Below are 72,089 nucleotides of genomic sequence, written 5' to 3' on the forward strand. Positions count from 1 at the left end.
AAATTTACATGAAGTAAAATATTGAGGCACATCTTGTTACAATATCAAAAAAAATTAGTCGAACTTGTTCGCGCAAAATATTTGAAAGACTAAATTGTTACTTTAGACTTATTATTATACAAAAAAAACAAATGAGTAGCCAGAGCCAAAAAGAATGAACTCGGCCTTCCGAGCTATCACTGCGCTGCGTAAAAGGGTACGGTACATTCACCTCGCCTGCCTGGCGAGGGATGACTCATGAAAATGCTCCTCAGTACCAGGAATCAGCTGGGAATCTATGAAGTTTCCGGCATCAAAATTCCTCTCCATGACAGTAAGAACCCCCTCAGGACTGGACGACATCTTTCTTTTCCTCTTGAGGCTAGGAACCTCTTCTACCTCGTCGTCGACATCCGGGTTAGACGTTGAACCCCCGGTGCCGATCACCTCATGGAAGGGAGAAACACGAACCGCCTTGTCACCTTGAGCCGAGGTGCCGGTCTCGCCGACCTCGACCCCTTGTTCCGAAGCGGCCTTGTCCTCTGGGGGAACGGCAGATTTCTCAGCAGCAGACTTCTCATTACCTCCCTCGTCGTCACTTGCACACAGGAAGGTTTGAAACAAGTTAGGGAGACCCGTTATCTCGGCAGACATTCCCACTGAAAAGAAAAAGAAGTTGGTTAGTGACAATAAGATATTAAGGAAAGCAAGAAGCTGACACAAGACAAGCAAAGGCTTCTCACAATATAATTGCGACCGGCCTCCCGATCACCCATGAGGAGGTGAGGATTCACATGATTCCTCCCAAAGATTGCTATCAACACGTCGGCAATCTTTCTATCCACCGCCGACATGCCCTTATAGGTTACTTTAACGAAGGCATTGGACCCTGCCCCGAAGCTCCAATAGGTCGGGATAAGGCGTGCCCCCTCCAACGACAACCAAAAGGGATGATGACCTTTGACAGGGCGGACCTTGAAATATTTATCCTTAAATCCGTGATAGGAGTCCTCAAATAAACCAAAAATCCTCCGACCTTGGGCAGACCGGAAGGACATGAACCCCTTTTTATGTTTCCCCTCCTTCGAAGGGTTTGTAAGATTGAAAAAGAAAAGAAAGACATCTACAGACACCGGCAGCTCAAGGTATTCACAAACCATCTCGAAACAGCGAATCGAAGCCCAGCTGTTCGGATGCAACTGCGACGGCGCAACGGAAACCCGACCTAGAAGCGCCATCTGAAAGGCGGAGAATGGAATACGAACCCCGACTTGGGTAAACATGGATTTATAGAACCAAATCCAATCGGCGACCCGAGGATGGTTGAAATTAAGCTCATACAAGCGCTCATGAGGAGCCGGGACGAAGACGTCATAATTGGCTTCCTCATCGGTCCCTCCGCACAAGTACTCGTGTAACACCCTAATATTCAAATCCTTATGCTCGAGTCATAAGTCAATGATATTACGGTGGTACGACTCTCAGGTGGATTTTTAATATATAAATATAGGTAATTTCGAAAGGAGTATTAATCGAGAAGCCTGAAAGGAGTAGAAATAAAATCGCGAAGACGTATCACTCACGTTTCGACAACGAAAATTTAAACCGCGAAGCCGAAAGCGATATACGGACAAGGCATAAAGGAGATTAAGAGATAGATAACAGATAGATATATATAACGTAAGTAAATAGCCACTAGTCGCGACCCGCGAAGTTTAGGCCGGCTAGGGTACAATATGAAAGTAGTTGACAACAGTGCATCATAATCTCTCCCAAAGGAAACATAAGAGCCTCTATAGGCAAGTTCCAAAAGAGTTCAACACATAACATAATATCTTCAAAACAAAGGTGGAGAGATTCTAAGCAAAACACAAAGTAGAGAAAATGAAGATCTTCGCCGGCTCTCAGACGAACCGCAGCTCACTTCTGAGCACTTGGACCTGTATCTGAAAAACAAGAGATATATACGGAATGAGAACCCCGGGCCCATGGGTTCCCAGTACGGTAAAAGTGCCAAATAAATACAATGCACTGCAATAAAAACTCACTAAGCATCCTAAACTCCTTTTCACCAAGTATCCAGCCTAGATTCTCACTAATCCATAAATAGGCATCTGACGTAAGGGGATACTAAATCTAGTTCATTTTGCACATGTTTCCCAATCTGCTGATTCTTTCACGAATCAGACTCAGAATCATAAGCAAAACCATTACCAGTTGCTCTGCCTCAGCAGCTCCATATCAATACATCATACCCTCGCCTGGAGCTAGTGAAATCACATCACTACGTCTACCCAGGGGGCTCAAATGATCTCATTCAAAAATCATCATCATTATGCAATCGCATTATCAATTCATCTCATCAAGAACAGCCCCCAACATCCACCAACACCATCATGAGGGATCTCTCAGTTGTACAAACACAAGCAATACAGTCAAGTAATACACAAATAAGGTACAAGTAGAACAAGTAGCATGTAATCAGGTAACATAGCATATATGATATAGAAATCCAAAACAAATAGGCAAACCCCAAACAATTCAAACATATGCAAATGATGTATGCCTGCCCTATGGCTGATGATATCATCTGTCGGTTATCAAGCCAACCCGACGTGTCCGGTAGCTAACCCGGGCACAGTCTCTCTGTTGCGTATTAATATCATTAGAGGGTATCTGCGCCCTGTCGCCATTAGAGGGTATCTGCGCCCTGTCGCCATTAGAGGGTATCTGCGCCCTGTCGCCATTAGAGGGTATCGGTGCCCTGTCACCCTTACAACCAGAGAGAAAACACAAGCATTGACCCGGAGCAAGCGGGACGTACCACAACCCTTGCTACTACCCAGGTAAAACTCGTATCTCAGATAGTGGAAGTGCAATTCACAATTATCAATAATTCAGCATAAACATGCATGAATCCTCATCCATGGATCAACATCCATTTCAGCCATCCGGCTCACGGTTAAATCCATAACCAGCCAATATTCATAGCATACACAGCTATTCCGGCTCACGGTTCAATCCAGAACCAGCCAATTCATAAACAATTACGGCCCTTCGGCCAATGGCATAACAAGCACTTCCTCTACCATCCTCCACATCTCACATAATCCTCAATGATCCTCATTGATTATTCATTTTCCCCTTGCTTCACTCGCAAGTTATCTCATTCACTAGCCCTTTTCTAATAGCTAGGCATATCATAAAGATTTAAGATATAAGTGGTGAGATCGGAGGCTTAGAAGTATGAGATTTGGCTTTTAAAACTCAAATATCAACTTTGGCATGAAAACAATGCCACGCGTACGCGTACTCCACGCGCACGCGTGGATGTCCTTAAAAACTCATCGACGCGCAAGCGTCATGCACGCTAACGCGTGGATTAAAAATTTGCCAAATCGACGCGCACGCGTCAACCACGCGTACGCGTAGATACTCTCGTGCCCCAGGCACAAAGCTGGCACAGTTCTGGCACAACTTTCTGGAAAATGGCTGGGCATTGGGTGCAGCACTATCGGCGCGCCCGCGCACATCACGCGCACGCGTGGATGGCGTTTTCTGGAAGATCGGCGCATACGCGCCAAGTGCGCCCACGCGCAAGGGGTTATTCTGCTAAAAATTTTCTAAGTTAAAAACTGCAGAATTCACAGATTCAACCCCCAATCTTCCGACGGACATAACTTCCTCATTTTAAATCGTTTTTCACCCGTTCTTCGAACGGCATGGACATCCCGGATCCAATTTCATTTCTAAACAGATTTGGCACAAAACAAAGATCCGTAGTCCAAGTTATGTCCCGTCAAAGTATGCCCAAAAACCATATTTTCATATAAAACCACAAAGTGCCATTTTCAACTCTTTTCAAAATCAACCAAAACATGCCAATTTCAACCCTTTTTGAAACCAATCAAAATATACCAAAATCAACATCAAGCCTCCTCAACTCATACATTAATACCTTGCCACAATTCACAAACCGCCATATAACCATCTTTACCTATTTCAAACGAATGGCTAAATTACAAACATATCAACATGCCATACATCCTTCCTCATCCAAATTTTCCAACAATATTATTTCCAATCAACCATCACTATACATAACCAATATCATACTCACTATCATGTGGTTTCACCCCCAAATCAACCTTAATCATTTCTCAAGCATATATCACAACATACATATCTCTCATGCATTATCATACCATCAAGGCATCAATAATCATACTCACATATATGACCACATAATATATCTCAACCAAAATCAAACATACCTCATCTATACAATTTCACCCAAAATTACCAATTTCCACACTTCAACTCCCCAAACCTCATTATCCAATAACCAACCCAATCATTCATATATTCATTACATGAAATTCATCCAATCACTTGTGTCATCATACAATGCACACATCAACTTACCTCCCTTACCTCTTTTCGGCCTCCGGCCCAAAATTTACGGCCTCCGGCCCAATTTCACAATTTAAATGCATAAACCACAAATTAATACTCATTACCCAATACATCAAATTTTCAATACACCAAGCATACAAGGCCACACAATTCTCAACCCAATCATCAATTCACATTACATACCAACTATGCATATTAGCACCAACCATTTACACAATCCAAACTTAATCCTAGGGGCATCTAGCCTAGGAATTCTCATCATACCACACGGTACTTAAATGAAACTTAAACCGTACCTCTTGTAGCCAAATCAATTGAGCCTCTTCTATGGAAGTCTCCACCAACCCTTAGCTCCAAGCCTCACCAAAGCTCCACAAGCAATACCAACCTCCCAATTGTGCATCAAAATCACCAAATACACTAACATAACCAATATCACATACATACATCAACCTAGGGCTCATAAGGATGATAAATCACAAGGGTTTGAGCACTTCTTACCTCAGCCCATATGAAGTAGGGATAGAACCCACTTAGAATCCATGTTGGAGTATCCCTAAACACCCAAAATCACAAGATTTCAACACTAACTTCCCAAAAATGTGTAACAGTGGGGAAATTCGAAAACTGGGCAGAGATGAATGGAATACTCACCACAAAACTTAGATAGAAATGTAGAGGATGAGAAGAGCGACGCGTGGCCGCAAACGGCTCGTCAATCGGAGCTCCGTAGCTCAAGTTATGGTGGTTTGAAGATCAAAGAGAGTTAGGTTTTCTCTCTTCTCTTCTCTCTTCTCAAATCAGCGCCCCACACTACTCTTTTAGGGTAAAAATGAGCTGAAATGCTCATAACTAATATTTATATATGTTGGGTCTTGGGCCCACTTAGGCCCAGTTCACTTATTTTTGTCCGTTGGCCCAATTTTGGGCCAAAACCTTTAAGATTAGCGCTTCAAACCGCACTTTAAATATTTCTACCTCCCCTAATCATAATTCCTCATTTCTTAATATTATTTACTCATAATCAAATTTCTCAGCTGCAGTACCAGACAGGTCTCAGCCGGTACTGCCGGTCAAAATTCCACTGCGCGCTTTTACACAGGAAACTATGTCTTCCGACTCAGAAAAACTCACTGAATCCAAATATCATATTTAAATCATCAAATTCCAATTGCAAAATCTTCCAACCCTATTCGCTCCTACTTAACTTATTATTTAATCAATTTCGGTTAGACCGGGTATTACAACTCGGCTTGACGGAACTCGGTGAGCTCTTCCTCGCCCATTTGGTTAGGAGAATCCCTTACGTCGGAAACGACCCAGGCGTAGGGATCATACGCCGCGGGAGAAGGGGAAGCCCGGGAGGTCGTGCGAGCCATACCTACATGGGGGGACCATCCAGTCAGTCTAAAAGGTCGGGTGCTCGGGGCGAATACAGATACTAACCCCACTACTCCCCAACTAAGACCAAACGCAGTTAAAAATGTAAAAACCCCAAACAAAGCCTATCCTGGAATGGTACTCCTCCCCTAACACGCCTAACCAACTTCGAGAGACCACATCACAATAAAAATCAAGCAGGACAACAGAAATGATAAACAAGCACAAACAATAAGCATGTAAGAACAAAGCAGAAAAGAGAAAGATCCAAGAACTACCTGAATTAGTCGAAAAAAGCTAAAAAAGATGAAGGGAGGATGCACAAGGGCACTGCAATAGCACTTTGAAACTTTTTGAAGAAGGGAACAGGAAAATAGGAAGAATGGGAGAATGCAGAAATACAAGAGATAAAGAAACAAAACCAACTGTTTAAAACTGCCTCCCAGAAAGCGCGAAAAACCTGGGGACAAAATAGTCTTTGCAAACAGGGTTTTCCCCTCTTTTATGAGCATTCAATGCCCGGCGCGAAAGATGAGGCGACGGAACGGTTGTTGGGCAACCAAGAGACGCGCGCATAGGGGCACGTCCCTCCCACGAGCGACCGACCTGACGAGGGGCGTGAACATTACACGCCATTGATAGCTCCCACGACTACCACTGGCGCGTGGGGGCACTGTTACGGCCTGGCCCAGGCCACTTGCGGGCCAACCCGACCCAAAGATGACCCGACCCGAACGGTCGGGCACATGCGGTTCACTGCGCGACCCGGACACGCGTCCCTGGCAGCTCCCCACTACAGCTGGGAGGAAGCTTCGAGGAAGGTGGGCCTGTCCTTGAAGGGCCCACCTCTGACACGGTATAAATGGGGAAGGACCTGCCCTTCCCCCAAGGTACGTCACTTTGTCCACCTATCATATTCCCCACCTGCACACTAGTTGACTAGAGCGTCGGAGTGTCTTTGCAGGTGGCATCCCCTCTTTCCTTCCACAACGAGAGCTCGGCTACCCGGCTGATCTAAACCTGGCACGACCGCGATTGAAGCGTTATTCCCCCTCAAATAACCACCTGATCTGTCCGGCAACCGACCACCGAACATTTTGCATCCAAAATTGATTGTTACATGTACGAGGCTTCGGGTTATTTTTAAAGATAAATGGTCAAATTCGTCTTTAAAATATTATTCATTCTTTAAATTGATCTCTAAAAAATTTTTTAATCAAATTTTTCTTCAAAACATTTAAATTAATCGTATTAGTCTTTTGATCATTTTTTTATTATATTGACGATGCCAAAATTTATTAATATGACATGTAATTTGATACTACAACACATCCATAAGAATTTTAATTGACTATTAGTATAATAAGTTTATGAAATTAGATCAAATCGAAACATAATTGAAGAGAGAACTTGAGATATTGGAATCTCTCAATTTGAAATTGATTTGATCTAATTTCATAAATTTATAATGTTAGCTGCCAATTTGTGTTGTCATTTAACGTGTCACATTAACAAATTTTAACGTCATTAGTAACGAAAGTGACGAAAGGTCTAAAATAACTAACTTAAAATTTTTGAAAGATGACTTTAATTAAAAAAATCTTTTGAAAATTAATTTAAAAATGAGTGATTTTCGAGAACTAATTTGACCATTTACTCTATTTTCAAAGGCTCATGCCCATAGTACAGGGAAAAAATAGCCCAATGATTTGAATAACAAACATAAATCTGGTTAAAAGGACCTAACTTCTCTTTTTGTTTTTTTTTTGTTTTTTTTTGGGATAAATCATAAAATATACTTGAAGAATTTTATAGTTGATAAAAATATACTCGAATTTTGTTATCAACAAAAATACTTCAAATAATTTTAAAATGTGATAAAAATATCCAATATGTATTCTCAAAAAATGTTTTAAAAATTGAATTTTGATATAGTTTCTTGCAAGCATGATTAGAAAAATAAAATATTTTTATCCTTAAAATTTAGTGACTTTTCACTGAGTATTTTCTTTTTTTTTTTGTTAATAATCAATAATATTTTTAAAAATTAAAAAAAATAGAAATCAAATTTTTATCCGATTATTTTTGCATATTTTTTAAATAGTTATCTAAATATTTCTATAAAATTTTAAATCATGTGATTTGTCAAATACAAAAGTTATTTGCCACTTACAAAAAAATTTTTTTGAATATTTTTATTGCATTTTTAAATTATTTGAGAGTATTTTTATCGATAACAAAATTTGAGTATATTTTTGTCAATGAAAAAATTATTCAGCTGAATTTATGATAATTTACCCTTTTTTTACATTTAGATAATATTAATATTGTTCATACCCTATTCTAATATTATAGCCCAGACCCAAGTAAGTCAAAAAGGTCTAATCCAAAGGTCGGCTTATCACCCACCCGACCTCTCCAAAGAGGTCATGTGCAACATAAGCTCCTCCCCAAGAAAGTCGGGTTCAACATGAACTAGAAGATAACACTTATTCAAATAGGTAATTGTCCCCTAAAATCTCTCATCTACTTCTAGAAGAGATATCTCAACAATCCACCTTCAGAAGTGGAACTACTCCAACGGTGATTATTGGATCATCACCTATAAATACACTAACCCACTTAGGTAAAGCTAAGTTCTAATACTCTCACGTACGCATCGTAGTGTCTTTACAAGTACCACCCCCATATTCTCTCACGTACGCAACTCGGATTGCGGCTCCCAAACGCTAAGCAAAGCGGAGATCATCTCCTTCTAACGTTTGGGCCAATCTTTCAAGTCCAATCCATCCCTTTCAGGTTACCTAGGTAACAAATATGTAGTCTTATTTTATATATATATATATATTGTGGATAAAATTTTTCAATTTTTTATTTTAATAAATACATAATAAATAAATTAATAATTTAAATTTTGTATCCTTTATTTAATACACATATTAGTTAAACTTTTTTTTTAAGTAAAATAGCAAATCAGTCCTAAGAATTTTTAAACTCTCTTACCTAACCAAATAAAATTACAATCCAGCCTCTTAACTTTACCCGACCAAAAATACCATGGAAAGTAAATAAATAAGAAAAAGCATGTTTATTCTTTCCGATTTTAAGGATTAATCAGTCTCACATTGTTTATGATAAGGACCATGTCATTATTTCATTTGAATCAGTCAGAAACTATATCCCTTTCGCTTTTTTTTTTTCCTTCCTGAGTGTGCTATTATTTGGAATGTATTATAAACACGAGACATTCTAAATCAATACTAGTTTAGCTATTACGTTTTGAAGTTAAAAAGATAAAAGCAACTATGTACAAAGTCCATGAAGGGAAAATGTGAACCAAATAAGTGGAGAGGACAATGCTTAGAATTGAAATGATAGGGTAGACCCCAAATTTAAAGATTTCAAAACATCCAATAATACATAATAATAATAAAAATAAAAATAAAACACTTTTTTAAGCTTTTCTTATAATACCAAAACCTAATCAAATACAATATCAAAATAATTGAAATATATATATCAACTCCACAAGACTCCAGAAGAGAAAAAGCCGATTTCACCATATATGAAGTTCCTCAATCTTCACTTGACTTGATTTTACTCGACAGCAAGGGGCACAGACTCAGCCTGAGGTAACAAGAACAAAATAATATCTTATTAGCTAAACATCAAAAATAAAAAATGAACACATAAATGACGGAAGCCATTGAACAATGTTACAAGAGAGTTATGCATACCAGCATGCGGTATTTGAGGGCATAGAACATCTCAAGGTAACGCTTGCTCTCGCGGCGGTCAAGGTTGGTCACATGCTTCCAGAAGCCGTAGACTCCAGTGAGAGTCAGCAGGCGGTCGGAGTAAATTTGCCACGTATACCTGTGAACAAGGCAATGCAAAAGAAGAGGAAAATTCAGCTTAGATGGTCTACTATAGTTCCAAGTGAAATTTCAAGTAGTAAAATGGTGTGATGATTAATAATGATCCTTAAAACCATTGATTTGGTGTCAAAGTTTATACACCAAATTTCAACCATTAATCTTGTGTTGACTAGCTCATTACTTTGATACTAAAGACCAATGATGAAAAGACAGCCCAGTCCACAAACATTCCATGTTGATGTATGATATGGAAAATGACCAATCCAAAAAAGTGTATATACGCAGCCTAGCTTGATGAAAATTTAGTGCAATTCTTTTAAATTAAAAAAAAAGATTGCTTACTTCTCATGAATACGCTTGAGACCACCCTGAGAGATCTTGTCCCAGTGAGATGGATCAGCCTTGCTCTTCTCGAAGAAATCAACAAGAATCTCAGCTGCGCGATCACCATGGTAAGGATCAATATGGTAGCCCGATTTTCCATTGACAATGATCTCAGCAGGACCACCATTGCAAGTTGCAAATGTTGGCAATCCACAAGTCATGGCCTCAACAACTGTCAGACCGAACGCTTCGTAGATCGCAGGCTGCACGAAGGCACCTTTGGTGTCACAGATCACACGGTAAAGCTCTCCATTCCTCACTCTGTTCATTTGTGAGGAGATCCACCTGAATTGGCCGTTTAGCTTGTAAGTCTCAATGAGGCCATACATCTTCTTCATCTCAGCTTTCTCTTCCAAGTCCTTGGACTCCTTCCGCCTGTCTCCAGCGACCACGACAAGGTTCACAAGCTCCCTAAGGCGGGCGTTCTTGCCGTACCACTCAACAAGTCCTGTGATGTTCTTCACACGGTCCAACCTCGCCATGGTGAAGATAATTGGCTTGGTACGATCCTTCAGTACACATCTGTTTCGATGGCATCACATTAGCAAAATTAAAGAAGCATAACTAAGGAAGACAATAAAAGAATGGAAACTAACATGTGCTCCTCGTTCTCTACATTGCTATACAGTAGCTCTTCAATCTCCGGGTGGAAGGATGTCAACCTGCGCTCGGTTTCGGTGTATGGGAAGTAAATGCTCATGTCGGCACCGGGAGAGACAATGTTAAACTTTGGATCGAAGACATCAATGCCGTGGACAACACGGTAGAGTCCAGGAAGGGTGAAGTGAGTGTGGCTCTCATATTGTCCAACAGTGTCCTTGCTGTAGAGTTACATAGAAATAACAAAGAATTAATTCAGTTGAGCAATGAGATGAACAAACAGAGAATATAAACTATAAAGGGATGTATATCTGAGGTATCTATCTCACCTTCCAGCAATTTCTTGGAAGGTACTGGTGATGATGAAATCTGTGTGGTTCATGGCAAAAAGATCAGCTGTGAATTGGCATGAGAAGTGATATTTGTCATCAAATTTCTTCCAGTAAATGTCAGATTCTGGATATTTGGTCTTCTCAAGTGCATGAGCAATGGTACACTAAAACAGGGGTTAAAAAGAATGGGAGAAAAGATTTAGGCCTTTGGGTAAAGAAAGTGTAAAGGAATGAACAAGGTGCTGAACTTCAATGCTACTAACCTGAGTTACACCCAATTTGTGTGCTAACAGAGAGGCAACAATGTTTCCATCACTGTAGTTTCCAACAATCAGATCTGGCTTGCCTTTCAACTCTTTGGCAAGTTCATGAGCAGCATCCTAGTTAAAAAGAAAAATTGTATCAAATCTGAATGTTAATTCAATTTGAAAACCATCCAGATGTTCTAATTATGTGCCAATTGTGATGAATAAACTAAAAAAAATCACCTCAGTGTAAGTTTCTAGGTAGGGCCAGACTTCGAATCTTGAGATCCATTTGCGAACAATTCCTTTCTCTGTTCTAAAGGGAACTCGAAGAATGTGGCAATGTTCAGTGCCGAATACCTTCTCAAGACGTTGGCCGCAAGTAGTTCCAACGGCATCAGGGAGAAGCCGGGTGAGCTGCATTTTAAAAGCAATCACAGGCTCGAGTTAGTGAAAATCGATTCACTATACATAAGTCAGCTAAATATTTACATCTGGAATAGGGAGATACAATGAGAATGCGAGGTGTGATGTCCAAGCCTTGTTTCTTGATGCGGTTGAGCATCTCATTCTCCAATGCACGAACTTGATCCAAGATGTAAACAACCTGATCATAGAATCAAGAACAGTTTATGCCAATTAACATTATTGAAGAGTAAAATGTTAACACGAAAATAGAATTACAAATTTTATCATGTGATCTGGAGTTCTCAACTAACCTGGCCACCAGTATCAGGGTATCCCAAGACATTGTCTTGAGCAAAGTAACCATGGGGAGAAAGGATCACCACATTGAAGACCATAGGGATCCTTCCAAGGAATGTCTCCAGGGTACAAGGGTCAGGTGCCTCGAGGAGATCCAGGAGAAGCTGGATCATCTCGAGGACACGCTCGGCGGTGTCACCCCACCCTCTCTCCAAACCAATCTCCTGGAATTTGTGCTCGAATACTGAGTAGGGTGTTTCGGGAGCAAGTGTAACCAGATAGTCCTCTGCCTTTCTCAGAACATGTTGAAGAGAATTCAGGTTTTGAATCCTGTCATTCAACATCATAGTCTGCAAACAACCAACACTTTATTGGTAAATCCAATAATATACCTACAAAACCAGTAATGCCTCATAACTAGTAAATTTGCACTTCAAATTCAGTTATTAGACAAGCCTCTTATGTCAATTACTGTTAATTGTTACTTAAAACAAAATGTCTTTTATTCATTTTTCTCATGAACAATAAGGCCAAGGTATATGCCTCTACCATCTGTGACTGGTTCCAGAGGTAGTTACAGATCACTGCCCCCACCTAAGTGATCATCACTTCAGCAAAGGGAATCAAACTCGTCTTTTAGGATACAAGGTCATTGCTTTACCAACTGTGCCAATCATCTTTTATTGTTCGAAAATTTGTGAATTTACTGCCAGAAGTGCACAGAGCATACCTTTCCATTGTAACTATGAAGCCTTAGGAACTCCAGCAATGGCTGCATGCTCTCCTTGCCATGGAAAAGCTTAGCGGAAAGGTGGCGGTTAAGGAACTCAACGCCATTCCCAATTGACTTGTTAAGTGTTGGGCGGGGGAAAGATGCGTTAAAAGGCTCAAAGTCCAACTCAAGCACAAAGTTGCCGTTGGAACTACATCAACACAAACCAAAAAAAAAAATTGTGGACTTGTCTTAACACAACAAACGGAAGAGAACACTAAGCATTTGAAACTCAAAAACCTTACTAGTTTATTACCTGCCATCAACAAGCTCTTCCTTGAACTTGAGGTACTCAGCAGGACGTAACTCATCAACAACGAGCGCGTGCACATTCACGCGCAGGTACTCCCAAACACCAGGCCTTAGACGAACTGCCAAAGCAACAAATGGTGGCAGCACTATAGCTTCCTGCAAGACACAACAAACAGAAACAACCAAATGAAATGACACAAATTTCAACAAACCCCACCAAACAAACTTTAATATAAAGCAAAATCTAAAATGAAACCAAGAGGAAAATGTGGCAGAACTTTTACATGCAACCACTAATTTCTACTTTATTTCTTGTCAGCTGCTACTCCAATAGCAGAATCAGCTGAATTGTAGTCCCCACACGTACATACAGTTTTTTTCAGGCTTAAATTCAATAAACGTGGTAGTACACTACAAATATCATTGTTCCCAAATAAATAAATAAAAGAATTACCTGAGTAGATCTCAGAACTTCTCCAAAGGCACCATCATATAGCTTCTGCCTCTTCTCTTCAGGGATTTCTTCAAACTCAGCAATGACCTGGTGGTGCTGCAGGATTCCCTTGCCCTTAGCCTCGATCCTTTTTAACACCAAAAAAATAGTGTTACTTACGTTCACATCCTTGTACATTAAAATATCAAATTCATAAGAACAAATAAATAAAGACTAAACATCAAATTGGTGCCGATTAATTTCACGGATTAAATACTTTAGTTCTCTAACAAATTTAACTTTATTATTCAAAAATTTTTCAAAAATTACTCTTGTCACTGTTTTGCAATAATGTTTTTTTTAAATATAATTATTTAATAATAAAATTTATGAGTAATTTATTTATTTTACAGACAAATTAAAAATTTTATTAAAAGTGATGGAAAAAACAATTTATCTAATCAAAATAATTCTCCGAAAATTTTAAAGTAATAAAAATGTGTTAAAAACTAAATATACAATCTAAGTTGGATACTAGATATTTACTCGTAAATAAATAAACAAAATAAGAATTAAAAAAATAGCTATCTACCTAGCAAGAAGGGCCAAAATCTCATTCCTCTGTCCAGCGAGAGTCTCATCGAGCCTCTCTTTGAGAGAGTGAGAGCGAGTCAAAGCCATGGCCCCAAACGAAAAACTTCAACGAACTGCAACATAGAAAAAAAGCAGCATGAAAAGAAACTGATCAGACTTTTTTCTCCAATTTTTTTTTTAAAGGATAAGGAGGGTCACCAAAAGTCAAAACCAAAAAACAAATATTGAAAATTTGTAAAGAAAATTCCAGAAACACTAGATTGGATTTCAAGACCGGCCAACCTTCACCAACCACCATTTCCCAAATAAAATATATTAAAACAAAAAATACTAAATAATAAATGCAGGTCCTGTAAGATCTCTGTACAATAGGGAATAAAGTCAAGATGCGGTTTCATTTTTCCACCATTACCATCATTTTCTTTCTTTTAAATAATATTTCATTAATTAGATTACTAAAAGAAAGAAAACAAACAAATAAGCAAAAAGAAATCCATCTTAATTGATTATTGCAAGCTCAAGCCTCCGAAATGAGTAAACCCCGTCATGGATCAGAAAATGGCGTTTTTTTTTATTTGATCTTGTTTTAACACAGAAAAGTTCCTCATTTGGAATGTGAAACACTGGAACTTTCTTTAGCATCAAAATTTGAGCAAAAAGACAACCACACAGAACCTAATCTGAGGAACAAAGTAGGGGAGTTTCACTTTCTAAGTACAGTGAACCAAGTCTCTAAGCTCTCTCTCACATGGAAAAAAAAAACAGATAACTATATCTATATCTATAGAACAAGGATCGTGTCAGAGAAAGTCTGATCCAGTGGTTAGTGGTAATTACAGCACAATGATGAGTTTGCTGAAAGAGCTAGATCTTTCAGAATAATAAGCTAAGAACATAAAGGAAAGAAGAAAGAAAAAAAGAGAAAGAAAGAAAGAAAGAATACCAATGGAGAAAAGAGAATGAACGTAAAAAAGGAAGGGGTGAAGGAGAAGAACGGAATGAATGAATGGAAAGAGAGGTGGTGGATGCGTTAATTTATAGACAAGGAGCGCCAAAGGGGAATACCGGAGACACTTTACAGGAGAAGAAAAATACATGCAACAAACTTTACTCTCTCTCTCTCTCTCTCTTTCTGGGTAATTTTGTAAATGCACAATGTCAAAATTTACGTTCTTCACGAAGCCCGCAGTATCATATTCCATTTAATTTATGTACTGTATTATCATAGAAAAAAAGTTATAGTATTTTAGTTATATTGCTTAAATAAATATTAAATATATTAGTTAAAAAAAAGAGAAAGTATATATTGCCAACAATAAAGGATCCAACAAAATTTACTAGTGCCGATAAAACATAAATATATAACATAAAGTATATTTTTATTTTTAATATTATAATTTTTTTAAAACTATTTTTACATCTAATTTGATTTAATTTTATCTTGACATTTTTAATTTATATTAAAATTATCCTTGAACGTTAATTTTATCTAAAATTTTATGGACAAAATTAAAATATTTAGAAACATAGAATAGCTTTAATACAAATAAATAATGTTAGGAATAAAATTAAATAAAATTAAATATCGAAAATGAAAAAAATAGTTTACTCTTTAATTATATTTTATTATTATAAAATATGATTAATTTTTAAATTATCTAAATAATAAATTATAATATTAAAATAATAATTTAAATAATAGTATATAATTTAAAATTTTATTCTTTTAAGTTTTATATTTTAAAAAAATTACGTAACCTTTTTATTGTTAATATAAGCAAATGTTAATACTTATAATTTAATAGCAAAATAAGTTTAATAAAATAATTTTATTTAATTTAAAATTAATTTAACACAATAATTTTATGTATAAATAAAATCAAATCTAATAAAATAACTTTTATACTAATTTAATGTAATGAGATCAAAAATAAAAATTTAATGAGAACAAATAAATATTATTATTATATAGTATCAAAATTTCTGCATAAAGATCTTCTTAAATTAGTCGACAGAAAAGGAAAAAAGACATAACCCTACATGGTTTTTTCTCATTTTTTGAGCGGATCGGATAACATGCATTTTCTTGTCTACCACGTCTGTTCGTTTCTATCCGGGCTGTATATGTGGGCACATCATACCTTCTAGATTATCATAATATATGGAATGTAATTGTTCTCTTTATACTTTCTCATTCTTTATACGTTTATTTGCGTATTGATTTTTAGATAAGGATTTATTATTATTTATTATTATTTTTATGACAGGATTCTATTTCTATATATTACGAAGGAGTTTTAATGTATATTTTCTCTTACTCCTTCAATTTATTATTAAAGAAAAAAATGATGAAACAATAATTACTACATGTTGTTATAATTATTATTATTATGGATAATATTAATTAGAGAGACAAAAAAATAGTTTAAATTTGTCTTATTTAATATTTGTTAAACAATTAATAAATATTAAATAAAATAAATTTAAATTGTTTTAAATATTTTTTTCATCTTTTAAATATCATTGTATTATTAATTACGATAATGTTAAAGAAACAAAAAATAATTAAAATTTTTTTTATTTAATATCATTAATTGTTGTAGTAATTAATAAATATTAATAAAATAAATTTTAATTATTTTTTATTAATTTTTTATTACCAAATATTTTCGTATTAATTAGATAAGGGCATAATTTTTTTTTTCATTTTTTGCATAGAATCCTTTCCTAATAAGGCATTGGTATCTAAAAGCCTATATTTATATGCACGGAAAAAGAAATAAAGATTATAGATCTTCGCCAAATGCACATAAACGTTACCTATTTTCAACATATTATTTTGTATAGCAAATAAATTCAAGATAATTTTCTTGATGCGTAAGACAATATCCATCAAAATGAAGAATAAATAAGATTATGAAGACATTAAAAATACGAATCAAAACTTGCCCAAATTACCCTGAATATTCCATGGCGATACCATGAAGAGATTTATCTGATGCATACTTTTCTCCCAATGAATGTATACATGCATGAACTGATGCACAACATGAGAGTTTCTCGTCTATGCTTGTTGCCAAAAAACTTATCAATTAAAACAACAACTCACCATCTTTTAAATTATTACTATTTAAAAAGTTTTACAATTACATTCATGAAAAAATGTGACTTTTTCATATAAAATATAAATTTAATTTCTATAAACTAATATTATAGAAGAGTTTCGTATAAATATCTAGTGATAAATTTAAAAAATTTTGACAGCAAAACAAAATATATAAAATATAATAATAATTTTTCAATTTAATTATTCTATTACTTGTTAAAATTTATTAATTTTTTAGTTAAATTCTTATAATTTAAGAGTTTATAATTGAATCATTATATTAGATAAAAAAAATTAATTAGATTCTTATTATGTAGTTGTTATTTTTCAAAAAATACATACTAATCCTAAAATATTTTACTTTTAAAATATTTTATAATTTATCTTAGTCAAATACAAAAATTTAAAAAAAAAATAAAAAGGAGTTAATTGAATATTTTTTTCTAATATAAGAACTCAATATAATTACAAACTTTTTAAGGTACAAGGACCTAAATAAAATTGATGAAGTTATAAAAAGTAATAAAATAATTAAATCTAATTTTTATATTTATATTTTGCTATTGTAAAATATAATCATTATCATTATATCATTATATTATTTTACAACGGATTACATTCTGAAGCCAAAAATATTGACGTGGCGCATTTTGATGTCAGTATTAGTAGCAAAATGGGTTGAACCCATTGGACTAACTCGCTAAAAAGGGCGGATCGAATTAGGATTTGGAACTTGTCAAATTAAAAAAATCTGCCAAACCCGCATCGCCAAATTGGCGGGTTTTGGCGGGGCGGGGCGGGAGGGGCGGTCCGCCAGGCTGAAGATTTTTATTTTTCTTTTTTTCTTCAAATAAAAGAGTGATTACTATTATAAAATTAATTATTATAGAATTTTTAAACACTTTTCTGTTTTTGTTTTTATTCTTATTTTAGTTATTAACTTTATTTATTTTATTTTACAATTTTGTATATTTGTTCAAATTATGTGACTTATTTTTTAAAATAAAAATTATTTTATTGACAAATATTATTGTGAACAATTTTATTGAAGTTAAAAATAAAAAAATAGTGAACAAAATTATATTATAATTTCATTATTTTTTATTTGTATTTGATTTTTTAATTATTATTTTTTAGTTATTTTTAATAAATTTTATTTAAAAAAAAAAAGCCAAGCAAGCTAGCCCGCCGACCCGCCAATCCGCCATAAAGTAAGGCGGGCTAGCATTTTGAACCCATCTTAGTTGGCGGGGCTGGCCAAGACGAGGCGGGGCGGGTTGGGGCGGGGCGGCCTGCTTTGCCACCCCTAGCCAGTATGCATACATCTTTCTTCTTAAGTTATTTTAAAAAAATATCTCTTTTATATTTATATAAAAATTAGCATTTAATGAATATTATACTAATTTCCAATCATTATAATATACTTATGAATCATACATAATTAGTATTTATATGATATTTATATTAGCGCCAAATATGCTGACGTGGCACATACTGGTGTCAATATACATACCTCTCTCTTCTCAAGTTATTATAAGAAAGCATATTTTTTATAAGAACTCTATTAAGGAGACAACGAGAAATCTTAACAATGTGTACAATAAATTTTAAATTTGGACCAATACAAGAAAATAAAACCAAACAGTTATTTCAAAAAATTAACCATTCCAACCCTAATTTACGAATAGAATTTATCCAATTACCCTTTTTTCTCGCAACCGTCTGCTACCCCATCCTCATCAATCATCCCACATCTCCGGCGTTAGAAGCTACCTCACCGGCCATCAAACAACCATCCATGTAGTTATTAAAATAATCATCCAACTACCTAGTGAAATGATCATCTAGAATTTGTTAATCGTATATACTTAAACTAAATTAAACAAAATAATCATCCAATTAAGAATTAAAATAACCATCTACATACCTAGTGAATTGAACATCTAGCATCTAAATTAGGTAGAAGGTTAAGCAGAGGCATGAGGAAGTTGTTATCGTTAGTGTTAGCAGTTACAGTTTGTTGTTGGAGGAAGGGGAAGGGGTTTATGGTAATTGGAGGATGCTGGGGTATGGTTTTGAAGGAAGAGAGAGGAGCATTCATGGAAATTCCAATGTCAGTGTTGTCTTCTCCAAGTAAGGTTCCGTCTAAGAAAGAGGAAGAGACTATATCGTGCTCCCGCGAGCACCGCCACGCCACCAGCTTCATGCCAGTCGGATAAATGTCATCATGAAGATGACGAATGCCAAGCCAGAGAGGAGAACCCACATGGACACCAGGGGACCACTACAAAAAAAATGGAACAGTTGTAAGAAAAATTTTGTATCAAATTTAAAATTGTTACAAAAAACCATTTTTTTGTAATAATAATTGGCGATTGTTACAAAAAAAACTATGTTTTGTAACAACATTATAAGTTGTTACAAAACATCTAGATATTTTGTAACAATCTATTTTTTTTTTTTACAAATTATGGTAGTTTTTGTAATGCGCTGGTGTATTGTTACAAAATATTGTAATATTTTGTAATAAAAAATAAAGTAGTTGTAAAAATTCGTAGTATTTTGTAACAAAATAGTTTTTCATTTCAAAAACTCTAAATGTTTTGTAACAAAATATCTTTTTGTCTGAAAAACTCAAATTATTTTGTAACAAAAAATTAATTTGTCACAAAATTTAACATTGTTTGTAACAAGTTTTTTTTGTGTCACAAAATATATGTATAATTTATAATTTTTTTTAAATGTTAAAAACTTTAAGAATTAAAAAAATTGTTTATATAATTTTTTAAAATAATTTTATTTTGTTTCAGAAATTTGTTCATATAATTCTTTTAAAATATATTTTATATATTATTTTTTACATATTCATTAATTTTTAAATGATGTAAATATAATTTATATGCCTTTAGAAAATTAGTATATAATTTTTAATAATCAGAATTTTAAAGTAACTAAAAACTAATTTGTGAAATTTAAAATTTTTTTATTAATTTATAAATATAAATGACAATAATTAAAAATATTGCAAAAAAAAATTTATAAAACTAAAGGCAGATCTGTAAAAACCCAAGGGCTGATAGTGAATGTAAAACTGTAAAAAAAACCCTAAATTTCCACCCTTTACTCTAAGCCTTACTCAGTCACTCTCAACTTTCATCGCGCCGTCTACCTTATCTGCGAGGAAAAATGGAGCTGCTGCCGGAAGAAGAGTCATCGGCGTAGCCCCTAGGAAATGTCTCCGGCGGCGTCGTGGTCCTCCCTAGTGTCTGTTCCGTTGCAAGCGCCTCCAGTCTATGTCGTCCTGGCCGTCTTGGCTCCGCTGTGTTCCGCCTTCTCTGCCTCCGCGTCGTGCCTCTTTTGTATCTGTTACCTCCGTTTCTGTCGTCATCTTGTTGGTTGACTCCTCTGCTGGCTGTGCTCTGTTCGTGCCAAAGTTCTGCTCATGCGGTCACCTCTCCTCACCGGTGGCCTGCGTCTTCGACGGTGGAATGGCCCAACCCGTCGCTGAGTGCTGACTTTGGTTCCTCTTCTAACATTCTGCGGTGTAGAGGTGAGTTTTTTTCTAATATGTAGTTATTCTATATTAATTTTGTGGACTTCATTCTTGCTATTTTATTGTAGGTTTAGAAGAGAAAAATTGATGCTAATTCCTAATTGTATTTGTATGTAAAATTAAATGATTTAATATGTTGTTCTGTTTGTTCTTTTTTCTTTCTTGAGACTTGTATACTAAAGTTGAAAAAACTGAGTTAGACAATAAAGTAGAAGAAATTGTTATTAGCATTACAAAGTTTCTCTCCTAGTTTGATAGTGAAATGATGAAGATTTAATAAAAGGGTCTTCTTCTGGTGTTGTGTAGCAGTCTTTAATTTCTTCTGGTTCAGTCGTGCTTCATTGGTCAGCTGCCGGTCTGCTCCTATCCTCTCCTCTGCTGAAGGTAAGTGCAGTTTAATTTAGTATTGAACCTTGATTCTGCTAATGTTGTGACTGAAAATATTAGTTTTATATCTGTTTGACTATATTAGTGTTATTAGCTTTTGCTTTCTTTTTAGTGATCTCGATTCTATTTTTTTTATACTTTTGTGTTTGTGAATTGAGTAAAGAAGGTAACTACGTGATCCTTAGTAACATAGAAATATTGATTAAATTTTGTTATTAATTTTGTGTATTTTACATTGCATTGATTTAGGATAGTTTATGCTGCTCTGCTCATCCGGCGTTGTCCTTTGCTTCTGCTGGTCTGATTTGGCTGTCCTTCTTCTTCTGCTGGTCTGGTCTGGTCCGATTACGTTTCTGCTAAAAGTAACTTCAGTTTATTTGAGTATTGTTAAATATGCTGTTAGTTGATAATCTTAGCTGAAATATTGAACCTTGATTCTGCTGATATTGTGGTTGAAAATATTGTTAGTTGATTATGCTGATGTTGTTGTGGTTGAAAGTATTGGTGTGTAACATGGTTGATTATATGATTTTTAGGTTATTTGGAGAGTTGATATTTTTCTTCTATTTTTTTCTGGGTTTTAATATTTTGATTCTATTTTTTGCACTTTTTTTGGTGATTTTGAAAGTGATAGTCGCTGTGATGCTATGTTATGTCATGCTGCTCTCTTTTTTTTTCACTCTTTAGGGGAGGTTCTGCCGAAAGTTTTCTAAACATTTTGGATAAAACTTAGTGAAAAAATTATAATTAGTGTTATATCTTGTTTCTAACTTTTTTGTTTCGGTTTTTCTTATTTACAGGAGTGCTGAAATGGTGACCATATGCTACCTTGAGGGCTCAAGAATGTTTTGATGCATAGAGACACTAATCTATGTTAGAACTTTTATGTTTTGGTTGAACTTATGCAAGACGTATAACTTGTAAAACTAATCAATGTACTCACTAATGTTATTTTGTTTCAAAACAATTTTAGCTAAAAGGATATTGTTTGACTTATGTATGTTTTTGCATATTATATACATGTAAACTTGCTTATTAAAATCGTTAATATATTAGTTAATTTAAAAAATAATTTAGTAATAAAAAAATTTGTTACAAAATAATTAATTTACTTTTGTAACTAAAGAAAAAATGTAACAAAATCATGTTACATTTTGTAACAATTTTTTTATAGGAAAAAAAATAGATTGTCACGAAAAATACTTTCAAGATCAAAATTTGTTACCACTTTTGTAACAGCTTCTGATTTTTTGTATCAGAAAAAATTGTTACAAAATATCGTATTAAATTGTAACAGTTTCATTTTTCGTTACAAAATTTTTTTGTAATGGGACTTACTGCAATCGCCCATTTTTTTGTTACAAAAAACCTTTGTTTCAAATTTTCGACGTTTTGTAACAATTTTTTTGTTACAAATACGCCTTTTCTTGTAGTGGACTCTTGTGGTTAATTGCCGCTATCGTCGGCCTTTCCGGCGAGTGCTACGACGAGGGTGAGGAGGATCCAGGCTGCAATGTCGTTGAAGGCGGCGGTGGCCATGACAGTCTTAGGCTGCATGACGGATGCAACGTGCACGAAGGGGTGTCTTCGTCAGCGTTCTTGGACAGCTAGGCGACGTCAGGTTGCGTTTTGGGCAGCGGACGGTGATCTTCGCAGCGTAAATTCAGAGAGAGTGGAAGAGACTGTTGAAGAGGAAGAAACTGTAGTACGTTATTCGCACGCGTAAAATGGAGAAATACGTAACTTTCCCATAACCAAACCCTTATATTTTTTTTGAAAGAGGAGCTCAACACAAGCAGTGGAGCAAGAAACAACAAACAAAGAAATAAACAATAGGAAAATAAAATAATCGGAACACTTGTTTGGGACCCTCACTTGTGTTCTTCTTGCTCACCAAGTCTCCCTTACAAGGATATTCATGAGTATCATCAAGCCATACTACAACTTCCTTCCTTGCAAGCACCTCTGGTGTGGACACCCCATGCTCAAAGTACACATCAACAATTCCATCATTCTTCTATGCAGCAAAACACATCTCTCTTAACTCACCATCACATGTAAGAGCCCTCAGTCCACCATCTAAGCTCCTCTCCAGAGGTAGCCACCAACATTGAAGTATGTTGTCATACCGAAGCTCTTTGTAATAGTTCCTTACGAAGAACACATCCAACGTGTTCTCGTCTAAATCTCCTAAGCAAGTTCTGTTATCTGGTGAGTATACTAGTATTCCATCATAATTTTTTTAAATGTTTCCCATGATGGACCATGATATCCATCAAAGTCTCCATCTGCATTATGCAAAAAAAACAAATTGAAGAATCAGACAATTAGATTCACACATGCAAAAATAAACTTTGACATTCAACCACATACAAAACACTAGAAACACCCATTAACCAACCCAACTAAAATTGCATTAAAAACAGAGCATGAAAAAAATTTCTCCACTACCCACAAAAATCCTAACAGATAATGAAAAACTTTAAACTTTCATCAACCAAAATCATATTTTCAACAAACACAGACATTGATGCATATCTTTTGGTTGAAAAACATTATTTTTTGCGAGTTCAGACGTACCTTTGTGTGCTCGCGATGAACTCCTTCTCCTTCCGTCAGCGACAACGATCGCACACAACAGTCACAGTGGTAGCGAACTCCACGGAGCCAAACGTTTTCAACATTCAAACCCTATACAGTGGCCAGAACTTAGGATTTCATGGCGTGTTATTTTGGTTTTAAGAAGACGAAGAAGAAGATGAAGTGATCACAGACGTTGGGTTATTTGGGTTTTGTTTCTAAAGATCTCTCAAACGACGCCGTTCCATCCATTCATCTTTTTAGCGCCAAAATTGACACTCTAGCGTGGCACCTAGCGTGGTATCTCAGCACCATGTCATTGTCGGCGACAGTTAATTTGTCCGGAGATGTGGGGAGGAACGATTCTGGTGCAATTTTAACAAAGTTGGGGACACAAAGGGTGCAATTGGTAAGTCTGAGACAAAATTGGTGCAAACCATAAATCTCAAGGACCACTTTGGGGTTTAACTCATTTTAAAATTCTATTATTCTAAGTTTCATATTTTAAAACAAAATTTGCATAATCTTTTTATTGTTAATACAATCAAATATTTTTCTTTATATTATATATATATGTTACCAAAGAATCATTTAAAAATATATCTCCCCTACGATTACATAACCAACTTTTTATAATATTCATAACTGATATGAGAATGTTTTTTTGACTGTTGTAGTTGCTATAGACAAATTAAAGCTAACTATAAAAAAGAAACATTTATGAATAATAAACAATATTCTTTTAAGTTTCAACTAATTTTCAAAAAAGGATATCAATCTCATTAAAATTTGAGAATGGATTATGAGAATACATATCTAAAATAAAGTTCTCAAGTTGACTATTAAATATCAAAAATTAAGTGAAAAAATTCTAGTGAAATCAAATTAATTAATTTAAGAGAGGCAAATAATTATTATTACTATATACTACTAAAATAATTTTAAATTGTAGTGAAAATACTTGTTCTCATACTCTAACATGTATATCCATCTTTGAAAATATCCAATCATATATTGAAAATTATTTTTATACATACCACTTAAAATGTCACTAAATACATAAATTTAGTTAGATGATCGTATAAATTTATACAATTAGTATATAAAAATTAAACTCAAAAAAATGTATCAAAAATGATGATAACTACTAAAGAGGTAATAATGTGCTATTATTTTTATATTATTATAAACAATAATATTTGAAAGACAAAAAAAATCAATCTAAACAATCTAAATTTATTTTATTTAATATTTATTAATTATTACTATAATTAATAATATTAAATAAAATAAATTTAAATTATTTTTTGTTTCTCTAATATTACTGATTTCAACAGAAAAAAAAACTTTAGCTTCATAATTTATTGAAAGTATACTTTTAAATAAATATATTTTCAAGTATATTGCAACCAGTGGTGGAGCTTAGTTCAGACAAGGGGTGGCCATGACCCCCAAATTTTTATTAAAAAAATTAGTAATACTTTTTTAAAAAATAAAAAATAGTTCAGTTGCCTCAAATATTTTATTATGACTTAAAATACCAAAGTTTAATCTTCATCTCTTGTTTTTATTGCACAATAATTTTTAGTTTTAAACATTGAAAATATATTGGATTTGGAATGAATTGAGTGTATTCGCATTTCGCAGCTCTCTATTCAATAAGCAACACTCCCTTTACCTTTGAGTTCAAATGTAAAAAATTAGGTATTTTTTATTTATGTAATTTAATATTATTTTATATTTTACCGTTTATTTAATTTAATTTTTTATATGATAAAAAATATTAGAATATTCAATAAGTATTGATATTATTGTATGCGTATAAATTGATAAAAAAAATTCAATAAATATTATAAATTTTAATATTTGTTCTTCTAATTTCTTTTTTACATATTTTACTGGATATATATTCAAATTTTTATATAAAATAGTCATAAAAAATCAAAGAGTTGATGATGCATTTTTTAAGAGGAAGGCTAATATTCAAAAAGAAAAACATATAACTTTTATAATATCAACATTTGTAGATAGTTCTTCTACTTTAATGAATCACGAAGAAAGTAAGATACAACCTTCAAAAGTTTAAAGAGTTACGTCTGATGAGTTTGACCTTCACTACAACATTTTCAGATTGAGGCAACATTTAAAAAGTGTTGCCTAAAGGCTGACAAAAAGTTGCTTTTGATCAATGGCAACACTTTTGGACCTAAGGCAACGTTTTTTGTCGGCGTTGCATATGCAGCCGTTGCCTTAGATCAAGGCAACACTTTTTTGTTTCAAAAGCAACGCTTTTGAGAGCAACACTTGGTAAGTGTTGCCTTTGGTTGAAAAACAACAACACTTCAAAGGTGTGTTTGAGACAATACTTTTGCAGTGTTGTCTCTTCTCTCATATTTTGGTCACTACTAAAAAGTGTTGCCTATTTGCAATAAAATGCAACTCTTTTATGTGTTGCTTATAAGTTGGAATTTGCAATCCTTTGAAGTGTTGTCTATTTGCAATAAAATGCAACTCTTTTATGTGTTGCTTATAAGTTAGAATTTGCAATCCTTTGAAGTGTTGCCTATTAGTTTTGAATATGCAACCCTTTAAAATATTGCCTTTTCTTTTGGATATGCAACCTATACAAGTGTTGTCTAATATTCAAAATATGCAACTAATAAAAGGGTTGCCTTTTTGATAAAAATAAAAATTATTTTTGTAATAAAAATATAAAAAAAATAAAATTTACAATAAAATTTTTTGTTCATACATGTGTAATTATTTTAATTAATAAATAAATTTGTACACAATAAAAAATAATTATAAAAGAGACAAAATAACTAAAAATAAAATTCTAATTAAAATAGATATTAAAAAGTTCAATTAGTATTTCTAATACATGTTCATCAATAATTCTCAACAAAATAATAAAATTCTTGTCTAACAATAATTGTCATAACAAAATAGTAATTAATATTTATCAAAATAATGTCAATCTATTTGCATATTTTATATCTATGCTTGACTTTGTTGGAACAATCTGATAGTGTGTGGTATGATGAACTCAAAATCCTCTTGCCTCCACTGAGTCCAATAACTGCTGCATTTAAATGAATTGGGGTTTAGTTAAAGTTGCATTTAAAAAAAAATTGAAACATAAAAGGTGCAATAATGGAAAATGATGCATGGTATGTGTTTGATGAAGTACCTGAGTAAACTGAGAAAGAGAAATGCAATGAAAAGATAAAAATGACTGAAACATAAATTTGAAGGGGGGAAAATGAAAAGATAAAGAAATGAAACAACTCCCTTGACAATTTCTGTCATTCCTGCGAATGAAACAGCAGTTACTAGAGTCTGTATGCATCACTCTCCAACATAGCCACATTATTTCAGCAATGAGGAAAAAATTTTCTTCCTCACAATAGCACAACGCTACAAAAATAAGTAATTAAAAAGGAAAAAAAAAAGATGATTGATTAAAAATAGCAAGAGTGTATTGCAGAAGCCACCATGAAGTAAGATGGCAAAAGACAGAGAAAGCAAAGGCAAAAAATGTTGATAGTCCATTCCCAATAAATGATAAATCACAAAAATTACTGCAAATTTTTTTGTTATACCTGGTCATCACTTTGGATCACGAGTTGATGAGGAAGGACGATCGTTGCCATTCGAACATTGCTTACTATTTATATCATGTGTTGATTCCTTGGCTCGTAATAAAGATAGTGCTTCATCAATATTTGTGCCAAGAGAACTCTGTTGCAAGAGAAGCTTCACAAGATCCTCCAAACTTTGGACTCTATCTTTTGTCTCATGAAGTTCAGTTTTCATTGAACTTATAGTCTCTGCATGTTGTTGCTTAATTTTAGCAATCTCCCGTTCTTTCTGCAGAGATGTTTTTGTGATTGTCCTCCCATAACATCGAACTCTTCCTGGTTGTTCTTTGCCAAATACTGCGTAAATGCTTTCTCGGAAGTGTCTCCAGCTTCTTGGTGGCTCTTAAGTTTATCCTATTAAAAAACACATAACAATTTTAGCTTGTTCCACTCACTGATTCTCATGCTTCTTTCCAAAACAGCCTAAAAGTAAAGGTGTTATGTCATGGCTATTTCCTCGGTTCAAGAAGAAGCATAGCAAGAATGTGATTATGAGTTCCCCAAACAGAACTGAATCTGAGAAAGTTTCTCAAGTTCTTAAGGACATGTGAATAGTTTCAATTGAGACACTCAAGAGGGAGTTAATGGAAGCAAATAAGAGTAGGGATGCAGCATTAATGAAAGTTTCTGAGATGAGAACTTCATTGGAGAACTTTTAATACTTTTAATAATGATATAATGAACATATTAAAAGTTAAAACTTAGATTTTATGTCCTTTTCACAAAAATTGTATTCACTTAATAATATGTATTTTAGAAACACACATTTTATTCAAGTTGATGGCTGAGAGCTCTGTTTACCAGTCATGTCCATATCAGCTACCCATTAAATATAAATAGATGACAGAAATTAAAAGATGATTTGATTAATTTCAAACCTAAAAAAGCAAGCTGTCTTAAATTAATGCCTACACATTTGTATCTTTGACTTCTTGTAACACCCTAATATTCAAATCCTTATGCTCGAGTCATAAGTCAATGATATTACGGTGGTACGACTCTCAGGTGGATTTTTTTAATATATAAATATAGTTAATTTCGAAAGGAGTATTAATCGAGAAGCCTGAAAAGAGTAGAAATAAAATCGCGAAGACGTATCACTCACGTTTCGACAACGAAAAGTTAAACCGCGAAGCCGAAAGCGATATACGGACAAGGCATAAAGGAGATTAAGAGATAGATAACAGATAGGTATATATAACATAAGTAAATAGCCACTAGTCGCGACCCGCGAAGTTTAGGCCGGCTAGGGTACAACATGAAAGTAGTTGACAACAATATATCCTAATCTCTCCCAAAGGAAACATAAGAACCTCTATAGGCAAGTCCCAAAAGAGTTCAATACATAATATAGTCGTTTCAAAACAAAGATGGAGAGATTCTAAGCAAAACACAAAGTAGAGAAATTAAAGATCTTCGCCGTCTCACAGACGTACTACAGCTCACTTCTGAGCACTTGGACCTGTATCTGAAAAACAAGAAATATATACGGAATGAGAACCCCGGGCCCATGGGTTCCCAGTACGGTAAAAGTGCCAAATAAATACAATGCACTGCAACAAAAACTCACTAAGCATCCTAAACTCCTTTTTACCAAGTATCCAGCCTAGATTCTCACTAATCCATAAATAGGCATCTGTTGTAAGGGGATACTAAATCTAGTTCATGTTACACATGTTTCCCAACTCGCTGATTCTTCCACGAATCAGACTTAGAATCATAAGCAAAACCATTACCAGTTGCTCTGCCTCAGCAACTCTATATCAATACATCATACCCTCGCCTGGAGCTAGTGAAAATCACATCACTACGTCCACCCAGGGGGTTCAAATGACCTCATTCAAAAATCATCATCATTATGCAATCGCATTATCAATTCATCTCATCAAGAACAGCCCCCAACATCCACCAACACCATCATGAGGGATCTCTCAGTTGTACAAACACAATCATGCACGCTAACGCGTGTATTAAAAATCTGCCAAATCAACGCGCACGCGTCAACCACGCGTACGCGTGGATACTCTCGTGCCCCAGGCACAAAGCTGGCACAGTTCTGGCACAACTCTCTGGAAAATGGCTGGGCATTGGGTGCAGCACTATCGGCGCGCCCGCGCACATCACGCGCACGCGTGGATGGCGTTTTCTGGAAGATCGGCGCGTACGCGCCAAGTGCGCCCACGCGCAAGGGGTTATTCTGCTAAAAATTTTCTAAGTTAAAAACTGCAGAATTCACAGATTCAACCCCCAATCTTCCGACGGACATAACTTCCTCATTTTAAATCGTTTTTCACCCGTTCTTCGAACGGCATGGACATCCCGGATCCAATTTCATTTCTAAATAGATTTGGCACAAAACAAAGATCCGTAGTCCAAGTTATGTCCCGTCAAAGTATGCCCAAAAACCATATTTTCATATAAAACCACAAAGTGCCATTTTCAAAACAAGCCATTTTCAACTCTTTTCAAAATCAACCAAAACATGCCAATTTCAACCCTTTTTGAAACCAATCAAAATATACCAAAATCAACATCAAGCCTCCTCAACTCATACATTAATACCTTACTACAATTCACAAAACCATCATATAACCATCTTTACCCATTTCAAGCAAATGGCCAAATTACAAACATATCAACATGTCATACACCCTTCCTCATCTCAATTTCCCACAATACTATTTCCAATCAACCATCATTATACATAATCAATATCATAATCACTATCACGTGGTTTCACCCACAAATCAACCTTAATCATTCCTCAAGCATATATCACAACATACATATCTCTCATGCATTATCATACCATCAAGGCATCAATAATCATACTCACATATATGACCACGTAATATATCTCAACCAAATTCAAACATACCTCATCTATACTATTTCACCCAAAATTTACCAATTTCCACACTTCAACTCCTCAAACCTCATTATCCGATAACCAACCCAATCATTCATATATTCATTACATGAAATTCATCCAATCACTTGTGTCATCATACAATGCACACATCAACTTACCTTCCTTACCTCTTTCCGGCCTCCGGCCCAAATATACGGCCTCCGGCCCAATTTCACAATTTAAATGCATAAATCACAAATCAATACTCATTACCCAAAACATCAAATTTTCAATACACCAAGCATACAAGGCCACACAATTCTCAACCCAATCATCAATTCACATTACATACCAACTATGCATATTAGCACCAACCATTTACACAATCCAAACTTAATCCTAGGGGCATCTAGCCTAGGAATTCTCATCACACCACACGGTACTTAAATGAAACTTAAACCATACCTCTTGTAGCCAAATCAATTGAGCCTCTTCTATGGAAGTCTCCACCAACCCTTAGCTCCAAGCCTCACCAAAGCTCCACAAGCAATACCAACCTCCCAATTGTGCATCAAAATCACCAAATACACTAACATAACCAATATCACATACATACATCAACCTAGGGCTCATAAGGATGATAAATCACAAGGGTTTGAGCACTTCTTACCTCAGCCCATATGAAGTAGGGATAGAACCCACTTAGAATCCATGTTGGAGTATCCCTAAACACCCAAAATCACAAGATTTCAACACTAACTTCCCAAAAATGTGTAACAGTGGGGAAATTCGAAAACTGGGCAGAGATAAATAGAATACTCACCACAAAACTTAGATAGAAATGTAGAGGATGAGAAGAGCGACGCGTGGCCGCAAACGGCTCGTCAATCGGAACTCCGTAGCTCAAGTTATGGTGGTTTGAAGATCAAAGAGAGTTAGGTTTTCTCTCTTCTCTTCTCTCTCCCAATTTCAGCGCCCCAACCCTTCTTTTTAGGGTAAAATGAGCTGAAATGCTCATAACTAATGTTTATATATGTTGGGTCTTGGGCCCACTTAGGCCCAGTTCACTTATTTTTGTCCGTTGGCCCAATTTTGGGCCAAAACCTTTAAGATTAGCGCTTCAAACCGCACTTTAAATATTTCTACCTCCCCTAATCATAATTCATCATTTCTTAATATTATTTACTCATAATCAAATTTCTCAGCTGCAGTACCAGACAGGTCTCAGCCGGTACTGCCGGTCAAAATTCCACTGCGCGCTTTTACACAGGAAACTATGTCTTCCGACTCAGAAAAACTCACTGAATCCAAATATCATATTTAAATCATCAAATTCCAATTGCAAAATCTTCCAACCCTATTCGCTCCTACTTAACTTATTATTTAATCAATTTCGGTTAGACCGGGTATTACATTCTACCCCCCTAACAGAAATTTTCGTCCTCGAAAATTCCACCCATCACTACGAGTACGCGAGCATAGTCTGCCTTTATATCAAACGCATAACAGCTCCAAGATCCTTTTTACTCTGCGCGCTTTCGTTGCCGCACTCTGATTTCTCTATCTACGAGGGTCTCGGTCGTTCGTTCAACGCCGACCAACAGCCTCGTCCCTTACTTTTACCGGCTCATCAACTCACACCTTATTAAATCTCGAATCATGTCATTAATAAGATTTCCACCATCGTTAATCATAGCCATTATCCCACGTCACTATAATCAATCAATGATCATCACCACACCTTAATCATACTCCATCACTATCCTCTCTCTCTCTCTCTGCCAAGCCAATTCCTCTAATCACAGTTCAACTCCAAGCATAATCTCCAAACTTACTTTCTTATTCTCAAACCCTCAAATTTCTTCATGACTTGCTAATATAAAGCCTTTGGCTTATCAATCAAAAACCCCTTTCATTTCTAGAAACCAAATGAGTTCGGAATAGCGAGTTAACAAAATCATAAGAGTTCGCATTTCCTTTAATAATCTATAAAAAGCATTTGAAACGCATCTCTTTTGTTAAAATTACTCATATCCAAAATCATCTTCAAAACCAAAACCAACACTTCTTTCAAATTCCTGGGAGAATTTTCAACAGCACCTCCCTAAAAATTGGAGTTTACCACCCGTCACGGGTTCCCTCAAACCAATCTCAGTACCGCATCAACATTTCAATTTAATGGTTTTCACATTCTTCTTTCAAAACCGATCGTTATAAACCTCAATCTAAATCCAAGGTCACCATGACCAAACATCATAGCACTCATCTCTCGAACACAACAACTTGCACTCAATCATCATCTAAATCTAATTGTGCATTAATGATAATTTCCTCATCTACTTTAGAACCATCAAAGCTCGCAGCCGTAATCATTTCCAACTAATTTGGGATCATTACTTGTAGTAACCCGCTTAACCCTTCTAATATTCAAACATAAGATACTATATTAAACTTTTACAACTCCTATTCGTAGCTATCCTGTGTTACTGCTTCCACAAGTTTCCGCTGCTTTATTCTGACCTCTCGTCTAGTACGAGCTTTATCACTTACTTTCTCAAGTACTCAACCACAACTTAGCATGACTGGCATTCACTAGACTCTATCTATGATAGCCAAAACCACATACCAACTTAATCGTACCTTTAGCACGTCGTTACCAATCTTTCGCTTACCAATTCCCAAACTGTCGGATCTAACGGTATCCCCCGTTGTTGCAGTGAACACACGACCTTGTTGTTAGCTCTTGGTAGTATTCTGGTTGATCTTCTTAGGACATTTCTAGGACACATGTCCAACTCCTCTACAACCATGGCAAAGTTCCAATCTACCTCGACACGGAGTTCCCGAATGATGGCTTTGACGCCACCCACCAGTCATTCCATTCTGAGGTTGCCTTCCGTTAAAGGCCTACCTAATCATTTATGCTCACCAAACCTTCTATTAAGATAGCTTAGGGTTATCTAGAACAGATCATAATTTTTCATTCGACCATGTATTATGAGTGAATACCAGCCTTCAGCATTATGTAAAGAATTAAGTTATCAGTTTTTCTTATTACCTCAGGTACGAAAATCGGGCCTGGCAGTCTCCCGATCCTTCCGGTGTGGGCAATCTCTGACCAAATGTCCTAGCTTGCCGCAATTGTAACACAAACCCGAACCATAACGACACGGTCTATTTGGGTGATGACCTCCACACCTCTGACAGCTCAAAACATCCGAGGCAGCCACTATTTGTTTTTCCCTACCCTTTCCTTGGGAATTCCTATTCGTCGCAAGGTCATTTCGCCTTTGGGGAAAACGTTGTGAGTATCCTCTTCTCTTACACTCTTGACCCCTTGTTGGGTACTTTTGATTGTGCTCCCTGCGGTGGGACTCCCGACGGTCATTCTTTGCCTCAACAACCTTCCTCACACATTCTTCAGCAATACGGCTCTTGTTCACAAGTTCAGAGAAGACCCTAATCTCCATCGGTCCAACGGAGCTCAGGATTTCACTTCGAAGTCCTCCCTCATACTTAATACACTTCCATTCCTCAAAGTCTCTTGGAGCTCCCTGACACATGCGGGAAAACCTGAATAGCTCCTCAAATTTGTCTGTATACTCAGATACGGACATAGCACCTTGCTTCAGCTGTAGTAACTCCAGTTCCTTGGCTGTTCTGGCGGAATTCGGAAAGTACTTCTTATAGAATTCCACCTGGAAGGCATCCCAAGTGATAGGATCATTCCCCTGTTGCAGGAGACGTCGAGCCCCTTGCCACCAATGTGATGCTTCCCCCGTGAGCAGATAGGTAGCGAATTCAACACGCTGCTCTTCAGGCACCAATTGCGCTTGCAGTGCTCGCTCCATGGCCCGAAACCAAGTATCAGCTTCAGTCGGATTGGTGGTTCCCTTGAACTTAGGTGGATTAACCTTTAAGAAAGTTGCCAGTGTCATCGGGCCCTGAGCTTCCCTTCCGCCATTGCCATTATTGTTTATCTGTTGCCCAAGAGCCTCCGCAGTGGCTTGCATAGCAGCAGCCATATTCTCCAATGCCGCCATAAGGTTTACCGGGTTATTCAGGTTGACTTCCGGTTCCTGCCTGCTAGTACGATCTCTCTCACGTCCCCGACCGGGTCCACGAGGCGCCATCTGGTTCCTATACACACCAAACAATCGATATCAAGTTGATCAGTCTCAATATCGGAAGTATAGTGCTTCAAAGTACCAAAGGTACACTCATGGACTTCATGCTAGATGTATCAGTTAGATACCCTAACTAGCACAGGCACAGACTCAGAGTATGCATTGAAGCATAAGCAGTTCCATCCCTCAGGCTCACGAGGACGAACTGCTCTAATACCATAATGTAACACCCTAATATTCAAATCCTTATGCTCGAGTCATAAGTCAATGATATACGGTGGTACGACTCTCAGGTGGATTTTTTTTAATATATAAATATAGTTAATTTCGAAAGGAGTATTAATCGAGAAGCCTGAAAAGAGTAGAAATAAAATCGCGAAGACGTATCACTCACGTTTCGACAACGAAAAGTTAAACCGCGAAGCCGAAAGCGATATACGGACAAGGCATAAAGGAGATTAAGAGATAGATAACAGATAGGTATATATAACATAAGTAAATAGCCACTAGTCGCGACCCGCGAAGTTTAGGCCGGCTAGGGTACAACATGAAAGTAGTTGACAACAATATATCCTAATCTCTCCCAAAGGAAACATAAGAACCTCTATAGGCAAGTCCCAAAAGAGTTCAATACATAATATAGTCGTTTCAAAACAAAGATGGAGAGATTCTAAGCAAAACACAAAGTAGAGAAATTAAAGATCTTCGCCGTCTCACAGACGTACTACAGCTCACTTCTGAGCACTTGGACCTGTATCTGAAAAACAAGAAATATATACGGAATGAGAACCCCGGGCCCATGGGTTCCCAGTACGGTAAAAGTGCCAAATAAATACAATGCACTGCAACAAAAACTCACTAAGCATCCTAAACTCCTTTTTACCAAGTATCCAGCCTAGATTCTCACTAATCCATAAATAGGCATCTGTTGTAAGGGGATACTAAATCTAGTTCATGTTACACATGTTTCCCAACTCGCTGATTCTTCCACGAATCAGACTTAGAATCATAAGCAAAACCATTACCAGTTGCTCTACCTCAGCAACTCTATATCAATACATCATACCCTCGCTTGGAGCTAGTGAAAATCACATCACTACGTCCACCCAGGGGGTTCAAATGACCTCATTCAAAAATCATCATCATTATGCAATCGCATTATCAATTCATCTCATCAAGAACAGCCCCCAACATCCACCAACACCATCATGAGGGATCTCTCAGTTGTACAAACACAATCAATACAGACAAGTAATACACAAATAAGGTACAAGTAGAACAAGTAGCATGTAATCAGGTAATATAGCATATATGATATAGAAATCCAAAACAAATAGGCAAACCCCAAACAATTCAAACATATGCAAATGATATATGCCTGCCCTATGGCTGATGATATCATCTGTCGGTTATCAAGCCAACCCGACGTGTCCGGTAGCTAACCCGGGCACAGTCTCTCTGTTGCGTATTAATATCATTAGAGGGAATATGTGCCCTGTCACCATTAGAGGGTATCTGCGCCCTGTCGCCATTAGAGGGTATCTGCGCCCTGTCGCCATTAGAGGGTATCGGTGCCCTGTCACCCTTACAACCAGAGAGAAAACACAAGCATTGACCCGGAGCAAGCGGGACGAACCACAACCCTTGCTACTGCCCAGGTAAACTCGTATCTCAGATAGTGGAAGTGCAAATCACAATTATCAATAATTCAGCATAAACATGCATGAATTCTCATCCATGGATCAACATCCATATCAGCCATCCGGCTCACGGTTAAATCCATAACCAGCCAATATTCATAGCATACACAGCTATTCCGGCTCATGGTTCAATCCAGAACCAGCCAATTCATAAACAATTACGGCCCTTCGGCCAATGGCATAACAAACACTTCCACCACCATCCTCCACATCTCACATAATCCTCAATGATCCTCATTGATTATTCATGTTCCCCTTGCTTCACTCGCAAGTTACCTCATTCACTAGCCCTTTTCTAATAGCTAGGCATATCATAATGATTTAAGATATAAGTGGTGAGATCGGAGGCTTAGAAGTATGAGACTTGGCTTTTAAAACTCAAATATCAACTTTGGCATGAAAACAATGCCACGCGTACGCGTACTCCACGCGCACGCGTGGATGTCCTTAAAAACTCATCGACGCGCAAGCGTCATGCACGCTAACGCGTGTATTAAAAATCTGCCAAATCAACGCGCACGCGTCAACCACGCGTACGCGTGGATACTCTCGTGCCCCAGGCACAAAGCTGGCACAGTTCTGGCACAACTCTCTGGAAAATGGCTGGGCATTGGGTGCAGCACTATCGGCGCGCCCGCGCACATCACGCGCACGCGTGGATGGCGTTTTCTGGAAGATCGGCGCGTACGCGCCAAGTGCGCCCACGCGCAAGGGGTTATTCTGCTAAAAATTTTCTAAGTTAAAAACTGCAGAATTCACAGATTCAACCCCCAATCTTCCGACGGACATAACTTCCTCATTTTAAATCGTTTTTCACCCGTTCTTCGAACGGCATGGACATCCCGGATCCAATTTCATTTCTAAACAGATTTGGCACAAAACAAAGATCCGTAGTCCAAGTTATGTCCCGTCAAAGTATGCCCAAAAACCATATTTTCATATAAAACCACAAAGTGCCATTTTCAAAACAAGCCATTTTCAACTCTTTTCAAAATCAACCAAAACATGCCAATTTCAACCCTTTTTGAAACCAATCAAAATATACCAAAATCAACATCAAGCCTCCTCAACTCATACATTAATACCTTACCACAATTCACAAAACCATCATATAACCATCTTTACCCATTTCAAGCAAATGGCCAAATTACAAACATATCAACATGTCATACACCCTTCCTCATCTCAATTTCCCACAATACTATTTCCAATCAACCATCATTATACATAATCAATATCATAATCACTATCACGTGGTTTCACCCACAAATCAACCTTAATCATTCCTCAAGCATATATCACAACATACATATCTCTCATGCATTATCATACCATCAAGGCATCAATAATCATACTCACATATATGACCACGTAATATATCTCAACCAAATTCAAACATACCTCATCTATACTATTTCACCCAAAATTTACCAATTTCCACACTTCAACTCCTCAAACCTCATTATCCGATAACCAACCCAATCATTCATATATTCATTACATGAAATTCATCCAATCACTTGTGTCATCATACAATGCACACATCAACTTACCTTCCTTACCTCTTTCCGGCCTCCGGCCCAAATATACGGCCTCCGGCCCAATTTCACAATTTAAATGCATAAATCACAAATCAATACTCATTACCCAAAACATCAAATTTTCAATACACCAAGCATACAAGGCCACACAATTCTCAACCCAATCATCAATTCACATTACATACCAACTATGCATATTAGCACCAACCATTTACACAATCCAAACTTAATCCTAGGGGCATCTAGCCTAGGAATTCTCATCACACCACACGGTACTTAAATGAAACTTAAACCATACCTCTTGTAGCCAAATCAATTGAGCCTCTTCTATGGAAGTCTCCACCAACCCTTAGCTCCAAGCCTCACCAAAGCTCCACAAGCAATACCAACCTCCCAATTGTGCATCAAAATCACCAAATACACTAACATAACCAATATCACATACATACATCAACCTAGGGCTCATAAGGATGATAAATCACAAGGGTTTGAGCACTTCTTACCTCAGCCCATATGAAGTAGGGATAGAACCCACTTAGAATCCATGTTGGAGTATCCCTAAACACCCAAAATCACAAGATTTCAACACTAACTTCCCAAAAATGTGTAACAGTGGGGAAATTCGAAAACTGGGCAGAGATAAATGGAATACTCACCACAAAACTTAGATAGAAATGTAGAGGATGAGAAGAGCGACGCGTGGCCGCAAACGGCTCGTCAATCGGAGCTCCGTAGCTCAAGTTATGGTGGTTTGAAGATCAAAGAGAGTTAGGTTTTCTCTCTTCTCTTCTCTCTCCCAATTTCAGCGCCCCAACCCTTCTTTTTAGGGTAAAATGAGCTGAAATGCTCATAACTAATGTTTATATATGTTGGGTCTTGGGCCCACTTAGGCCCAGTTCACTTATTTTTGTCCGTTGGCCCAATTTTGGGCCAAAACCTTTAAGATTAGCGCTTCAAACCGCACTTTAAATATTTCTACCTCCCCTAATCATAATTCCTCATTTCTTAATATTATTTACTCATAATCAAATTTCTCAGCTGCAGTACCAGACAGGTCTCAGCCGGTACTGCCGGTCAAAATTTCACTGCGCACTTTTACACAGGAAACTATGTCTTCCGACTCAGAAAAACTCACTGAATCCAAATATCATATTTAAATCATCAAATTCCAATTGCAAAATCTTCCAACCCTATTCGCTCCTACTTAACTTATTATTTAATCAATTTCGGTTAGACCGGGTATTACACTTCTCGCCTGCTATATCTAAATAAATTAAAGCATAAGCAATTCACATGTATATTTTAATTATGGACCCCACAAAACATGATCATGTATGTTTTAAATCTACTTAATTAGTTATTTATAAATTATATTAGCTTTCAAGAAGAATCCTCCTCCAGGGGAAATTGACTTTGAAGGCTCTAAAATCAAGATATATACATATTACATACTATAACAATACTTTTTAAGTTTTATATAGGACAATCTGACTTAAAATAATACTGTAAATTAAGGCAATTTTGTTTTAGATCAATTTGTAAATTAAGGCAATTTTACTTCAACTTATTATGACTTACAATAACAGCTTGTGTTCCTGAATCAAGCTCTTTTCCTTTTCGTCCAGTTCGAGTTGCAACAAACACATCAACCTGTGATGGGTCTTCTTTGTTCTCATTCATTTCATGCTACAAGTAAGGAAAAAGAGTATTAAAAATGGCCAAAAATAATATTTATCTAGTTTTAAGATGGTCATTATACAACAAGAAAAAACTTATAAAAAATCAAAATTATTACCATTTCATTACGCACTCTTGCAAAACTTATAGGTCCCATTCGATGTTGATGTTGTTGCTTTTTACGATTTTCAGAATTTAAACGAGATAGAGCCTATATCCAAAAAAATTAAAGGGAGTTATATGTAATAAACCAAAAGCATAAAAAAAGACAAAGAAACAGAATTATTTATTCTACAACTCACCTTAACAGAAGGAATACTCCAATATGCAATTAACTTTTGAAATTGAACTTCTGGAATATCTAAAGGGCGATTTTTCAGCATATCTTCAATGTTGTTATATCTCTCAAAATGCTTTCCCTTGATTCTTGTTTTGTAACCTTTCCAAGCTTCTCGAACACCAGTCATCACCCACCCTTTCCCCTCTTTTGGAAGAATGAACTTTGACTACGAAAAAGTACAAAACAAAAATTGTAAATGACAATTCAAGAACACTAAAAACAAAGACAAAACTGCAGTGTAAAACAACAGCTATATATTTTCACAAAACTACAGCTAAGCCATACAAAATTGAAAATTTTCAGATCATAAAAAATAGATGAGAAATAAAACACTTACATTAATATATTTCCATATGCGCTTTTTGACTTTGAGGGGCACAGCTTTCCAACTAGTGTACATCAATGTTATGAAATCGCTATTCCTTCCCATTGTTCCAATAAAGTAAGTTAAATCCTTCACTCTTCTTGGAGTTGGTCCCACTGCTTGTCCTTCATAAAAAGTCACCTCTTCTCTTTCTTCCCAACTTCTTGCATGGATTTTAGCACACCTTGTTTTTCCTCGTGTCCTTCTAGTCTTTGGAGTATCTATAAATATGTGCAATTTAACCATTTAAATGAATTATATAGCTATACATGCTAATGAATAAGTAAAATGATAATTATGTATAAAGTACAGCACCTTTAACATTGTTAGTTTCCATAAGGTGATTGTCATCACCATGAAGAACTTCATCTTCATATTCACCAACATAGTCCTCATCATCCGAGAAATCATCATCATCATCATCTCCAACTTCATTAGCATTTGCTCCACTATGTTCCTCCTCTCCTTCCACATGAATCCCATTTGTCTCCAAAAATGTATCAAGTGTAAATAATATCAGATGCAATTATCAAATAAATAATATCAGATGTTGTATATATACTTGTATGTGATGCAATTATCAAATAAATAATATCAGATGTTTCAATCAATCAATAATAACTACAAACAGCAAAACAACACTCAAGATTTGGAGTATTCCCAATTTCGTTGTTGGTGTTGTAAAGTGTTGGCTTTTGTGTATTAAAATAATAATTAGTAAAATGTGGCATTCGATGTTGGCTTTTGTGTATTGAATGATCATGAATCTCTTGAGCTATTTAGTTTAAATGCTTTTAGAAGAAAGCAGCCAAAGGAAAATTATGTCAACATTGCGAACCGCATGGTTCAATATGCCAAAGGCCTTCCACTGGCTTTGAATGTGATTGGTTCTGATCTGTTTGGCAAAACAATTGAAGAATGGGAAAGTGCATTGAAGAAATATGAAAGAATTCCAAGCAGAGAGATCTTAGATGTGCTCAGAGTAAGCTATGATAATTTGGATGATAATGAGAAGGAAATTTTCCTTGACATTGCATGTTTCTTCAAAGGAAACTTTAGACAGGATGTGGAAAAGACACTAGTGGCCTCACGTTTCTTTCCAGAATATGGCATTGGAGTACTTATTGACAAATCTCTAGTAACTATTAGTGATGCCAACACAATTAAGATGCATGATCTTATGCAAGACCTTGGAAGAGACATTGCTAGAAAGGATTCGCCATTCGATCCGGGGAAACGTAGAAGACTATGGCACTGTGACGATGTTCTTGAGGTCCTGACAAAAAACACAGTAAGTGCATAGCTTTATTTACTTTCAAAGCAATACTTTCTTTTCTTTTTCTAGAAATACTTACTAGACAGCATATGTGATATTTCATTAATGGTGTTATATAAATTTGAGTTTGATGTAACCATTTATGAAATGATTTAGATTTATAAAATATTAAACTGTTTGTATGTTAATATTCTAAAAAAAGATATGGAACTAAAAAACCTTTTTATCTTCTTTTTTTTATTGTGTTCCTTATGACAGATTTTATTTTCTAGAAGCAAAGGAGACTATTAGAATTTAGACGCATTGTCATTGGTGGTAGCTAGGAACTAGGATCTAACATTTGTTACATAATCAATTTACACTATCAAAAAATAACAAAATCCTAACTCAAAATAAGCTAACTAAGATCAACTCTGGCTAATAGCTAAGCATTTTACATTTTCTAGCAATACAAGTAAAATCACCAGTTAAAAGCTAAAGGACTCAAAGTGCAGATTTTCAGTCAAATTAAATGAGCAAACAGCCGCTACCTCCTGCCTCATTTCCTTGGGTCCAGAAACAAGAACTCCCACAATAATAAAAAACCAAAATAAAATGGTACTGCACAAAGCTATGTATGTAAAAACAAGTTTAAGTTCAACCAGAAGATTTAAATTACACATGCAATTTCATTAAACGCACACAGTGACAGTAGAGTTGCTTCAACACTAATGCACACATACAGCAACAAATTTCATATAACCAAAAATTAAGATTCAAAACACAAAAATAGAAAAGAAAAACAGAGATAAAATCATGAGTACCTGTAAAACAATGATCAGCGGTGATGAACCCTAGCAGAAGAACGCTTGCAAATTGGAAGAGATCATAGATGAACGGCAAGCAAAACCTAAAGACTTTATAGATCTGGTTACAAAATACACAAATATACACAAATATGAACGGCAAGCTCGAAACAGCAACATTATTACCAAAAACCCTATAATAGCAACATCAACATTATTAAAATTAGGATTCAAAATGAAAAAGAAAAAGGAATATGCAGAATCATAGGTACCCGGTGATGAACAAGCGAGCAGAAATGATGGAAGCTCGAACTGCTAGCAGAGACAATCGAAGATCAAACACGAACAAATTGGATTGAATCTCGATTGCGAGCAGAGAAGATTGAATCTCGAACTACAAGCAGAGAGAATCAAAGCTCATCTATTGTCATCATCGAAGAGAGGAAGATGAAGATGATTTTGTGCTTGTCAGGGTTGGGGTTTTGTCTCAGTCTTTCTTTCAGTAAAAGGAGAAGAAGATGATGAATTGAAGGCCGGTGGAGCAAAAGGGGTTTTGTTTTTCTTCTTTTTAGTTAAAGTGAAAAAAATATTTTGTTAAAATATCTGGAGAGAAGCTTATAATTTTTAAAAAAATATTAATTTATTTTAGACAACATTTATAAGTTGATGTTTATTAAAAATTTTAAAGCAACTTTTATAAAATGTAATATATGAATATAATAAATGTTGTCTATTTAATTTATTAAAGCAACATTTTTGTTATGTTTTTTAATTAACTAAAAAATAACATTTATAACATGTTGATTTAAAAGAGTTGCAATAGTCTTATTTTTTTGCAACAAATATTAAGAGTTGCTTTTTATTATTTTAGACAACATTTTTTAAGTATTGTTTCGAATATATGTTGCCATAGATCAAAATTGTTGTAGTGCTTAATTCTTTAGAACGATACCCTGAAAAATGGTTTTAAATTTGGCAATATTACCCAAATCAGAAAGATGAGGTTAGACGAGCTTATCTTAAATGAGATTCATATCAAAAGCATCTTGACAATTATCTTCTATCTAGCCCCCCAAAATTTCGTTTCAAGCTCCGCCACTGATTGCAACAGTATAATTATTGGACTTAATAAGCATGTAGCAATTTCCTTGGTTGAAAATTCCAAGACCTGTTTTGTTTCGTTTGTGAAATATCCTTAAAAGATTTTATTAATTTTTACATCAGAAATTCGTAAAACTGAAAAAGATAAAACAAATATCACTTTCAAAAACTAAATAAATCTTTGTTGTCTTTATTATTTCTTTCCCTCTCTGTTTATTATTTTTGCGGGTGTTGTCTTTCAGTCTTTTTTATTTCTTAGATGACATATACTTGTTGGTGCATGCATTGCACCAGAAATATCTAATGGGTGTTATATTCTTACCTAATTGATGACCCCATGCATGCCTATTATAAATTTAGAATAATAGATGGAGTATTTTCTAATAAAAGTTCTTTTATTTATGTTGAGTGCCAATAACAGTTCTGACCCATGCGCTTGGCCACTTCAATTTCATTATAATGCATACGAAAATTTATAGGAAACAAACATTTTATTGGGGTATTCAGGGTTTTGTTGGAACTATTTTTAGCGTTGTGATCTCAATCGGAGATCCTGAGATCGACGGAAAAAGTGGTCATGCGGTTGTTCTTCTCGATGAGGCTCTAGTTTACGACTTCTGGAGGCGGCGAAGAGTTTCTGACTTTGTTAAAAGTTTTGAAGTAAGTTAGGTTAGGGGAAGTTAAGTATATTTTAGTAATTTTGGATAGTTTTGTAAGATTAAGATAATTTTATTAATTAAAATTTATTTTTTATAAATATAATATTAATTTTTTAATGAGTAAATTTATCAACATTTTAATATTGGTGAATGAAAATGATAAAATTTATTCTTAAATATATATGTAAAATATTTTTTACATATATACCTTCTATTAAAATTAAATTTATATCTAAAAGCATTTGTAATGAAGTGTTTTAAGAGTATTATTTTTAATATTTTCAAAAGTAAATTAATTTAAAATTAAAATTTGCATTAAATTAAAGTTGATTTATGAAATAAAACTAGTATCATTTTAGAAATAGGTATCATTTGATAGAGAATCAATAAAATTTTATTATTCGTATAATTATATTGATGAGATAATTTAAAATAATATAAAATTCTAATTAAATTAATATTAAATATAGAGAAGTAAATTTTATTTTTAATTTTAAAATACTATTTATCACGATTTCACAAATTATTTTTATAGGATCTAAAATAAAATGAATTAGAATTAGCATTAGAAAGGTTCTGATCGAATATCTCTCCCTACATATATAAGTCATAAGAGTACAGTTCACTAAATTATTAAATACAATAATAATAATAATAATAATAATAATAATAATAATAATAATAATGAATTTATAGTAAGTCACTACACTTACTACATCACTTCATATACCGAAGTTTATTTTGATTACATACACTCATTTAACTTTTTGTATACTCATTTAATCACCATAACTAAAACTAAATTTATTGTATTGTTCTTATAATCAAATTATTTCAATATTTTTATTTTCATTTACTCTAATTTAAAATATCAAATTATTTTAGTAAACATATATATAAAAAATATAACCGTCGTAAATGAAGAAAAATACACAAAGATTAAAAAAATAAAAAGAAAATTCAGCTAAAAAGAGACAAATTTTCGTTGTATCTAATTATATGTTAATAATTTTAATTTATTTTTAAAATAAATAGTTTAATTAAAAATATTAATAAATCCGGAATATCCTCTAGTATAAAAATAATATGATTGAGTTTTGAAACAAAATAAAAATGATTGGGAGTCCCTAACTCATTTTCTTAATAAAAATAACTACAAGAAACATCGTTAAAATCGACGGCCAAATCGACGACTTAGCCGTCGATAATATTAAATTTCGACGGCAAAATGAACGGAGGAGGTGGTCGCTAAAAAGCTTGTCGATTTTTCAAAATTCTAATAAAATTGACGGCTTGCCTAACCGTCGATAATAATTTAATAAAATCGACGACGTTACTGTCTATAATATGAGTTTGAGAATTTTACATTCTTACTAAAATCGACAACGTTGTTGTCGATATTATTATATAAAATCGACGTCTTTTTTGTCGATATTTGATTCAATAAAATCAACTGTATTTCCGTTTATAATATGTTTACTAAAATCGACAACGTGACTGTCGATATTTGATCCAATAAAATTGACACAGTTGTCGTCGATTTTATTATTTAGATACCGACAAATTCTTTGTCTATATTTGGTTTCTCTTGTCTATTTTAAAATTAAAAAGCGACAATCATTCCGTCGATTTTAATAGATATGTTTTAATTATTTTTTCTATTTGAAAAATAGTAAACAATTAATGCAAATAAATATAGAAATAAAATTTATATATAATATAAATAACAAGACAAATAAACTTTTAAATATAAAAATAAAACTTATACTAAATATTAGATAATGAGTTTACAAACTTATCAAAATAATAAATAACCCTCTAACTTAAAAGACTCAACACAAGATAAATAACTAAACTTAGACTTATATTCGTTTAAATTGTAATTCACTAATAATACAAAATATTCAAAGTAAAGTAATTAAATAACCTACTCATACTCATCTAAATAATCATCCGAGTCATCAAGATTGTCAGAATCATCCTCCCTTTGAGAATTCTGTAGTTGTCCTGGTTGCTGCAGAACAGGTGGGAGTTTTCTACCTGGGGCTGTGCTTTTCTGGGAGCTTGGAAAAGTAAAAAGAGTAGGTGGGAGAACACGTGATCTAGAACTACTAGGACCCATGACCCTTAGATACTCAGTCAAGCTGCTCAAAAACTGATCCATTTTTGTACTAACAAGAATGGTTCATGCAGCTTTGCAAAAGAGAAAAAGCAGTTCCTACAGTAAAATTTAAAAGGATTCAGGTATAATTACAAATAAAACTGCATAATTTCAATAATTAGTAGACTAACACAAACTGTGATTCATTCATTACCTTGGCAACAAACAAAATAGTCTTCACCAAGAACATCTAAAATTGATTGTGTAATTTTCTCAGCTTCTTCCTACCATTAACAATGACGAGGAAAGGAATTGAGTCAAAAGAGTTTCTTTCTTTGGAGATAAAGTAGAAAAGTAATTTGAACAAAATTCTAACCTTTTCAAGATTTTTTAGATCATTAATGTATAAAAAGTAATCCTCCACAGGAAAAATTACAACTAAATCACTGGAAAATATAAACCAAGGATTAATGCACAGGTCAGTTCAATCCAAAATTTCAATTTTAGTTTCAATTATCACGTCTAGTCCCCTTCGATGGCCATATCACAATATTCAAGCATTATTCTAACAGAAATAGAAATAGAAATAACAATATATGGCTAAACAGAATAAAGCACAATACAGAAAACTCTTACAGATTATTCTGTTCGAACATGCCAATGATGTGTCCATAGATATCAAGGGAGAATACTAGAAATTGTCAAGGAATTCAAGATAAGTCTCCAACAAAATGATGGAGTAGTCTTCATCTTACACATGAATGAATGTATCAATAAAAGCATTTGTAAGGATACATGGCTCACACTCTTTGTCAAATATAGCCTTTTTAAGAAGTTGGAGAGACTAAAATATTAATCAATAAGCAGAAAATTAGGTATGGCATCAAATCAGCAATGAGATTAAAATCAGGTATGACATCAAAGCAGCCCCAACAGAAATTAATGAGATTAAAATGCCAAGTTGAAAAATGGACCACAAAGTAGGATATTGAATTGTGCATAGAGTTACTCTAATGCACTATCATTTAATACAAAAAAAAAACTAAAAAATGAGAGCCTATTATCACCAAGAAACTATCTTCTTTCACTTTTTTTTTCTTCTCACTCCTTCTATCACATAGAATAGGGTCAAATTGAACTTCACAACTATCTTACAAGTGTCTATGAAGAGGGGATGCAAGATCCACCTTAATTACCATGATTCAAGCACTAAACCATGCCAAACACAGGGTTGACATCCTATTAGGCACTCGAGTAAACACTAAACTATGCTAAATAAGTTGGACTTTTAGAGTAGTGTGATTATTATTCCAAGTCTTAGTTGTTGAACTTTTATTAAGGATAATAAATGTGTAGAACATACCTGTTCACTTTATCAACTTTATTTTTCTAAAATCTTACAAATTTTAATTTTAATAATATTTTTTAAAATATTATAATTACATAATCATCACAACATAGTCCTAATAAAATGACCACTTATATATAAGGCTAGCTCTTTAAAATAAGAGGAGAAAAATTAATTAAAGTTACCTAAAAGTCTAAAATATAGACTTTAGGTGGATTCTAATGCCAAATATAGGTATATTTAATCAATACAAACTAATTTTCTATTTTTGATATTATGCTAATGTGTGTGGAAATATTGCCAGAAACTATGTAAACCTTACTTAACAGTTAACACCAATGTAATATTTGAGAACAGGAACAACTTTTCATCAAATTATTATTATTTAGCACTAAATGAAGACTTTGAAGTCACATCAAATGTTACCTTTCTTATGCAATTCACATCCATATACACGGATAATGAAAAGAACAAAAATCTTGCAGAAGACATCTATTTTTTATAATATACATATATATATAAACATAACCAAAGCAAATACTTACCAAATACAGTCTCAAAGGACATCATAGGATATAGGATTTCAGGACCATATAGAAAGATATAGTTAGGTTTATCATTTCTGCACGTGAGAGTATGAAATGAGAAAGAAGATCTATATCTATATTAGGAGAATCTATTCTATTATGTGCATAAAAAATCACTACTCAATACCTTAATTATTTAACCCCACACCCCTTCACAACTTTTCTCTCATAACATAACTGCAACAACAGACAAAGGAAAAAAGTAAAGTAACTATCAACAAGAAGAAGGTATCTTACTCAATTCACAAACACACAAACACACAGATAATGAAAAGAACAAAAATCTGGTGTCTATTTAATATGCAAAATTGCAAATAACATGGAACAGACTACAATACTAAGGCAACAATGCGGGAGTGGGACATTCAACAATTAACTAGGCCTTATCTCATTCGGTAAGACTAGAAACTTTTACACGAGTCAAATAATGCAATTGAGGAAGATTAAAAATTAAACTATCAAATAAACAATTAATCTGATAACACTCCTCCTTCTTTTTTACATTGATCATGTCAAGAAAAAATGCATAATGCACAGGCATTACAAAACAACAACACAATAGTATAATTTGACCATTACAGATTTTAAAACCTTAGATAAATTATATGCAAAATTTAAAAGCTATTCACTCCTATATCAAACATTCTAAGTGAATTCCATAGAAACTTCACTTGCCTGCTTACCAAATAATGAAGAAATCAGTGACACAATGTTCTCCTCCAATTCCTCTTGGTACCTTTCTTTCTTGTTCTTTTTATTGACAGGAATCTGAACAACAAAGCACACAACCTGAATATTACAATTAGGTCATAGTTTACACCTAAAATAGGAGATTTTCAATTGAAACTAAAGTTGGCTTTGAAAACGATACCTGGTTCTTGTGAGTTTGATTGAGAGAGAACGGAGAAGGATCAAAGTAGGAGGAGCCACAGTGGCAACAGAAAGAAGGAGCGATGGCGGCACGGTAGCAGCTGAGCGACAGATGGCGTGAGCAAAAGGAGCGACAGTGGGGAGCGACAGCGGCACGGCAGCAACAGAGCGGGACGGTAGCACGAGCAAACGGAGTGACGGTGGTGCAACCGTAACGCCGGCAGAAGAGAATAATGGTTGTTTCTGAACTTGGTGGCGGATTGGTGAGGAATGCAGAAAAAAAAAAGGATAAAATGAGGGTTGGTGTGGAATTTGGGGCAAAATAGTATTTCTGGACTTGGAGGCGAGAAGTGGCACGGGTATGGTGTTTTTAGCAATAAAAATCGACGGTATCGTTGTCGATTTTAATTTGAAAAAAAAAAGCAACGAATTTTGTGTCTATTTTATACATTAAATCCACACCATTCATTTGATTTTAGAAAAGCAATCTAAACCGTTTAAATTTATCGACAGAAGCTTTGTCGATATTTTAAATATAAAAATAGACGTAAGGTACATCGATTTTAGAATAGAAGTATTTTCACCTCTCAGTTCATCGACATTATGACGATAGTTTAAAAAGGTTTAATGCATCGATTTTATTAGTTTATTTTTAATTATCTTTTTTTAAAATATCGACAGCAAGCCATCGAAAAATAGCAACGGGAGAGATAGCCGTCGATTTTTTGCGTTGAAAAATACGTTTTTTTTGTAGTAAATGTTAGAGTATCGTTGAAATTTATTATTTTTGGTCATCACTTTTAGTCATTAACTTAATTTCTTTAGTTTAATAATCTAATAATATATTTTAGCCCATATTTTTAAATATTAATAACTAATTAAGAGTCAAAATAATAATTTTTTTGACTTTTTAGCATTTTTCATATTCTCCTAACTTTTAAATAAAGAAAGCTTTTAATTTTTAATTTTTTTGATGTTTAAAAGTATATATTTAAGTTTTTTCCTCTTTTAAGTATTACACTACAAGAAAAAATAGTATTTATAATAAAAAAATTGTTATAAAAAATATTAAGTTGGTTAAGAAAGAAATTTGTAATAAAAAAATTGGTATAGGATTGTTGTCATATGTCTCGTTACAAAAAGTTTTTATAATAAAAAATGAAATTGTTACAATACGAAATAATATTTTGTAACAAATTTTTTAATATAAAAATAAAATTTATTACAAATTAAAAGTGGTAACAAATTTTTCACCGTAAAATATTTTTTGTAACAATATAATTTTTTCAATTATAAAATTTTGTTACAAAATATAACTTAATTTTATAACATTTTTCATTTATTTAGTTACAAAAACTTAATATTCATTTGTAATAATTTTTTTAATATAAATTACATACATAATTTGTTAAATAATTGTATTATTTTTTAATTAATTAATATATTAACTAATTTGCTGAATAAGTCAATATTTAACTAAGATTGTTTTAATAAAATAGTATTATTAAAGTTAATTCTATAAATCTAACCACAAGTTAGAAGTTCTACATAAGTTAGTATCTACATGAATCAAAATATTTTTGAGTCCCGTAACTAGCATATTGTCATCATTTTGGCACTCCTATAAAGGTGAAAAACCAAAACAAAAATTAGAAACAATATATAATACTAATACTTACAATTTTTTTCATTTACTTTTATTCAAAATTCTTAGAAAAATTTTGGCAGAAATTCTTCTAAAACTTGGGGTCTACGATTTCATCAAAAACAACAAATTCATCACTTATTTCTCAATCATTACATAACCAAAATTATCAATTCAAATAATATGATATTTGTCATTTCTTGATCATAACACAACTAAAATGTAATAAATAGATCCATATACAATTAAATATGGACTAATAATATATCAACCATGTATGAATATGTATTAAAACTATAAGCAATTTTACATGTACCTTTAATTGTTTAACCATTTCCATTGTGAAATAGCGCTATCAAAGAGTTTACAAGGGCTTGTTGGGCTTCTAATTGAGATTTTATGATACATGGCCAGGTGGGTATTTTGGTTATTTTATATTAAAGGGACAGAATAGTAATTTCGTCATATTCAAAGATCTGAATATGAGAAGAATTTTACCATGCTGGTCTTGGATATCAAGAAAACTAAGAGTTCGTCTCAAAAATACTGATGTTCCTAATGATAATGAAATTGAAGTTTAGAGTAATGCTAATCCAACTTCAAAAACTCCACATGCAATGGATAATAATACCTCAAATCCAGAAGGATCAACTCCTATTGAAGGTGACGATAAGGATAATGTTAAGAGTGCTTATTAGTAGTATTTTGATCGTTTGAAAGTTGAAAGTGAATGGAAAGCAAAATACAAATTTTGCAAGAGTGTGCTTAATGCAAATTCGAAGAATGGTACCAAGTCATTGAGGAACCATGTAGACCGATATTGTAAGAGAATAAAAGTGGCCAACTCAAGGCAATCTACAATTGTTGAATCACTAACAAAACAAGCACAAATACAAAAAGTAAATGAAGATGGCTTTGTGTTTGACCCTTCAAAGACAAAAAAGTGTGTTGTCAAAATAATTGTCCTGCATGAGTATTCTTTTAGTTGTGCGGACCACCATGAACTAAGATAAGTGTTTGCATCAATGCAACTAACATTTAAAATGATCAGTCGAAACATAGTCAGAAAAGACATCTTGATCATGTTTCGAGATGAGAAGCTAAAGTTAACTCTTCAACTAGAAGAAAATAATAGTAGAGTTGCAATAACAAGTGACATGTGGACTTTCAATCAAGAAAAATGAAGCATGGTTGTCACGGCTCACTATATTGATAGTTTGTGAAAGTTGCAAATGCGCCTATTGAGGTACTTCAAAATTTTCATAAACTTTTATACATTGTGTTGTCTTTGTATGTTGAGTTTTGTTAATCTAAAATGAATGCATGTTTGTTTTATTTTTCAGCTTTTGTTATATTCTTTGTCCCCATACAAGTGAAGTTCTCACTCAAACATTGATGAAAATATTGTTAGAATAGAACATTGATAGAAAATTATCTACTGTTACATTGGATAATTGTTCTACTAATGATGCTATGATATAGATGAATTGTTGGGGCATTTAGATTCTTCATTCTTGATGTTGGGGGATAAATTGTTACATATGCGTTGTTGTACTTATATATTGAATTTGATTGTGAAGGATTGTTTAAGTATAGTTAAGGAAAGTATTGAAAAGATTCGTAGTAGTGTATTGTATTGGACTGCAATGCAAAAAAAGAACAAAACTTTTGTGAGTTGGTGTACTAAAACAACGATTCCATTTACTAAGAAATTAGTTCTTGATTGTCTGACTAGGTAAAACTCAACTTATTTGATGTTAGAAATTGCTTTATTGTATAGAGCTTTCTTTTCTAGGTTAAGGCAGATGGAACTCCAATATAAAACTGTGCTCAGTAATGAGGAGTGGAAATTTGCCAAGGAAATATGTAATAGATCGAAGTTATTTTATAATGTTACTCAACTATTTTTTTGTTCTAAATTTTTGACTATCAATCTTTATTTACTACAACAATTTTGACCTATTGCAACATGTAAGGTAAGCAACACTTAAAAAGTGTTGTTTAAAATGATAAAAAAAATGCTTAATATTTGTTGCAATGAAATATTTCTATCACAACACTTTTTTAACTAACACTACATAAGTATTCCCTTTGATTAGATAGAGAACACTGAAAGGCATTGCTTCAGCGAAATACACATGCAACACTTACCATGTACATAAATTACACTTTTTTAGAGTTGTTTTAAAATTTTTAATAAGCTTCTCATTATAAGTGTTGTCTAAAATATATAAAAGTATTTTTGTTAAAATTTCAATTTTTTCACTAAATATATCAATAGAAAACCAAATGATTGAAACACAGAAACTTTTATTCATTCATCATCTTCACATTCAATTCCCAACAAAATGTTGAAACAAAATGCTACTGGTAACCCTAACCCCGAAATCAATGAAATTCGTGATTCCGTCTCTACTCGCAGAGAAGCATTCCCTCTCTCTATGTTCCTCCTTAGTCGCAGTTTGTCGTGTTTGTCCCTACTGGCCTTGTTGTGCTCTCTTCGTGTTCCTCTCTACTCGCGGTTAGTCATGCTAGTCAGGTTCTTCTCTTCGCCTTGTTTTGCTTGCATTCCTACCCTCGCCTTGTTAGCTTGCATCAATTCAGGTAGTATATTTTTTAGTTGAGTTTTTCTTTTTCTGCTGAGCTATTTTTTCATTCATTTCTGTTTTCAACACAGTTTACCTCGTGTTGATCTCTTTATCGAAGCACAAACACAAAATCCCTCACCCCAACACACAATCCCTAAACACAATCTCGAATTCGATTATGGAATGGAGACATTGACGTGTGTTCCTCTCTGTTCGTTCATCATTGTTCGCGGTTTGCCCTAATCTGCTTGTGTTCATTATTTTGCTCATTTTCTTCTTTAGTTTTGAGCTTCAATCATCGTTGTTCGTTGTCTTCATCTCTAAACTCTTCGAGTTTACTGGCCTTTGTTCATCACCACTGGTCACTGTTTCGCAGGTACCTATGATTCTGCCTTTTTCTTTTTCTTTTTCTTTTTCGCGCTTTAAATCCTAATTTTAATAATGTTGATGTTGCTATTATAGCTTTTGGTGATATTTCATTGCCATCGCCATGCTCGATTATCATTGCTCGCGTTTCTGCTTGCGCTTTGAGCTTTTCTATTTTGAGATTCTCATGTTCGATCATTACTGCTCGCCCTTCATCTCTGATTTCTTCCAATTTGTCAGTGTTCTTCTGCTAGTATTCACCGTTGCCAGTCACTATTTTGCAGGTATTGATGATTCTGCCTCTGTTTTTATTTTCTATTTTAGCACTTTTTTGGTTTTGAATCCTAATTTTTGGTTATATGAAACTTGTGCACGTTAGTTTTGAGGTAGCTACTCTCACGGTGTGTAGCTACAAATTAAAAGTAATTGGTTCTACTTTCATTGTGTTTATTTGGATTGAAATCTCTCTGTAGAATTTAATATTAAATGTTATTGTGTAAATTTAAGGGTTTGGTCAGATTTTGTGATTATGAAATGTGGAGTTGTGAACTTTAACTTCAACATTTTAGTATTCTTTCTTATTTGGTAAATTGAACTTTTACTCTTGGTTGACTTGCAATGTTTCCTTAGCAATTGTTGTATGAGTTCTATTATATAAACTTGTTTATTGGATCACAGTGATATAACTGCAGAGTTTATATCCCAATTCTATATGTATTTACGGTTGTCATTCTGAAATTAAAGTAATTTTGGTTTAGCTAGCTAGGTCCGCTGATAAATACTTCATGGTCTGAATTGATAGCTTATTTAATTATTATCCTTTTAGATACTTCATGTTTTAAGACTATATAACAAACACAAATTGGATTACAAGTCTCATAAATGTTTATTTCTCTGCCGTTGTTGTGGCCTTTTTGCCTCTTAACTACTACTCTGTGTTTGTCGCCATCTTTTTCTTTGTGCTTATTGCTGTAGTCCTCCAGGTAGGCTGTCGTTCCTCAATTTGTTAATTTATGTCCTGAGTTTGTTGCCAGTCCCTGTTTTAGTGTCTTTTGTCTCATATAAGATAACTAAAGTGTTCATACTAGTAATTTATGCCTTGAGTTTATCTCTATCCCCTGTGCTTGGTGTTTTAGCTTTTGTTTTTCTCTTGAAAGAGATTGATAAAAAATATTTGTTGATCTTTGGCGAACACCAAGTGCAAATTGTGTATATATAGCAAATTGTTGCGTCATAACCTCGTAAGATATTTCTATAGGTTGATTCTTCCTGATATTCTTTCTCACTCATTATGCATTTAGATGTGATTACATCCACATTTGACTATGGTAGTGGCTCTATTAGTGCCTATGATACCGGTGCCTAATTAGTAATTAATAATATAAATATCTGAATTTGGTTAACACGTGGGTCAAGTCATTACAATTTGTCTTTCCTCTTTTAATACAAACTTAATGTGCTTTATTATATGATATTGATTTACAAACCATGGCTATAAATTCTGTGATTCTTTATAATCTTATCCACGAAACAATTTAGAATGGCATTTAGATACTTGTTTGCCTTCTTGTTGGCTTTATGCCTCTCACACCCTCCTCATTCTGTTCTTGTTGCACAAAATTTGCCATTCCAAGCTGTGAATCTAGGAAATTGGTTGCTTATTGAGGGATGGATGAAACCTTCTCTCTTTGATGGAAATGCCAACAAAGATCTCTTGTTATGATTCTTTCTTTATTAGGGTCCACTTCATTTGCAAATTCAATAGAACTCCTTATGATTTCAGGATGGAACTCAAGTGCAGCTAATGGCCACTAAGTTCTAGAAATATTCCGCTGCAGAAAATGGAAGAGGAGCTGATCTTGTTGCCAACTGTACTTCAGCTTCAGCTTCAGTGACACATCCTTCAATTTTAGAGTGTTTAACAAGAAATTTCTTGGGATGGAAAATCAAGGTAGTGAAAGGTTCAATCAGAAACATCAACAATAGCAGATTATGTAGGCACTAATTGGGACGAGAATGGTTCCAAAGATGCTCATCGTATTTAGCTTTTTTTTTCTTTTAAGTACATGTATTTTGTTAAGGGTCTTTTATTTAATTAATTTGCCATATTTTGTTATGTGAATAAAGAGTTATATAATAATATGTTTTAACTCAATAATATATATTCAAGTAGAATACGTTAAGGTTTTGTTTTATTTATCATATTTTTAATTTTATTGTATTAAATTTTAATGAAATGCTTAAATTATTGTACCGATAGCTAATAAATAGTGGCAAAATGTACCTGGTACTATCATAAGAAAAAATAATGGTTTTAAAGAAGAGCCAATGCCTCAAAATTGATGCAATAGTAATAAAAGAAGTGGCAATGCTTCTAAAGTGATACTATAGTCGAGTGCAATATGCAACATTGCCTAGAGTTGCTATACTAATATAATAGGCATCGTTTTTCACTAGTTGTAAAATTATTAAAAAAAGACGACGCTTAATAAGTGTTGCATTAGAGTCTGACCAAAAGCGTTATTTTTGTTTTAGAATAGGCAACGCTTTCGAATAGTTGCTTAAAAAAGTGTTGCTTTTGAAGCAAAAAAGTGTTGCTTTGACCTAAGGCAATGGCTGTATATGCAAGGGGTCCAAAAACGTTACTTTAGGTCTAAAAGTATTGCTATAGATCAAAAGCGACCCTTTATCAACCTTTAAGCAACATTTTTTAAATGTTGCCTCAATTTGAAAATGTTATAGTGATTTTACTCTGGTTTGTAAAATAAGTCTCATTGGATGAATGTCAACTTTCTAGTAATCCATTAATTGCTAATATGACATCTAGCATGAAGAAGTAATTTGAAAAGTATTGGGATGAGATTGATGGCATTATGGGTGTTGCTGCTGTTTTAGATCCTAGGTATAAGATAGTTGGGGTTGAGTTTCAATTTAAAAAAATGTATCCAGATCCAACAGAATGTTCCAAATAAGTTGACAGAATTTATCAGTTGTGTAATAAGTTGGTTTATGAATACAATAAAAAAATGAGTTCTAATGTATCACATGTTGGTACAAAAAAAATTAATGGAAGTGAAAATGTAAGTCTATTTGGGGGTGATGATTATGTGTGTGTTTGGATTATAGTTTACCAATAACAGTTTGCATAAAATTGATTTTACAAACTTGATTTTGATGAAAAATAAGTTTGTGTTAACGTAATTTATGTTTGACAATTTTTATATCAAAATGGATTATAGTAAAATAAATGTTGTTTATATTATACTACTCAAAATTACTTTTAAATAAAAATTTAACAAAAAATACATCAATTTAAATAATTTTTTATATTATCCTATTATTTTAATTTAAATATTTAAATAGATATTATTAATTAATTTTATAATAAAATTAATATTTACTTACTAAATTAAAGTAACATATAAAGTTGTCAAAATATATTTTAATACATAAAAATGCTAATAAATATTAAATTAAAATATAAAACACTAATAAAATACATAAAAAATAATATCTTATACAAAATTAGTATATAAGAACACTATTATTTCTACTACATGTGATTAATAATTTGATTTCTAATCGAGTCTCGAATACGGTCTATTTCTGCAGAAGAGCTAACACTTAAAGTTTGATCAAAGCTTTCACCAACATAACTATTATCTTCTCCATCAAGAATGATTGCATGTTCATATTGATTAAATTCAATATCTGTTTTAAAATGTCTTCTAATAAAATTATGAATACCCATTGTTGCACACTCTATCTGCACTTGAGTTTCAGTTTTGAATTTGGGCATGTGTCGCAAGATAGCAAATCTATTTTTTTTACACTCCAAAAGTCCTTTCTATTGTGCATCTTAACCTTGAGTGATAATAATTAAACACTTTATTATGATTTATAAATCCAAAAGAATGCCTAAAATCTTCAAGATGATAGTGCTCATATTTATATGGACCAATATATCTTTTGGGTGTTGGATAACCGGTATCTACCAAATAATATTTACTTAATGAATAATAAAATTAGTTATATCATATGATAATCAAGTAAATATAGCTTATTTGTAAGAATATGATAAAAATTAACCTAGAGGAGGATGCGAAAAATTCATGGTAGGAGTTGTAATAATATTGTCAAATACACGAGCATCATGTGCAGTGCTTTCCCAGGTAAAGCAAAAATAAAGCACATGTCCTAATTACATACAGCCATTATATTTTGTGTTAGATATCCTTTTTTTCTAATGAATTTGGGTTGATCACTTGGGCTAACTACACATGGGATATAAGTACCATCAATGCTCCTATAACATTTTTAAAAAATGGCCAGTATTGTTGGTCGTTTTTTTATTTTGCTGTGAATATTCTGAAATTTAGGATCTGATAGCTCAATATATTTAATAGAAAATCTCAAGCAAGCAACCAATACCTCATGAAAATGTCTATTTACTTTCTCTCCAGAATGTTAAAATCTTTCTTGTATTACCCAGTCCATGACGAACCATATTTAAGAATATTGCAACTATTTCCTGAACTCTCATTTGCCTTGTATATTTTAATCCTTATTCAACTATTTCATCACAAAATTGAAAAAAAACATGTTTTTCCATCCGAATCATTTCATAACAATGAATGCCATGGCCACATAAAATTTTTTGCACCCATAAACAACCTATTTGTTTACTAGTGCTGCATAGTTCTTTGTACAAATAATTGACTGCATATTGACCAATCAATGCAGAAACATTTTTAATCTCATCTGTATCTTCTTCTATAATAGAAAATAAGTTTGATTTTTCATGTTATTCTTTTTCATATTCTTCAAACAAATACTTCATGTCATTCCAAATTAATTAACAAAAATTAAGTCTTACAAAGAAATATAAATAAATTATTATGAACATAACAACACCAAGCTAAGAAATAAATTATATATAATAAGAATAATAATTAAGTATCACAGACAATATATTATAAAATGATACAAAAGCAACATACAAATTTTTCTATTATCTTATTCTAGCATAACAAAAAAAAAATCATGACACCAAATTAAAACAGAGTATAATAATAACTTAATTAGTTTTGCATGAAAGTCACAAAAAAAATAGTTTTACATGAATGGTAGTAAATTATATGCTGCATATTTGAGCCAACCCAACATTATTTGCTCATATCCTTTTAAGGATACAAACATTTCTCTAGCAAGTTTAAACATCATTAGTTGACAACGACGACTATGAAAATCGGGATCACTAGAAATCATTTCAGTCTTTTGAATTTTAGCTATTATTTTCTCAATCGATGCATCGTTTACTAAAATGTAGACACAATAATAATTGAGTGTGATTCAGATGCAGAAGAAATTCTATTTATTGTATATGTAATTTACTTTGAGACAGAAACTTTAAAGTTTTTCTTTTTTTTGTTGTTTCACAAACTACATCTTTTTTTCTTTTTTTTCGTACTCTTTTGACTATTATTTTCTTGAGAAAAACTAAAATTTATTTGTAAAAATTCAATACTAACTACCACACTAGCATCTATACCTTTTTCACTATCTCCAGAACCTTATTTTATATCAACATGACCTTCCTCAAAGTATGGCCGATATCCATCACCATATTCTTCTATGCTACTAGGTAATATCCAGATGAGGAAGTCCAAGCAAATTTGTCATTGGCTATAACATCCTTAAATAATATAGTTAACGCATCTTTATGAAGTCCTTTATTTCTGAATTTTTCATACAGGAATTTTTTTTGTATGTGCACAACTAATTAACACAACACTTATAATCAAAAATAAACTTAAAATTTTTGCTTTAATAATAAATTACTACGTACCAATTGTTTTCTCTCTCACCATTCATTTGATGTATCAACCGTGTGTTTAGTATAATCTCATCCTAAATCCATTTGTTTGCCAAAAAAACTTGTACCATACTGACAATTCTTTCGTAAGATTGTCCCACTTATTTTTTACTTGAGTCTTGTCATATTATTTTTAAATTTTTTATTAAATTGAGATAAAGCATCCTTCCAACCTTTCTTTATAAGAGTGGTTTTATTACGTTGCTGTTAGCAACTTGATTAAGAAATGCTTGGATAAATTGTTTAATGGTTTCTATGTTCCATGCTGCTATTATCTTTTGAGATTCATTGTTATTCATTAATCTATTAAAAAAATATAAATTTTAGAGATATATATAATCAAATATGTTATATTTTTCTTAAATTTCAAGTAATATTGTGAGAATGTTAATATACATAAAAAATAATAATATCCATAAAAATTAGAACACTAAAAAAATAATATAAAATTTATCATATAAATAAAATAAATATAATAAAAAATAAAAATATAAAAGAGAGTACTATAAATTTTATAATGTCAAACAAAAAGAAAATATTTTATAAGTTTTTAGTATTGCCTAGTATTCTTTAATTTAGTATTATTTTGGACTATAAATTTTTATTTTGTCCTTTTTGATGAGATCACAATTCATATTATACAAAATTTTGATAATAATATAGTATATAATAATTATAATTATAAATTTTATAAAGCCAAATAAAAAATAAAAAATCTCATACAAAATGAAAATAAAGTACATCATAGAATAGAAAAAAAACTCATACAAATAAAAAACTATAAAAGTTTTATAAAACCAACCATATATATCATATGAATAAAAAAATTACTATAAATGGTAAATAAAATTTATACAAATAAAACCAAATAAAAAAATTCATACAGAACTTAAATATAGTACAAAAATGAATAGAAAAATAGAATGTATATGAAGAAAAAATAATAAAAATACCATAAAAATTAATAAAATACATGAGAGATCAGAGTACTGAAAAAAAAAAGTCAAAAACATTTGTCATATGAATAAAAAATACAATAAAATAAATAAAAAATTATATGAACAAAACCAAATAAAAAAAGGTTTCATAAAAATATTCATATAAAAAATAGTATAGTAAAAAATAAAAAAAATCATATGAATTAGGAAGTAATATGAACTCCAAAAACATAACATCAACACAGAACATCAAAACACTAAAAAAATAATATAAAAATATTTATCATATAAATAAAAAGAATACAATAAAAAAATATAAAAATCAAAATATGAAAAAGAATACTAAAAGTAATAAAAAATTAAAATATTTACCATGACAATAATTGAAACAAATATGAAAGATCTTGATGAAAACAAAAAATTTTTGAATGAAGAATCACAAATAACTATTGTGAAAGTAGATGGTTACTTGTATTTTTTTTATAAAAGAAAATGAAGGGTATGATTGGTAGAAAAGAAATAAATTTCTCACCTAATTTCCTCAACAGTAACCAGCCACCATGAATGTGAACGCATAAGCTACAACTTTTAGCTTCACGTGAACGTGCGTCAAGAGATGAAATCACTTTTGTGTTCAGAAGATTAAAAAAGTTGCCAAACATGAAAATGAAGCATTCAAAAAATTCAAACGCGCTTCTCTCTTTCCCAACGCAAAACCAAACATACCCTATATAATGTATCTTAAAAGAAGAAAAATGACAAGGGGTTCATGTATGAATGTTGAGTTTGATCATTATCTTGAGGAAGAAATTCATCCTCTAAATGATTTTAACTTTAATGTTTTGAAATGGTGGAAGAACAACCAGATGAAATTTAAAGTTCTAGCAAAAATACCAAGGATATATATGCTATTCCGATGTCCACTATTACTTTTGAATATGCTTTTAGTACAAGTGGTTGTGTAATTTCTCCTCATCACGGAAAGCTCAAAGAAAGCATAATTGAAACATTGATGCGCGGCCAAAGTTAGTTGTAGACAACCTTAGGGAGTACAGGTGATATTTTACTTAATATTCATTTATGTTAATTTTTTACATAATACCAATTAATTTATTAATTGTTATCTCTTTTGATTTTTAGGTTTGAATATTGACCTTCAAACCTTTAATGATGATAAAGATGTGAAAAGTGATCAAGAATAAGGATTGAAGACTCTTTTATATTTAATGATGCAATTTTCTTATTGTGGTGTTAAATTTGTAGTGATCAAACATTAACTTTTTTATTTGAAGTTATTTGACATTGTATGAATCTTATGTTTGTGTTTCTATTTAGGAATAAATTTTAAGTTTCTATCTTAATTTATATATGAATATGTAAAAATTAAAATGTTATTAAATTTTTATAGAGGCAGATAAGGGCAGGGCAGGTGCCCGCAGGTAGGGGTGGGGCGTGTAGTAGTTGAGTGAAAGGAAGACAAGGCCGGGTAGGGCAAAAATCCGCCTCTACGGACCCCACTACCACCCCTATTTTTGCTCTATGTAAGTACCCAGTTAGACCAGATTGTTCCCATGTCTCTCTAGCCTCCTTGCAATTAGCCATACAGTACATATGAGTTTCTGGTTCTGTTTGACAGCAGGGGCAAGTTCTGTTCGTTGAAGGGAATCGGATATGGAGGAGATGGAGCATAGGAAGTCATTCATGGCAAGCTTTCCACAAAAAAATCTTGGTCTTATGGAGGATTTTTAGCTTCCACAAAGGCATCTAGAGATCTTTCCTTCTCATAATAGAGGTAAATATTAATCTGTTCGTTAAGAAATTCATATGCAACTTGGTAGCCCGAAGCAACACTGTGATCCCCTGACATGTGAAAAACCCATCTTAATTTGCCTGAACCTTCTCCAATTTCAATGGACAGAATCTGATCACTAATATCTTGAGGAAATAGTTGTTGGATTAAATTTTGATTCTATTGTTTATTTTCATAGAGAAGATCCTTGACTTGAAAAATATTACTAAGTTGAAGCATCACTGAAGGCGGAATCGTGAATGGGTACTCCGTAGGAATCAATAGGTCCTCAAAAATTTTGATTTCAAAGCTTAATCTTGCACTTTGCAGCAATTTCTTCTCTACTACTTGTGACCCTTCAAGATGTTACACCAGCCTTACGAAAGTATATTTTCAATTTTTGCCTTTAGAATATCACAATATCTATGCTATTTTTCTTTTATAATTCTAGCAAGAAAATAGCTTGGCTGTTGCTGCTCTATAAAACTGTTATCCCAGTAGCGAGATTTTGAGCCCTTGGGTCCCAGGTCCCTTTCCTTCTTCGGTCTAGTCATAGTGTTTCAGCTTATCCACACCATTCGTCTTTTCGAACTTTTCTAACCCCATCAAAATTAAGATAAGATGTTGTGAATTCCTGATATAAGAGAATCCAGATGCTTGAAACATGATTGTGTATGTGTGTAGGTACTACCTCCCCCACTGCCTTATACAGAATTTGTCATCCTCCTACTAAAAGCAGGTTTCTTTTCTACCCTACAACCTTTTTTCTGACCTTCTCCTTAATCTCACTAAAAGTGGCTTTCTTCGACTTACTAACAATTGATGGGAAGGCAAGATTTTTTTTTTGAAATTAGGATGATTAATATTAAAAATCAATCATTAATTGAGACAAAGAAGACAACATATTTGTTTAAATTAACTCGCTAACCACTAAAACTTTCATAGTTAGCTAGCAACTCCTGAATATTCTCACAATAAGCATAAGTGGCTTTACAAAACAAAATAAAATCATCTGCAAAGAGAAAGTGATCCACTCTAAGTCATCTTCTAGTGACTTAGACTCCCTGAATCGAAGTGTTTTGTTCTGCCTTCTGTAGCAGAAAAGAGAGACATTCTGTACAAAATAAGAAAAAGTATGGGGATAAAGGATCACCCTGTCGAATGCCTCTATTTGGCCCAAAAATGCCATGGAATTATCCTTCCACAATGACAAAATAAGAAATAGTAGTCACCAATTCATATATCCATCCAATCAAAGTATCATCAAAGTCCAATTTTTCCAATATAAACCACAAAAAATACCATTCAATTATATCATAAGCTTTACTCATGCCTAACTTGATTGCCATTCAAATTTCTAAGCCTTGTCATTTAATTTTAAAATAATGCATATATTCATAAGAAATAAGTACATTATCATATATTAGTCGGCCTTTGATAAACGCACTCTGGTTAAGACTAAGTAGCTTATTCATTATACCTTAGAGTATATAAACAAAAACTTTAGAGATGATTTTATAGACCGCTACAGATAGGCTAATAGGTCTAACTTGAGTCATACAAGAGGCACTCGTTATCTTTGAAATAAGACAAATATGGGTGTGGTTGAAACTTTTGAGAATTCTTACACTTGCAAAGAAACTACAAACTGCACGAAATAGATCCTCACTTAGAATATCCCAGTAGTTCTAGAAAAACTCAGTAGTCATTCCATCATATCCAGGGACACTCTATGAATGTACATTGAAGGTAACCCTTTTGACTTTCTCCATAGTCACTAGTCTTTGTAGCCTTTAGTTTGTGGAAGCTGTAACCTTAGGCTCGAATACAGTAAAGAAAGGCTTTGGGTTCTTCTAGCAAGATGATGAAAAAATATCCATGTAGTAGCCTTCAGCTATTGAAACAATAGCTGAGTTGGATGTCTCCATCTCGCCATTAGGCCTTTCTAAATTCCATATCATCTTTCTTCTCATTATGTTCTTGAATTTCTTATGGAATAATTTAGTGTATGTTCTATGTAACACCTTACTACACAGAGCTTTACACCTAGGATGTAAAATAAAGGTGGCGAGATGCTACAACTTCTAAAAGAAAAAAATTTATATACATAATATAGTGAGTCATAACTAGGAGCCTTTGAAGAAAGCTTAAAATAAAAAATAGTAAAATGAAAAGCAAAAAACTCACGTCACGTAAATGAAAAATGGAAAGATAAGAGAAGCTAATATAGATATAACCCAAAGAGAGCTCCAAGGTACAAATATCAAAACTCAAGACTCGGCTCGCAAAGACAAACCGGCTTGAGCACGTAAGTATATAACATATATATAAGAGAACCCAAAATAAGCCCAAGATATAGAGTTACAGAACCTATTTCTCCAAAATAACCTCTAAGAAGAAATTAACACATCAGTAAATAAGTAGTGGAAACAAAAGTATCTACATATATACATATATTCAAAATAAAGTCCCAAAGACAAGGATCTCCACTATCAGAAGCTTTTAGTATGCCTCAGCGAGGTGCCTCACGTACACGTCCTGCATTTGAAAAACATAAAATATGTATGGGATGAGAATCGGAGGTTCTCAGCATGGTAACGGTGCCCACATAACTAACATATAAAGTCCCGGAAAAGCCGAAGGCAATCCTAGAACTTCCGACAATAGATTCAAACTTAAAACTAACATTTTAAACCACAAACAGAGTGAGGTATCTAAGAATTTCTGGTTCTATCTAACTTCCTAACTTAACACCTAAGCTCTTCATCTCTTTCTTCAATCCTTCGAAACACCGATGCACAGACAGACAAGGCAAGCACAAGTAGATATTCAAACATAGCAAATATAGCAAATAAGCATAGATATTAAAGTAAGCAAACCCAAGAAGTGCAAATCAAACAAGTTACATAAATGTATATGATGCATGCCTTTCCTACCGGCCGTGAGCTTACGTGTCGGTTACTTTGCCAGAGTCCGACACATCTAGTAGCTAATCCGGATATCGTCCTCTTGAAAACCGGTGGGTGGTACACCACCACGAACTCCACCTGGCAGGCGGTACACCACCATGAACCCCACCATTGAGAGCGGTACACCACCACGAACCTTCGAAGATCTTCAATTGGAAAAACAACATACACATGTGGGTGGTAAACCACCACGAACCCCATACAACATTCTCTTTTAAAAACATGTAGGCGGTACACTACCACAAACCCCACATACATTCTCTTTCTTTTAAAAACATGTGGGCGGTACACCACCACGAACCCCACATACGTCTCGACAATGGGCAACCGGTAAAAATTGATAACTATACTTGTTGTAGTTCACTTAGCTTTTAGTCTCATATAATTCCAATCACTATTAAGATGCCGGTTCACTTTCAAAGTTGATGTTTCATTTGAAAACTTTAGATTTTCAACAAGTAGTTTAGTATTTCAAAATTCAATCCCTTTAATACTTCTCAAAATCAATTCCAAATCAACTACCAACCAAATTCATCACCATCACAATACATCAATAACTAGCTCAATGACAACAATCCAATATAATCATCAAAATTTAGAAATTCTCAACAATTGGTCATCAAACAATTCCCAATCCACATAATTAATCAATATCACTAATCAATAATTCAACTCTTATCTTATGGTCAACTAACCTACGTTTTCATGACACATTATATTTTAATTAGGAGAAACTGAAACCAAACCTAGGTCGATTCCCCAATAAACCCAGAACACCTCTCTTATATATCACACTCGAAGCTTTGAAATTCCAGCTTCTTTCCAAGCAAAGCCTAGCCTCTAAGGCTTGATCACAAGCTTCCCAAATTCTTAAATTGATTCCAGTCAACAACTAATTTTAATCTAACAACACATTTATCATCACAATCAATGTAAAACTCACTAACTTAACATTCCAAAAGGTTTGTGGGTGCTTACTTGACCCATAGCTCTAATGAGCTAAACTCGACAATACCCGCAAGTTAATTCGAACCTAAACACCGAAATTAAAAAAAATTCAACATAGATTCTCATTGAATTTCAAAATTTGGGAAGGAGAGTTCTGAAACTGAGAAGTGAGTTTCATACCTAATAAAGGACTGGGCTTTGTAGAGCTCGACGCTGCGGTCAGTGGTCACAAACGACTCGTCAATTGGAGCTCCGGATAAAAAGTTATAGAGGATTGAATTTATGAGTGAGGGTTTGGTGTTTCTCCCCCATTCCTTAGCGGCCCAGCGTGTTTCATAATGAGAGGGGGGAAAGAGAGAGCTGAAGCTCTTTTGTTCATTAAGTTGGGTTGGGCCTTGGGCCCAATACGGGCCCGGTTCACTTAGATCGGCCCGTTTGGTCCAATCTTGGGCCGAATTTTTTAAAATTAGTGTCAAAATTCTTTTTTTAATTAGCTCAACCTCATTAAACTATAAATTCTATTTTCTAATTTTCTTTATTAATAATTAATTTAGTTATTTACTAATTTTGCGGATTTTACATCCTACCCACCAATTTAGAATTTTGTCCCCAAAATTCAGGTTCAGTTATCCAAAAATAGTTTAGGGTAGTTATTTTTCATGTTGGGTTTGAGTTCACAAATGCGTTCAACAATTTCAGCTTGATTCCAAGCAGCCGTTATTAACAACACTACTCTTCTGCCTAGTCGCTTAACACTGGTATTGCCAATCTCAACCAAAACTACTCAATACGTCAAATTCCCATCTTGATTTTAAACTAACTTAGATTGTAAAACGTGGTTTACCTCAGAGGTATATTGCTGGCATTGTGGAATGTGGGTATGTTGTGCATGTTCGAGGGATATAATGGAAACAGTGTTTGATATCTCACCGGCCTTTAATCTGCCTTAATACTTCAAATTATTTAATACATCTTGGTTGTAATTCTTTAGTTTGATAGCTCCCCGGTTCTAGTCTATTGAAGCAACTTTTAGGAATGTGTAACCTCCTCCTTTAAACTATCTAAGCCCTCTCTTTTCTTATTCGCATAACTTATCTATTGGCTTTACGCAGCTATAATTCTCAACTCGAATTTGCCTAATCTTTTCTTTGTTGTCTCGGGTTTCAACTTGGGACTTATAATACTTACTCCTCATCTTCTAACATGTCAGATATTCAGTCACACACGGTGCCATGTCATTCCTGATTTCGGACCACTCAAACATATCTTATTAAAATCGTGATACTTCCTAGTAATTCTCAGATGAATCAAAATCTGCTCTTGATCCATTTTCGGTATTGGGCATACTAATCCTTTTCTTGTACTTTCAAATCCGTTCCCTCATCCCTCCAAGTTTTTCTTCTTTGTCTCCCTCGATTTCTTCTTAATTCCTTCTTGTTTACCAGACTTCAACATCCTTGGTAGTTCTCAATCGTCTTATTACGCTTCCCGCATCTCATCTTTACCATGTTCAAGATTGCAATGGATTTAGTCCGGCACCTCTAGCCACACTTACAATATCAAACTTAGGGCTTCAACTCACTTAACAGTTCTTCTCTTTTATCGTCCTCCAAGCAATACTCGGAGACTTTCTGCTGAGAGCGGCCATCACCACACAACGACGTTTCCCCCATGCGTCCACTGAGTCCTTCGATAATACTTCCTCACTGTTTTCGAATGGTTCAGTAGGTTCAAGTATTACAAATACTAGCATTAAGATTGATCTTCTTTTTGAGGTTCGAAGGTTTTCTTTGGCATTCAGGTGTCTATATACATGATGCATCTTAGAGTGTCAATTTAACCTCGGGCAATATGGTCGGCCCCGAATTCTTACTTTTGAGGAACTAGCATCATGATTATTATATCAAAGAATTGTATGAGGTATTAACTGAGTTAGAGTTGATTTCGAAAAGAATTTTAAGCTTTAAAGTGTTCAAATAACACAAGGGTATTTACTAAAAAGCAGAAGGATGTATTGCAGGGTGACTAAACATAGTAAGGTTACGAAGGATAGTACTACACTTTCAACAAATTTTCAAAATTCATGGATCATTTGTTCATATCGTAACAAGGTAAAGCTTCTTGCGGAAAGGATAGATTCATGTGCCCTAGGAGTGGAGTTCAGAGAATGATCAGACCGTCATTTAGGAATAAATTCGAGATAGCACCCTGGCACAACTTCTAAAAGAAGGAATGGGTTGAGTCATGAAGATTTATTGACAAAAAGCATGTGATAAAAATTGATTCAAACATTAGAAATAATCCCGTGATATGTGGTACGTTGGTAGCCCGTACAAACCATCCAGCGGCAAGGAAAAACAAAGAATTTTAAATTTAACCGTTATAAGTTAAGGAATTTGTATATGCCCATTCAAGTCATCGGTAAAGCCTGGCACCTTTAACTTAAAGTCCTCATCTCTGTCATAAACTAAAACTAATTGTGGCATCCCAAGATCATCATAAGCAATTAAATTTAAGTTAGCAATTTCGTGATTACCTCTGCCTGGTGACTACGTGCGATCGGCGTCCTGAGCTCTCTGATGGGGACAGTCCCTGGAGATATAACCTGGCATCCCACATTTATAACACAGTCCTAAACCCTTTCGGCATGGCCCATTTGGGTGGAAACTTCCGCACCTTTGGCACCTCATATCCTCTGAGTAATTAGTTACTTGCTTCCCTTTATCATTCCTCTGGTAGCTACCACTTTTCTTAAACTCTTGGCCCCTCGGTGCAAAGTTTCTTTCCTGATCTCTCCTAACAAATGTCTGATGGTCATCCTTATCCAAAGTCACCTTTCTCATACAATCCTCAGCAACACGGCTCTTGTTTACCAATTCAGAGAAAGTTCGAATCTCCATAGGCCCAACTGAGCTTAGAATATCACTCCGGAGTCCTCCTTCATATTTGATACATTTTCACTCCTTAAAGGCTTCCAGAGCACCCTGACAGATTCGGAAAAACTGGCACAGTTCCTCAAATTTATTTGTGTACTCTGCAACAGACATTTGACCCTATTTTAATTGTAGCAGCTCAAGCTCCTTAGCATTTCTCACTGAATTAGGAAAGTATTTTTTGTAGAACTCAGTCCAAAACATACCTAAAGATATCACAATAATGTCTGGTTGTAGAATATGTCGTGTTCCCTGGTACACGAAATCATGAGTTCACACTTTTCTCACAACTCCGCGCAGCTGACCAGCAAGTGCACTGGGCCGTCTAAGTAATAGCTTACGTGAGTAAGGGTCGATCCCACGGAGATTGTCAGCTTAAAACAAGCTATGGTCATCTTGTAAATCTCATTCAGGTGGATTCAAATGGTTATGAGGTTTTGATGATTAAAAAAGAAATAAAACATAAAATAGGATAGAGATACTTATGCAACTCATTGGTGGGAATTTCAGATAAGCGTATGGAGGTGCTTTGTTCCCTTTGAGCCTCTGCTTTCCTATTGTCCTCATCCAATCATGTGTACTCCCTTCCATGGCAAGCTATATATTGGTGGATCACCGTTATCAATGGCTACCATCCGTCCTCTCAGTGAAAACATATCCGCTACGGTTTCCCGCATGGTTAATCAGCTGTCGGTTATCGATCGTGTCGGAATAAGATCCCTTGATCCTTTTGCACACTGTCACTACGCCCAACAATCATGAGTTTGAAGCGCGTCACAGTCATCCCATCCCAAATCCTACTCGAAATACTACAGACAAGGTTTAGACTTTTCGGATCTCAAGAATACTGCCAGTTGATTCTAGCTTATACCACGAAGACTCTGATCTCACGGAATGGAAGGTTCTATTGTCAGGAGAGGCAACCATGCATCGTGAGCCAGGAGGCCAAGAGATACACACTCAAGCTCTCGCAGATAGAACGGAGGTGGTTGTTAGGCACGCATTCATAAGGGAGGATGATGATGAGTGTCACGGAACATCACATCCATCAAGTTGAAGTACGAGTGAATATCTTAGAACAAGAATAAGCATGAATTGAATAGAGAAACAATAGTACTTTGCATTAATTCATGAGGAACAGCAGAGCTCCACCCCTTAATCTATAAGGTGTAGAAACTCCACCGTTAAAAATACATAAGTGATGAAGGTCCAGGCATGGCCGAATGACCAGCCCCCAAACGTGATCTAGAGATCCAAAGGTAGTCTCAAAAATGAACTAAAGATATGAATACAATAGTAAAAGGTGCTATTTATACTAAACTAGTAAACTAGGTTTACAGAAAATGGGTAACTAAGTGTAGATAGTGCAGAAATTCACTTCCGGGGCCCACTTGGTGTGTATTTGGGCTGAGCATTGAAGCTTTCACGTGTATAGACTCTTCTTGGAGTTTAAATGCCAGTTTTGGTGCCAGTTTGGGCGTTTAACTCCAGCTTTGGTGCCAGTTCTGGCGTTTTACGCCAGAAAAGGGTCTCTGACCGGTGTTTTGACGCCATTTTGGGCCATTAAATCTCGGGCAGAGTATGAACTATTATACATTACTGGAAAGCGCAAGATATCTACTTTCCAATACAATTGAGAGCGCGCCAATTGGGCTTCTATAGCTTCAGAAAATCCACTTCGAGTACAGTGAGGTCAGAATCCAACAGCATCTTTAGTCCTTTCTCAGCATCTGAATCAGATTTTTGCTCAGGTCCCTCAATTTCAGCCAGAAAATACCTGAAATCACAGAAAAATACACAAACTTATAGTAAAGTCCAGAATGTGATTTTTGCATAAAAACTAATAAAAATATACTAAAAAGTAACTAAAACATATTAAAAACTATGCAAAAATAATGCCAAAAGCGTATAAATTATCTGCTCATCATTCCCTGCCACCAGTATTGGGTTTAATCCTGCAATTGGTAGGTTGCAAACTCCACCCATTGTTCCCTGGGAACTTGCTGAGCTTGCAAGGCCCTCTCCATTGCTCGGAGCCAGTTATCAGCTTCAGTAGGGTTTGTGGTCCCTCAGAAGGGCAGGGGATGTACCTTCAGAAAAGTGGCTAAGGTCATTGGCCCATGATTCCCATTTCCGCCATTTCCATTATTAGGTTGATTTTCTAAGGCAGCAGTCATGGCCTGCATAGCTGCTGCCATGTTCTCCAACGTAGCCACGAAGTTTGCAGGGTTGTTCGCATTCGTCTCGTGTTCCTCATTTCAACTCCTATTTCCCTCGCCCGCGACCGCATCCACGAGTCGCCATCCGGTCCTGTTCACACAAAACAAGTGATATCATCGTGATCAGTCTCAACATCGTGAATCTAGTGCTTCGAAGTTCCAACGCAAACTCATGAACCTTATGCTATGTTTATCAATCAGATATCCTAAATAGCACGAAACACAACTCAGAGTATGCTCAGAAGCATAGTCAGTCCGTCCTTCAGGCTTTATAGAAATGAACTGCTCTGATACCATAATGTAACACTCTACCACACAGAGCTTTACACCTAGGATGTAAAACAAAGGTGGTGAGGGGCTATGATTTCTAAAAGAAAAAATTTATATACATAATATAGTGAAAAAGATTTATAACTAGGAGCCTTTGAAGAAAGGTTAAAATAAAAAATGGTAAAATGTAAAGTGCAACACTCACGTTACGTAAATAAAAAACGGAAAGATAAGAGAAGCTAATATAAATATAACCGAAAGAGAGCTCCAAGGCACAAATATCAAAACTCAAAACTCAGCTCACGAAGACAAACCAGCTTGAGAACATAAGTATATAACATATATATATGAGAACCCAAAATAGGGCCAAGATACAGAGTTACAGAACCTATTTCTCCAAAATAACCTCTAAGAGGAAGTTAATACATCAGTACATAAGTAGTGAAGATAAAAGTATCTACATATATACTTATATTCAAAATAGTCCCAAAGACAAGGATTTCTGCTATCAGAAGGTTTCAGTATGCCTCAGTGAGGTGCCTCACGTCCTGTATCTGAAAACCACAAAATATGTATGGGATGAGAACCGGTGGTTCTCAGCATGGTAACGGTGCCCACATAACTAACATATAAGGTCCCAGGAAAGCCAAAGACAATCCTAGAACTTTCGACAATAGATTCAAACTTAAAACTAACATTTTAAACCACAAACAGAGTAAGGTATCTAAGGATTCCTGGTTCTATCTAACTTCCTAACTTAACCCCTAAGCTCTTCATCTCTTTCTCCAATCCTCCAAAACACCGATGCACAGACAGACAAAGCAGACAAGGCAAGCACAAGTAAATATTCAAACATAGTAAATATAGCAAATAAGCATAGATATTCAAGTAAGCAAACCCAAGTAGTGCAAACCAAACAAGTTACATAAATGCATATGATGCATGCCTTTTCTACTGGCCGTGAGCTCACATGTCGGTTACTTTG

General features: G+C 34.2%; 3 protein-coding genes and 1 long non-coding RNA gene across 4 annotated transcripts; 1 reads left to right on the forward strand and 3 right to left on the reverse strand.

Annotated features, from left to right (window-relative positions):
- Positions 1-9,120: 9,120 nt before the first annotated feature.
- Positions 9,121-15,166, reverse strand: LOC112790604 (sucrose synthase). The gene is made up of 14 exons (XM_025833085.3): positions 14,914-15,166; positions 13,969-14,083; positions 13,398-13,524; positions 12,948-13,099; positions 12,650-12,842; positions 11,934-12,269; positions 11,726-11,821; positions 11,458-11,631; positions 11,233-11,349; positions 10,967-11,133; positions 10,634-10,858; positions 9,996-10,559; positions 9,513-9,651; positions 9,121-9,402 (listed from the first exon to the last, which is right to left on the reverse strand). The coding sequence occupies exons 2-14, from the start codon at positions 14,055-14,057 to the stop codon at positions 9,373-9,375; spliced, it is 2,409 nt and encodes an 802-aa protein (XP_025688870.1). The 5' UTR covers positions 14,058-14,083; positions 14,914-15,166; the 3' UTR covers positions 9,121-9,372.
- Positions 15,167-26,688: 11,522 nt separating this feature from the next.
- Positions 26,689-39,143, reverse strand: LOC140183792 (uncharacterized). Its single transcript, XR_011879925.1, has 3 exons — positions 39,035-39,143; positions 27,199-27,591; positions 26,689-27,013 (listed from the first exon to the last, which is right to left on the reverse strand). It is a non-coding gene; the product is annotated as an uncharacterized lncRNA (long non-coding RNA).
- Positions 39,144-39,181: 38 nt separating this feature from the next.
- On the reverse strand, positions 39,182-40,082 carry LOC112790605 (uncharacterized). Its single transcript, XM_029297065.2, has 3 exons — positions 39,811-40,082; positions 39,436-39,639; positions 39,182-39,344 (listed from the first exon to the last, which is right to left on the reverse strand). Exons 1-3 carry the CDS (start codon positions 39,901-39,903, stop codon positions 39,210-39,212), a joined length of 432 nt encoding a protein of 143 aa, XP_029152898.2. The 5' UTR covers positions 39,904-40,082; the 3' UTR covers positions 39,182-39,209.
- Positions 40,083-40,678: 596 nt separating this feature from the next.
- Positions 40,679-41,140, forward strand: LOC114927471 (TMV resistance protein N-like). Its single transcript, XM_029297427.1, has one exon. It carries the CDS (start codon positions 40,679-40,681, stop codon positions 41,138-41,140), a length of 462 nt encoding a protein of 153 aa, XP_029153260.1.
- Positions 41,141-72,089: the final 30,949 nt, after the last annotated feature.

Source organism: Arachis hypogaea, chromosome 3 (genome assembly GCF_003086295.3).
Source record: "Arachis hypogaea cultivar Tifrunner chromosome 3, arahy.Tifrunner.gnm2.J5K5, whole genome shotgun sequence".
Taxonomy (NCBI): domain Eukaryota; kingdom Viridiplantae; phylum Streptophyta; class Magnoliopsida; order Fabales; family Fabaceae; genus Arachis; species Arachis hypogaea.

Bases quoted from the DNA above. Each gene is read 5' to 3' on its own strand.
- LOC112790605 (XM_029297065.2), bottom strand. From the start codon at position 39,903: ATGGGAAGGAATAGCGATTTCATAACATTGATGTACACTAGTTGGAAA. The intron at 39,640-39,810 runs GTAAGTGTTTTA...ACTTTTTCGTAG, and splicing joins GCATATGGAAATATATTAAT to TCAAAGTTCATTCTTCCAAA. The intron at 39,345-39,435 runs GTGAGTTGTAGA...TTTTGGATATAG, and splicing joins GGAGTATTCCTTCTGTTAAG to GCTCTATCTCGTTTAAATTC.
- LOC114927471 (XM_029297427.1), top strand. From the start codon at position 40,679: ATGGTTCAATATGCCAAAGGCCTTCCACTGGCTTTGAATGTGATTGGT.
- LOC112790604 (XM_025833085.3), bottom strand. From the start codon at position 14,057: ATGGCTTTGACTCGCTCTCACTCTCTCAAAGAGAGGCTCGATGAGACT. The intron at 12,270-12,649 runs GTATGCTCTGTG...GGTTGTTTGCAG, and splicing joins TTCATAGTTACAATGGAAAG to ACTATGATGTTGAATGACAG. The intron at 10,859-10,966 runs GTGAGATAGATA...GTAACTCTACAG, and splicing joins TTCCAAGAAATTGCTGGAAG to CAAGGACACTGTTGGACAAT.